This window comes from Pelodiscus sinensis, chromosome 4 (genome assembly GCF_049634645.1).
Source record: "Pelodiscus sinensis isolate JC-2024 chromosome 4, ASM4963464v1, whole genome shotgun sequence".
NCBI classification, from domain to species: domain Eukaryota; kingdom Metazoa; phylum Chordata; order Testudines; family Trionychidae; genus Pelodiscus; species Pelodiscus sinensis.
Genome location: NC_134714.1, coordinates 124,748,085 through 124,819,015, shown reverse-complemented (window position 1 = coordinate 124,819,015; position 70,931 = coordinate 124,748,085). Strand labels below are relative to the sequence as shown.

The 70,931-nt window shown below is 50.1% G+C and overlaps 1 protein-coding gene across 4 annotated transcripts; it reads right to left on the bottom strand.

The window, feature by feature from the left end:
* Positions 1-20,024: 20,024 nt before the first annotated feature.
* Positions 20,025-65,060, bottom strand: RAB3IL1 (RAB3A interacting protein like 1). 4 transcript variants are annotated; one of them, XM_006111740.4, is made up of 11 exons: positions 64,644-65,054; positions 40,914-41,151; positions 40,492-40,587; positions 39,243-39,320; positions 37,685-37,900; positions 29,416-29,544; positions 29,203-29,315; positions 28,125-28,148; positions 25,503-25,602; positions 23,961-24,027; positions 20,025-23,604 (listed from the first exon to the last, which is right to left on the bottom strand). In XM_006111740.4, the coding sequence occupies exons 1-11, from the start codon at positions 64,802-64,804 to the stop codon at positions 23,522-23,524; spliced, it is 1,305 nt and encodes a 434-aa protein (XP_006111802.1). In that variant the 5' UTR covers positions 64,805-65,054; the 3' UTR covers positions 20,025-23,521. The 4 variants fall into 4 exon arrangements, with proteins under 4 accessions (XP_006111802.1, XP_075784491.1, XP_075784492.1 ...); XM_075928376.1 differs by lacking the exon at positions 64,644-65,054 and adding an exon at positions 60,370-60,527; XM_075928377.1 differs by lacking the exons at positions 28,125-28,148; positions 64,644-65,054 and adding an exon at positions 60,370-60,527.
* Between the last annotated feature and the right edge of the window lie 5,871 nt (positions 65,061-70,931).

The window sequence follows — 70,931 nt, the reverse complement described above, 5'->3', positions numbered from 1 at the left end:
TGCAAACCCTGCATTTCTCTTAAATACATAAATAAGAGAAAGAACTGCCCAGTGGTAGGGAGCTAGCCAGAGGCCTGGGTATGTTCACCTGCCAGAATTCCTCTGTGATTGCAGGGGAGTCTGTTAGCCTCTCTATGCCGCAGTTCCCCTTCAGGGATAATAGCACTGTCCTACCTCACAGGCCTGCTATGAGCATAAATACATTAAAAACTGAGAGGTGGTCAGATATGATGGCAATCGAGACAACATAAGTATCTATGGGTATGTCTACACTACAATGTTAGTTCGAACTAACGGATGTTAGTTCGAACTAACATTCAAAGCCGCTACACTAGCGCTCCGCTAGTTCGAATTTGAATCGAACTAGCGGAGCGCTTAGTTCGAACTAGGAAAACCTCATTTTACGAGAATTAAGCCTAGTTCGAACTTACTAGTTCGAATTAAGGGGTGTGTCGCCCCTTAATTCGAACTAGTGGGAGGCTAGCCCTCCCCAGGTTTCCCTGGTGGCCACTCTGGCCAACACCAGGGAAACTCTATGCCCCCCTCCCGGCCCCGGACTCCTTAAAGGGGCATGGGCTGGCTACGGTGCCCGTGCCAGGTGCAAGCCTGCCAGCACCCAGCCAGCAGACCCTGGACCTGGCACGGCACAGAGCCAGCCACCCGATGCCCCCCAGCCCTCCCCCTCTTCCCGGGACCAGGCTGGCGGCTCCCGGGAGCTTGCCCTGGACCGCAAGAGGCGGGCACCTTCCTGGGCTAGTGCGGACATCGTGGACCTCGTCCACGATCTCCGCACTAGGCACAGGAAAGTGGCCGTCTAGGGCAGGAGAGCTGCCAGCCTGGCCACCCAGGAGCAGGTGTGCATGAAAATCAAGGGGGTCCACTGAGACCCCCGACCCTGAGCCCTGAGCTTACAATGGCCGTCCTGGGTCAGACCAAAGGTCCATCTAGCCCAGTAGCCTGTCTGCCGACAGCGGCCAACCCTAGGGACCCTGGAGGGGATGGACCGAAGACAGTGACCAAGCCATTTGTCTCGTGCCATCCCTCTCCAGCCTTCCACAAACTTTGGTCAGGGACACCACTCCTACCCCCTGGCTAAGACCACTCCATGGACCCAACCTCCATGACTTGATCTCACTTCCCTTTAAACTCTGTTCTAGTTGTAGCCTTCACATCCTCCCTGCAGCAAGGAGTTCCACAGGTTAACTATTTGCTTTGGGAAGAACAACAACTTTCTCTTACTAGTTTCAAGCCTGCTACCCATTCCTTTAATTTGGTGTCCTCTAGTCCTTCTTTATGGGAACTCAGGAAGAACTTTTCTGAATGCACCCTCTCCACCCAACCCCTGCTTTTAGAGACCTCTATCCTGTCCCTCCTCCGTCTCCTCTTTTCTAAGCTGAACAGTCCCAGTCTCTGTAGCCTCTCTTCATCTGGGACCTGTTCCCAACCCCTGATCATGTTAGTTGCCCTCCCCTCTTCCAGCCTTTCTCTTCCCCTCTCCCACCTCCTTTTCCCAGTCTCCCCCAGTTTTGTTCAATAAAGACAGATTCCATTTTGGAAGAAACGTTATCTTTATTTTGTACATCAATAAGAAGGGGGGCTAAGGAAGGGTAAGTGGAAGGAGGTGAGGGAGGAATGGGGTACGAGCCCCCGATGGGGAGGACTGGGCTGGCTCTGCGGGCTTCTGGGGGTGGAAGCTCTCTTGCAGCCCCCCGATTGTCCCCTCTCCCCAGATGGCAGCCTGCGGCAAGTGCAGCCGGGCTGATGGCCAAGTGGTGTGATGTGCCCAGTGTGGGTACTCCGGGCAATCCAAGCCAGGACTGGTTTTCAAGCGGGGCACCCCTTAGAACTGTCTGTCCGGGGTGGGGGTCGGGACCCTTTAAGCGCAGCCCTCGGCTAGCCTGAGACAGCATTTCCACGCTCTAAGTCCTCCTCTGATGCCCTGCCAGCACTGCTTCCGGACATCCTTAAGCCCTGTTCAGAGTCCACTCAATGTGGACTTGCTAGTTCGAATTAGCAAAACGCTAATTCGAACTAGTTTTTAGTTCTAGACTAAATTTAGTTCTAAATTTTAGTTTAATTCGAATTAACTAATTCGAACTAAGTTAGTTCGAACTAGCGCTGTAGTGTAGACGTACCCTATGAGAGAGAGTGAAAGAAATGTGACTCTTCCTGGTTCATCTCAATTGGAAATAGAATGAAGTGAATGCTGGAGGAAGCAGTCTGAGAAGGGGAGGAGAAGAACCCGAAGTACCAACCCTTGCTGGTCAGAGGGACATTCCAATTCTCCCCCAGTGATTTCCCTCCCAGTAGTGCTGCCTTCTTGCTACCCTGCGACCCCTCTTCGAACAATGGACCTGACTCTCCACCCAGGCATGCGCTGAGAAGAGGGCACAGGAGGAATGTCTCCCTTCTCTACACCATCTCCTGCAGCCATGGAACAGGTTTGATGCTGCTTCAGCTCTGCACACCTGCACTTCTCGCTATTTGTTGGACAAGCCCTGTGCCCAACCTGTGCTAATTTGGATCCTGCTGAGGTATCCAGGCAGTCTTTTATCAGCACATTCTGCTTCTTCAAACCTGCTTCACGCATGGAGCTGTCCTCACCTGTAATTAAGAAGCCTTCCCTGGGTGGTCTGCCAGCTGTACTTTCTGGTACAAAGCCGGCACCATGGGCCTGCCCCACACCCATAGGGCTGAGTCAGGATAAAAATGCTGTTAGAGGCTTCCAATAGCTATTTCAGTTCATGGAAAGTAACCACTCAGATCCTGCTGGGATAAAATGCACAGAAATCTGCATTTCCACTCACTCAAACTAGGCAACTAAAATCTATCATGGTTACAGCCAAGGGAGCCATTTGTGGGGGCTAGGGTTTGAACCCCCGGGATTTCACATTAGAGGTCTGCTTAAAGCTGCATGCCCTGACTCCAGAGGCAGTTTTTAAATGCTACAGAGTTTGAGCTGCTCCCAGTTTTGCCTTTGGGGCAGGGAGTTTGTTATAAAAAGAGGAAGGTGGGGTGATTAAGGATAACAAAAGACTGGGCATTCCAGTAACTGAAGGATGGTTAGATCATCATGAAAACATTGCCAAGTATTCCCTTTAAAAGATATGGGGGTAGGAAATAATAGGAATAAGTGTTGTTCTGCTGGGATTTGCATTGGGATCACTGTGTTAAACTTACAAATGTTCTTGAAAGGGGGTGAACAGGGATTAATTCAAAACTGCAAAGTGTTACAAAGTGATTTCACAAAATTTGGTGATTGGGCAACACACAGGCAGATGGAATTCAGGGTGCATCTAGACAGCATCATTCTATCGGAATAAGCTACATAATTTGTGCTATGCAAATTGTGTAGCTTATTCCGAGTCTAAATCGAAAGAGCTTATTTTGAAATGTGGCACTGTCTACAGTATCAGAAGGCTCGCCATGTTAGTCTGGATCTGCAAAAGCGATGAGGAGTCCTGTGGCACCTTAGGGTATGTCTAAACTACATGCCTCTGTCGCCAGAGGCATGTAAATTAGACTACACAACATAGTCAATGAAGCTGGGATTTAAATATCCCCAGCTTCATTAAAATAAAAATGGCCGCCATGCTGTGCCGGCTCAGCTGATCGTCGGCACAGCGTAGCAGTCAAGACGCAGATTGGTCAACAGGGAATGCCTTTGTCGACTACTCCTGTAAACCTCATACAGTAGACTTCCGATAATCCGGAACCTGTGGGACCAAGGTGGTGCCGGATTATCAGATATGCCGGAGTATCAGGAGGTACTATAAGCTGGTTATGTATATACTGTATATAAAGTGTTCTTAACCTTTTTTATTGTACATAATGTATACAGTATACTGTAATGTTTCAGTTTTTTTAACCCCTTTTTACCTTTTCGCTCAGTTCAGCTGCTGCCACTGTTACCTTGTGACTCATTCTTTGCCAAAGCTCACTCAAAAGGCGCTTGCCATTTTGATGCTGGACTATCAGGAGTGCCGGACTATTGGATGCCGGACTATTGGAGTTTTACTGTATTAGCTAACCAAGTGAGCACAGTCCTGACCTGAGAGGATGGAACAAGAGCACCCAGTGTTGTCAAGTAACTACACAAACAAATTGCAAATAATCAAAGAGAAGAAGAAGATCTAGGGACCAACGAACCCCTTGTAAAATAAGGACAGAATGTCAGGTTAAGGATAGGGTTGCCCACTTTCTATTTGCAGAAAACTGAATACCCTCACGCAATCCCCTCCCCACCCCTTCTGAGGCTCCGCCCCCTGCTCATTCCATTCCCCTTTCCTCCATTGCTTGTTTTCCTTCACCCTCACTCACTTGCACAGTTTCAGCAGGGGGTTGGGTTGTGAGCTCTGGGTGGCTAAGCTGGAGCTTGGGGGTATGGACTCTGGAATGGGGCCAGAAATGACGGATTCCTGGTAAAGGAGGGGGAACCGGGCTGGAGCAGAGATTTGGGGTACATCAGAAGGAAATGAAGGCTATGGGATGGAACAAGAAATAACAGGTTCAGGATCAAGGAGGGGGCTGTGGGCTGGGGATTAAGGTGCAGGAGGGTGAGGGCTCTGGCAGAGATGTAAGATCAGGGGTGGAGCTGAGGATGAGGGGCTTGGGGTGCAGGAGGGAGCTCAGGGCTGGGGCAGGCAATGGAGGTGCAAGAGGGGTTGTGGGATGCAGGCTTCAGGTGGCACACACCTCAGGTGCCTCCTGGGAAGTGGTGTCGTGTCCCTTCAGTTATTAGGTACAGAGGTGGCCAGGGAGGGTTTGGCTATGAGGCTCCCATTGGCTTAGAACACATTCACTTTCCAAGGTTATTTCCACCCTCTCTGGGGCACAGCAAACACAGCTCCCACTATGTCCCTCCAGACTCTGTAAATATGCCAGAATCTGGAATGAAACCCAGACATACTAGTAGCAGCAGGCAGCCATTGTATGTGAAAGTGGGTGGGAAGAAACTTATCTAAATAAGAACATAAGAATGGCCATGTTGGGTCAGACCAATGGTCCAACCAGCCCAATACCCTGTCTGCCAACAGTGGCCAATGCCAGGTGCCCCAGAGGGAGCGAATCGAACAGGTAATGATCAAGCGATCTCTCTCCTGCCATCCATCTCCATCCTCTGACAAACAGAGGCTTGGGACAACATTCCTTACCCATACTGGCTAACAGCCATTTATGGATTTAACCTCCATGAATTCTGTAGTTCTCTTTTAAACCCTGTTAGAGTCGTAGCCTTCACAACCTCCTCAAGCAAGGAGTTCCACAGATTGACGATGCACTGTGTGAAGAAGAACTTCCTTTTATTTGTTTTAAACCTGCTGCCCACTAGTTTCATTTGGTGGCCCCTACTTCTTATATTATGGGAACAAGTAAATAACTTTTCCTTATTCACTTTCTCCACACCACTCATGATTTTATAGACCTCTATCATATCCCTCCTTAGTCTCCTCTTTTCCAAACTGAAAATTCCCAGTCTTTTTAATCTCCCTTCATATGAGACCCGTTCCAAACCCCTAATCATTTTAATTGCCCTTTTCTGAACCTTTTCTAATGACAGTATATCTTTTTGGAGATGAGGAGACCACATCTGTACACAATATTCAAGATGTGGGCATGGGATTTATATAAGGGCAATAGGAAATTCTCTGTCTTACTCTATCCCTTTTTTAAAGATTCCTAACATCCTGTTTGCTTTTTTGACTGTCGCTGCACACTGCATGGACGTCTTCAGAGAACTATCCATGATGATCTCTTTCCTGATTAGTTGTAGCTAAATTAGCCCCCATCATATTATATGTATAGTTGGGGTTATTTTTTCCAATGTGCATTACTTTACATTTATCCACATTAAATTACATTTGCCATTTTATTGCCCAGTCACTTAGTTTGGTGAGATCTTTTTGAAGTTCTTCACAGTCTGCTTTGGTCTTAACTACCTTGAGCAGTTTAGTATCATCTGCAAATTTTGCCACCTCACTGTTTACCCCTTTCTCCAGACCATTTATGAATAATGATTGGTCCTAGGCCTGACCCTTGGGGAACACCACTAGCTACCCCTCTCCATTCTGAAAATTTACCATTTATTTCTACCCTTTATTTCCTGTCTTTTAACCAGTTCTCAATCCATGAAAGGATCTTCCTTCTTATCCCATGACAACTTAATTTACATAAGAGCCTTTGGTGAGGGACCTTGTCAAAGGCTTTCTGGAAATCTAAGTACACTATATCCACTGGATCCTCCTTGTCTGCATGTTTGTTGACCCCTTCAAAGAACTCTAAGGGTATGTCTACACAGAAAAGTTATTTTGAAATAACAGCTGTTATTTCGAAATAACTTTACCAGCGTCTACACAGTCAAACCGCTATTTTGAAATTAAATTGAAATAGTGGAGGGCTTATTTCAAAATTGGTTAACCTCATTCCATGAGAAATAGCACCAATTTCGAAATTGCTATTTCAAAATAAGCGCTGTGTAGATGCTTATTTCGAAATAGGGGGCCTCCAGCCCTTCCCAGGGTGCCCTGGTGGCCACTCTGGGCACAACCAAGAAAACTCCTCTCCCTCCCGCCCCCCCCCGCCTCCCCCCCCGGAGAGCCCTTAAAGCGGTAGACTCTGGCCACAGTGCCTGTACCAGCTCCAAGCCTGCCAGCCCAGAGCCAGCAGTCACTGCACCTGACCCAGTGTCCCCAGCATGAGCCAGGCAGCCAGTGCCAGCCAGCCCTCCACCACTCCCCAGGACCAGTCTCCCAGCTCCCAGGAGCCTGCCAGGGGACAGAAAAGGCAGGTGTCTGCCTGGGCCAGTGCAGAGATCAGGGACCTAATTCAGGTTTGGGGGGATGCCGCCAACATCCATAATCTCTGCACTTTCTTTCCCCAGTCTCACCACAATTTCATTCCCCACCCCGACCCCAGTTTTTTCAATAAAGAGGCTTTGTTGAAATGAACACGTGTCTTTTATTGTACATCAGGAAGGAGGGTTGGGGAGGGGTAAGTGGAAGGATGTGAGGGAGGAATGAGGCACAAGCCCCAGTGGGGCACACCAGGGAGACTGTTATTGCCTTCAGAATGTGGTGCCAGGTTCGCAGCAACATGTCCAGGAGAAGCACCAGCGTGCTCAGGGGTGGCTCCGGCTCCATGCTGCAGAGTGCTGTGGTATCCTGAGTGAGGGCAATCAGAGCACGCCGAGGAAAAAATGTTTTGCTGTCCCTCAGCGAGGTAGGCAAGCAAGCAGGGAAACATTAGAACTGGCTGTCTGGGGGGGGGGGGTCCCTTTAAGCACAGGTCTCAGATAGCCTCAGGCAGCAGCCACACGAGGTAACTCCTGACCTGATGCCCTGCCAGAACCGGTTCTGGCTGGCCTTAAATGCGATTCAGTGTGGACGCGTTATTTGGAAATAAGCTATTTTGAAATAACTATTTCGAAATAAGATATTTCAAAATAATGCTGTAGTGTAGACATATCCTAATAGATTAGTAAGACATGATTTCCCTTTACAGAAACCATGTTAACTTTTGCCCAATAAATTATGTTCTTTTATGTGTCTGACAATTTTGGATCGCCTCTAGAGCCCTTTTTAAATATTGGCGTTACATTAGCTATCTTCCAATCATTGGGTACAGAAGCTGATTTAAAGGATAGGTTACAAACCATAGTTAATAGTTCCATGTCACGTTACTGGATTTTGAGGGGAGCAGCCAGATCACTGCTGCACCCATGGGGGGGGTGTTGGCCCCAAAAATGGTATAAAAGGGGGCCATGTGAGGTGTTGAATAGTAGCTTGCTGTCTGATAATCCTATGTATGCTAGTCATGTGATTGTATAATGCTTCTGTGTGAAATTATAAGCATGTACTTTGTATGAATACTGAATATTTCTCTGCATGTGGTTGAGCATTGGGCAGAGCCTGGCCTATGGACATGCTAATTAGCGAGGCCCTGTGGGACAATGGCACTCAATGGGCCAAGGACACACCTAAAGAATGAGGGCTGACACCTGAGGGCTGCCAGCAGGGAACACGGGGATAGGCCGCTGGCCAGGTGACCTGCTGCAGCCAAGAAGAGACCAGGAAGGATGTATAAAGAGTCCATGTGGTCAACGCCATCTTGGTCTTCAGCTCAGCACTTCATCCCAGAGGCAGCAGTGTAGGGATTGAAGAGCCAGAAAGAACTGTGGACCCATCCTGATCCTAGGATGCGCAACAAGGACTCTTAAGCCAGCAGCTGTAACATCTCTGCTAGAGCCTGCATCGAGAACTGGGAGATTCGATGCATGTAATGTATGATTCTTTAGCAACCTTACTCTCATGCTTTTATTTCTTGTGGTAATAAACCTTTAGAGGATAGATTCTAAAGGATTGGCTCAGCGTGATTTGTGGGTAAGGTCCAGAGGGTAAATTGACCAGGGATCTGTGGCTGGTTTCTTGGAATCGGACAGAACTTGTTCGGGGTAGGTGGGATTGGGTTCTAAGACCCCCCACTGGTGTATAGGCCTGGGGCCATCTGGAGCACGTATATTGCTGGGGTGTCGGAGGGGTTTTGCTCGTGAAGCTTCAGGCAGGCAGCTGAAGCGCTCTCTGGGACTGGTTTGTGGCCTGTTTGGAAAGGTCACCAGTCTGGGGGCTGTAAGGAGCCCCAAATTTGAGCAATTCGCCCTGAGCGGATGCCCTCAGCTGTGCCCAGACCGGCCCGGTCCATCACAGTAATTTCACATTTGAGTTCTTTCAGAACTCTTGGGTGAATGCCATCGAGTCCTGGTGACTTGTTACTGTTAAGTTTATCAATTAATTCCAAAACCTCCTCTAATGACACTTCAATCTGTGACAAGTCTTCAGATTTGTCACCTACAAAGGACGGGTCAGGTTTGGGAATCTCCTTAACATCCTCAGCTGTGAAAACTGAAGCAAAGAATTCATTTAGTTTCTACGCAGTGACTTTATCGACTTTAAGTGCTTCTTTTGTATCTCGATCGTCCAGGGGCCCCACTGGTTGTTTAGCAGGCTTTCTGCTTCTGATGTACTTAAAAAACATTTTATTAACTTTAGAATTTTTGGCTAGCTATTCTTCAAACTCCTTTTTGGCTTTTCTTATTACATTTTTACACTTAATTTGGCAATGTTTATGCTCCTTTCTATTTACCTCACTAGGATTTGACTTCCACTTTTTAAAAGATGTCTTTTTATCTCTCACTGCTTCTTTTACATGGTTGTTAAGCCACGGTGGCTCTTTGTTTTTGTTCTTCTACTATGTTTTTTAATTTGGGTATACATTTAAGTTGGGCATCTAGTATGGTGTCTTTGAAAAGTGTCCATGCAGCTTGCAGGGATTTTAGTTTAGTCACTGTACCTTTTAATTTCTGATAGGAATGGGCAGAGGCATCTCACAGAGAGCCAGCTGGGAGGGCAAGAGAGACTCCCTGGTCATGTAACCACATGATTCCTGGGGTCCCAGCTCCCCTCCCCTTAGCTCTTCCCCTCAGCGTTCCCTCCTCACAGACAAGCATTGTAACGTATAGCTGGGGTAAGGGGTTCATTCACACAAGAGTTTATATGGGTGTGCATATGAAGTTATAAATGGATATGCGAGAGAGTAAGGGTATGTGTCATGTCCCAGATAGCAGTATGTGTGATGTACCTTTGAGGGGGGAGTGGTTGTGTCTCCATGTAAAAGTACCTCAGCGTGTGTGTTTATGTATAGCACGTTAACGCATGTTGTGCTGTGTATGCAGCTATAGGAGAGGAGCAGTGTGTGTCTGGCTGTTGCAGGGCTGCATAGGCTTGCTCATGTCTGTTGGCAGGTCACCGCATTTCTATTAGAACTGGTATTCATTTGGATGTTTAAATGACTTTGCATCGAATATCCTTGTGCCAGGGCATTTGCTTCCTGGGCCTTTTCCAGTGGCAAGCTGACCCACAGGAACAAGTCTGGGCCTAGCAAGCTTTAATTGAACGCTGGCGAATGCTCCCAAAAGCAAGCCTTGAATTAGTAGGCACGAGTAGTCATACCTCAAACCTCATTCTTTCAGTCACTCTGGTTCAGTCAGAGTCTCTCTCAAACACACCCATGGTTGTCTGATCAAAGTTTGAATTTCAAATATTGCCTATACATAGGGGGACCTACTGGTGACTGTCTGAAGTCACCTGGGGAGCGATGTCACATGACCCATACATCCAAGGCAATCGGAAGTGAGGCACAGACAAGACACATGGGAGAAGAGGCAACATGTGTCACATCAATGCCTGGCAGAAAAGGCTTCATCCAGCTCTAGTGAATGTCTAGCACAGGGGTCAGCTACCTATGGCTCTAGCACCAAATATGGCTAAGTACAAAACCAAATATGGTCTTTTGTCATTCCCGAAATTCATTACATTTATTAAATTAAAATGAAAAATTAATTCCAAATTTTAAAACCATGTAATTACTCATGTCAAGATAGTGATAGAAATGTAGCCCTGTTAGTCTGGGGTAGCTGCAGCAAAATTCAGGACAATGTAGCACTTTAAAGACTAACAAGATGGTTTATTAGATGATGAGCTTTCGTGGGCCAGACCCACTTCCTGACCCACGAAAGCTCATCATCTAATAAACCATCTTGTTAGTCTTTAAAGTGCTACATTGTCCTGCATTTTGCTTCATGTCAAGATGATCTTCTCTTTTTTTTGGCTATTTCCCCTTTAACCAGAAGTGAAAATGAGACGATGTGCCCCAGTAAGAACTGGCTGTGCTGTGACAAGAGCTGCTGGGGGCAGTCTACTCGTTTAAAGGGCCAGCTGAGGGCATGCTGTAGGGGAGACGTGCACTCCCAGCCAGGATAGTGAGAGGGGCTGGTGGTTGCAGATGCCTCTATCTGGCTGTGGTGACCTGGCTCCAGCCCCCATCTGACTGCTGCAGTCTGTCTCCAGCTGCTGTGCTCCTGGGCAGACCCTGCAGCCCAGTCTCAGCAGCCCTGTGACTGCTGCAACAGCCCAGTTGCAGTGGCCCAGCTTGGGCTCCCAACGCAGAAGCCTGGCCAACAAGGCCCCAGTCAGTGTCCAGCCCCCATCCAGCCGCAGCATCCTATCCCCAACCCTGATTCTGGGGCAGGCCCCATGGTCCAGCCCCCATCTGGCCACAGGAAGAGCTGGCGGTGGCCCCCCTCCTGCTGCGGCATGGGTAGGAAAGGAAGCCACAATCCGGTTGTGGTGATCCTGGCCCGGCTGCTCATCCAGCCACTTCTGCCCTGGTGCAGCAACCCAGCCCCAACCAGGTAAAATAATCCAGCTCCAGGGCTCCTTCACATACTCTACTTCCCACCTCCAGTGCTCTGCCCTGCCTCCTGCACCTGCCACACCCCCCAATCCCTGCCCGAGCCCCCCCCCCCCACACAAACTACATCCACAAACGCACCCCCAGCAGTAGCTGAAGTCACATTAAATAAAGACCGCGAGTACAATGTTTCATTTCTGCTATTATTAGGTTACTTCTCTTGTGGTCTTGGCTTTCTGTTGCAAGAAGACACAGGATCATAGAGGCAGTGAGTGAGGATCATGCACTGCAAGGCCTGGGAGGTAAGGGAAGCAGGTCTGTCTGGGCCATGTCTGAACAATGAGAATGATATACATTGTCAGGGTGTATCTCGTGGATAATGTGTGGGATCGGTGGGAAAGCATACTGAAACATTGTGTTCCACGTGATGAGGAAGGCGTCTCCTAGTGATCCTAGCATGAGACAGGCTCTGGTGCAGAAATGTGGGCATTTGTGGTTCGTTTGTGACATGAAGAGGTCACTCTGTGGGTAATCCTATTAGTGAACTATCGCCTTGAGGAAGCTAGGATGTATCTCCCACTCGTGTTCTGAGAAATGACGGCTGAACATGTCTGCCATAGTGTTTTGGGAACCTGGTAAACAGGTGGAGACGTTTATGTTGTTGCAAAAGCACCATTTCCAAAAGATAACAACTTCATAGAATCATAGATTAGGGTTGGAAGTGACCTGAGGAGGTCATCTAGTCCAACCTCAACTAAATCATCGCAGCCAGGGCTTTGTGAAGACTTGCCTTAAAAACCTCTAAGGATGGAGATTCCACCACCTCCCTAGGCTACCCATTCCAGTGCTTCTCCACCCTCTTAGTGAAATAGTTTTTCCTGATATCTAACCTAGAACTACCCCATTGCAACTTGAGACCATTGCTCCTCGTTCTGTCATCTACCAGCTACTGAGAATAGCCTGGCTCCATCATCTTTGGAACTCCTTTTCAGGTGGTTGAAGGCTGCTATCAAATTCCCCCTCATTCTTCTCTTCTGAAGACTACATAAGCCCAGTTCCCTCAGCCTCTGCTCAGAATTAATATACCCCAGCCCCCTAATCATTTTGGTTGCCTTCCACTGGACTCTCTCCATGTTGTCCACAATCTTTCTGAAATGAGGGGCCCCAACATGGATGCAGTACTCCATATATGACCTCCAAACAGAGGGTACGTCTATACTTGCTCCCTAGTTCGAGCTAGGGATGCAAATGCAGGCAACTGAAATTGTTAATGAAGCGGGGATTTAAATATCCCGCACTTCATTAGCATAATCTCGCCTGCACGTTACTCCGCTCAACAGCTGATTCGAACCAGAAAGTGCACTCCAGGACCTGGTAGTTCGAATCAAACCCCTTGGTTCGAACTAACGTTACTCCTCATTTTTTGAGGAATTAATGAAAGTTTATGAATAACAGCTACTCTAAGGGGTTGGGAAGAGGGTCAAAAGAACAAAAAACATTCTTTTGAAGAAGTCAGTAACTTGGGGAAAGGAAAGAATGAGGGAAACCAATAGGTTCTTTTTAAAAAAATTGTCAGCAAGGAGAAAAGCCAAGCACTGTCACAGAGCTCCATCTGTAGCCAGGGATGGTAGAGAAGGAATCAAGGGGGTTGAGTGGTGTGCACTGGACACGAGCAAGCACTGCTAAAGGCATCACAAGACTGCTGCTGCATGTGCGTGGCACGACTGAGCACTGCTAAAGAAAATGTATTTTGCAAGGATGCACCAACACAGGGACACCAATGGAAGAAGAAGGGATGCTTACATCAGCATATCTTAGCTGGGCACTGCACCTCAGCTACACCTCCAGAAGAGAAAAGAGCTGGCAAAGGTAACTCTTCTGGATCCTGTGTGAGAACACCACATCCACCAGTTTCCCACAAATGTCTTCTCTAGCAGCCACTTCCTGAACTTTGGCCCCTGTCACAGCCTCCTGATTCTCAGGGTGGCTCTGGCTGCCTGGAGACAGGATCTGACAGGTAAAACCTGGCACATCTGGCTGTTGGATAGGAAAGGCCTCTGGCCATGCAACCATCAAAAATGTTCATCCAATAAGCATATTGCAGTGGGCTGTGATAGCAGGATGATGTAACAAATAAGGTGCACACAGTAGCTGTGGAGATGAGCTGACCTTTATGTTTCTACATCTGCGGAGATTAGCAGCCACGTGGCATTCAGCTCAGTGCAGTTTCAGATCTCTCTCACACACACACGCACACACGCACACACACACACACATTCCATTTGTGCTTTGTGCCAGGAAAGCCATGACGATCAGCTGACAGATTATCTAGGGACAGCCATAATTTATTAATACAGGCCATTGCATCGTATCTGAGACAGCAAAGCTATTTTGCACTCTAGGCCTAGGGAAGCACTCTGTCTTCAGTGCCAGTGTGTGGTAAATGGGGAGAACTAGGACTGTTAACTGGAGATGCATGTAAAGCAGTGCTGCACTCACCAATATGTAGATTTATTAGTCCTACAAAGCCCAAGAACTATGTGGTGCATTCTTGAGTGTCATGTACTGTCACATTCTCTATTCATAATCACTCACTCTCTTTACAAAGCACCCCTGTGACTGTGACTATGCTGACAGCCGGATTAGTTTTTCATTGAGGCTATGTCTAGACTGCGGGCTTCTTTCGGAAGAAGCTTTTCTGGAAGAGATCTTCTGAAAAAACTTCTTCTGAAAGAGAGCGTCCACACTGCAAATGCGCATTGAAAAAGCGATCTGCTTTTTCGACAGATAGCGTCCACACTGAACGGCATTCTTCCTCATAGAAAGGGGATTACCAACGCTGGAAAAACCTGAAAAAACTCTGTAGTGCAGACATATCCTTACATCAGCCCCACACACGTGTAAGACCATGGACTTCAGGGTTAGCTCCGACTGATACTGGGCTGGGGGGAGCAGAGACTTGGGCCTGCACGTTGTGCTATTATAGAACAAAAGATCTTGTTGTAATGCAGGAGGGATCAGAGTTAAGATGTCAGTGGCAATCTCCTGCCTTCAGGAGGTTAAAAGAATCCAGGCTGCCCCGACACAGATTTAAGGACATTTCCATGAATTTTGCACATTTCCATGAACATATCTGGGACTTTGTCCATACTTTGTACAGTCTACAACCCAATTTTCCTTTGCTATAAAATCAGAGGCCAATTTCCTTCACTGTCTCCCCTCCCTCCAGTCCCCACTAAGGAAGGCACCTACTTTGTTCCCTGTAAATCCTCTGTATTTAGGGTTGCCAGGTGTCCGGTTTTGAACCAGATAGTCCAATATTTGAGCTTTCTGTTCAGAAAACAAATTGGGAAAATATAAATGAGAAAATAGAAATGTCCAGTATTTTCTAAATAAGATGTAATGTAGATTGTGATGTAATGTCACATGTGTCCGGTATTTTCGTTAAAACCATCTGGAAACCCTATCTGTGTTAAGTACTAGACTGGCTGCAGGCCGGAGGAGCCTTTGTCTGTACCAGGCCAGCAGAGAATGCAGCTCTTGCTGCCTGTTTGCCAGGGTCAGGCACCCAGAGAGCCAACAGCAGTAGCCATTCTCTGTGCTGCGCTAAAGAGTTTGGTGGAAAAAATCCAATAAGAGGGGAAAGTGGGTTATCTGGATGGAGCAGGAAGAGAAGTTTTTTCTTGGGTAGCCAGGACCAAAGCCAGACAATTCTCTAACATTGGGCACTGCATTTTCAGAGCGAGAGAAATGGAGTGAAGGTACTTACTTTACAACTTCCTAAAATTTATAATGAGCTGCCTATAGGGATCATTCTGAATCACACTCTAACATGTGTGGACGTGGATGTGGTATACCTAGACTTTAGTAAGGTGTTTGATACGGTCTCGCATGATATTCTTATCAATAAACTAGGTAAATACAACTTAGATGGGGCTACTATAAGGTGGGTGCATAACCAGCTGGATAACCAAACTCAGAGAATAGTTATTAATGGTTCACAATCCTGCTGGAAAGGTATAACAAGTGGGGTTCCACAGGGGTCTGTTCTGGGACCGGCTCTCTTCAATGTCCTCATCAATGATTTAGATATTGACATAGAAAGTACTCTTATTAAGTTTGCAGATGATACCAAGCTGGGCAGGGTTGCGACTGCTCTGAAGGATAGGGTCATAATTCAAAATGATCTGGACAAATTGGAGAAATGGTCTGAGGTAAACAGGATGTTTAATAAAGACAAATGCAAAGTGCTCCACTTAGGAAGGAACAATCAGTTTCACACATACAGAATGGGAAGCGACTGTCTAGGAAGGAGTACAGCAGAAAGGGATCTAGGGGTTATAGTGGACCACAAGCTGAATATGAGTCAGCAGTGCGATGCTGTTGCAAAAAAAGCAAACATGATTCTGGGATGCATTAACAGGTGTGTTGTGAGCAAGACACGAGAAGTCATTCTTCCACTCTACTCTGCGCTGGTTAGGCCTCAGCTGGAGTATTGTGTCCAGTTCTGGGCACCACATTTCAAGAAAGATGTGGAGGAATTGGAGAGGGTCCAGAGAAGAGCAACAAGAATGATTAAAGGTGACCTATGAGGGAAGGCTGCATGACCTATGAGGGAAGGCTGAAGGAATTGGGTTTGTTTAGTTTAGAAAAGAGAAGACTGAGGGGGGACATGATAGCCGTTTTCAGGTATCTAAAAGGGTGTCATAAGGAGGAGGGAGAAAACTTGTTCATCTTGGGCTCTGAGGACAGAACAAGAAGCAATGGGCTTGAACTGCAGCAAGGGAGGTTTAGGTTGGACATCAGGAAAAAGTTCCTAACTGTCAGGGTGGTCAAACACTGGAATAAATTGCCCATGGAACTTGTGGAATCTCCATCTGTGGAGATATTTAAGAGTAGGTTGGATAAATGTTTATCAGGGATGGTCTAGTCAGTATTTGGTCCTGCCATGGGGGCAGGGGACTGGACTCGATGACCTCTCGAGGTCCCTTCCAGTCCTAGTATTCTATGATTCTATGTAAGACAGGTGCCTGTGGGAGCCAGTATAGCTCATCTATACTGCCATCTAGTGGTGGAATGGAAAATAACAGAAATATTATTATTAGTAACTTTCAGTGGCTTCAGAGGGGTAGCCGAGTTAGTCTGTAACTGGAAAAACTTAAAAAACAACAAATAGTCTTGCAGCACCTTTCAGTCCAGCTTCATTTGAAATCACAGGAATTATTTGGGACAGAAGGAGGTGGCACAGCTCATCTGCTGCTGGCTAAGGCCTATCCGCAGAAACCTCTGAGAGATTAGTCTCAGTTCCTGCTTGGTGAAATACAAACTTAATTTATCCTTGCCTGGGGCCCTTTAGCACTAGCCCGCCTGGCACAAAAAGGCCAGAGGACCAGCCTGAGATTGCATCCCTCTCTCCACCCCAGGAATAAACCAGGCAGAGAAGGCTCATACGCTGCTGTACCAGTCTTACCCTGCCTCCACATGAGAACCAGGCAGAGGGGGCATGCCGAGGTAGGGCACACGCAGACTGGAGGAGAGACAGATCATGGTGAATCTGCACCTCAGTGATCCACTGTGCCCCTGCAGTGGCTCACAGCATTCTCTAGAAGCTGGGGAACAAGGCAACCCTGAAAGCCATGCTGAACCATCACCCGCTGCCTTTGAATGATTTCCCTCTGTTCCTGGACCTACACTGACATAGGGTGGAGTCTGCCACTATGTTCCCAGCTTGAGGGTGTGTCTACACTGCACAGCTTTTAGTGTCAACACAGTCCTGTCACTAAAAGTCGGCATGTGTAAACGCTGTTTGTTGACACTTTTGCCAGCAAAATAATTCTAAGCCTTCACAATCAGAGGGCTCCTGCCCACAAAGCAGCATTCACACTTGCTGAGGCAAAACTTTTGTCCTTGGGGAGAGGACAAGAGTTTTGTCCATCAATTGCAAGTGCAGTCAAAGAAGTTTGTGTAGTCTCTTGCAGCTCAGGCTCTAGTTAATCAATTCAAACTCCAGGGCTGCGTCTAAATTGGCAAGTTTTTCCGCAAAAGCAGCTACTTTTGCAGAAAAACTTGCCAGCTGTCTACACTGGCCGCTTGAATTTCCGCAGGAACACTGATGATCTCATGTAAGATTGTCAGTGTTCTTGCGGAAATACTATGCTGCTCCCGTTCGGGCAAAAGCCCGCTTGCGCAAATGCTTTTGCCAGTGTAGACAACGCGGTATTGTTTTGCGCAAAAAAGCCCCAATGGCGAAAATGGCGATCAGGGCTTTCTTGCGCAAAACCGCGTCTAGATTGGCACGGACGCTTTTCCGCAAAATGTGCTTTTGCGCAAAAGCGTCCGTGCCAATCTAGACGCTCTTTTCCGCAAATGCTTTTAACGGAAAAACTTTTCCGTTAAAAGCATTTTAGAAAATCATGTCAGTCTAGACGTAGCCCAGCTGTCTGGTAAGTCTGACCCCACAGGGATCTAGATGCAGCAGTAGAGTTCCACCTTGGAACATCCCCCAGGCCTATAGGAACCTAAATTGCCTCCCAACAGCTAGAAAGGCAAATGCATGGAAACTTCATTTGAAAGTGTCTTGTTTCTTTTGCCGTTGGAGGGGGAAACAGCCTTTCTGAGGAATAAAACAGCACTGAGGTGAGAAAGGCCAGCCGTTCTCAGGAAGAAAGGCTATTGAAATAGGACAGTACTGGTAAAATAATGATGCACCCAAGAGAAGTGTCACATCTACCTTTTCCCATGGGCTGCTGAAAGGGAAGACAGCCAGGCCTTGCCAGAGTGATTTCCTAGGCCAAGTCTACACTGGCACTTTACAGCGCTGTAATTTTCTGGCTCAGGGATGAGGGGAAAAAACCCAGGGCACAGCAAATCACAGTGCTGTAAAACACCAGAGTGAACCAGGCTACCACACTGGGAGCCATATCTCTGTCCCCAGGGCTGTCAGCTACTCCTCTTCCAGGGGTGGTCCAGAAGTTGCACCATGGCCATACTTTTCAGTGTAAAGCAGTGCCACAGCCGCGCTTGGGACTATTCAGTGTGGACAAAGCCTTAGGGTACGTCTACAATAAGCAGCTTTGAGCGACAAGCCTGTGTCGTCATATGAATGCTGTTTGTTGGCACTTTTGCCCAAAATACTTTCCCCCCCCCCCCCCAAGAGGGGGGTTGGCGCTGTCGGCAGGAGAGCATTCCTGCTCACAAAGCAGCATTCACACTTTCACTTGCCATAGCAAAACTTTCTTAGGATTTTTTTAAGCACCCACGAACAAAAATTTTGTCAACCAAGTGGGAGTGTAGACATCCGCCTAGAGTCCCACTGCATCCCAAAGCCATGGACTGGGATCTCCTGCTGCATTAGTGTAGGAGAGTCTAACCTGCTGTAATGACACAGGAGAAAGGAGGATGAATGCTGGGGAACCCTGACTCCCTATCATTGGGGACTCATTTCAGTGCTGGCCTTACACTCACCTACTGAATGCCTTGGAGCACTGGTCCTGCAGGAGAAACAGTGTAACTGGGGAAAGATGGTCAGGTTTCTGAAGCAGACAGTCCAACCTGTGGAGCTGTGTGGGTGGGGATCCTACCAAATAGGTATGAGGCAGTAGCAGTCCCCATAGGACAGAGATGTTCCTGGTGGATATGCAGCCTCCACATAAGGAAAAGCACTATCCACCAGGAAGTGTTCCTTGCTTGGTTCCTGCTGGAACATGGAGAAACAGGCCAGATCACAGAGCAGGAGACTTTTCATTCAGCAGGATACACATACCCTCAAAAATGACTCCAGCCACGACTGTATTACCCGTTCTGCATGCAGGTGAGCTGCCCTTCAGCTGGGCCTGTTCTAACCAGCAGTGAGGCAATACTGCTCCATACCCATCCCCTGCCTGCCAATGCTCCATTGATGAAATCATGCACAGATGAATGAGAATTAGCTGGTTATTGTCTTCCCCTGCCCCTACTGAAGTCAATGGGAGTTTGGCTGTTGACTCTATATGAGTCGGCTCCAGGGCTGCTGAAGTGAATGAGTGGGTATAAAACCACAGCACTGAAAAGTGCCCAGGATCCTTTTCTATTTAGGTGAGTGACCTCCAGGGTATCTTTACCCCCAGTGGTGATGAGGAATGGCATCTGGCTGCTGTGTAAACCCATCTGAGGTGACCTCTCTTGCAGCGGGTCCCCATTGCAGGCCAAGGGTGACCCAGATGCTGTGCATGATTTAGACCGGCACATTTCTGGACACTTTTCTGCCCAGGTCCCACATGGCAGAAGTGAAGGTGTAGTGCTGTGAAACCCCTTAACACTCAGCAATTGCTCTACCTGTAAAACAAATCTACTGCCATCAGAGGAGTTCGAACCTTACAACCTTCAGCACCAGCTAAGTCACCTGGTCACAGAAAATAGCTGACACATAAGCATCCTATACCACTAGAGGGAGGCAAAGACCCACATTCTCCTAAGCTGGCTACACAATCACTACCATTCCACCCTTTAGGTAACAGTACCATGGTATCCCGTTCCTATTGCAATACTGAAGTGGTTCCAGTAGTTCTGATTTGCTGGGTTTACAGTGAGATCAGGGCATCTCCGAGTCCAAGCAGTGCAGGAATTCAGGGTGGTGTATTATGGGCACCAACTCCACTCGATCCATGAGCCCCCTACATGAGCTTATCCTGAAGAGCCTTAGTCCAGCTAATTATCAGAGCTATTTGGATCCTTGTTTTGGCTCCCTCAACTTTCCTTTCCCTACTTAGTCTGGCCGAACCAAATATGGAGTCTACAATTGTGAGTCTTCCTCTAGGCAAAGGTTTATTTTTCTTTACAAAGAGAAGAGGGCTGTTCAAATTGAGTAATTTCAGACTAATTAACACATTGTTTTTGTCTTACACTTACAACAGAGTGTCTAGATCAATAATGGCTTGCATTTCTCTTGCTCCTTTCCTCCCAAAGCATTTTACAAATTGATGGGGAAAGCTACACACCTCACCCACTACTGACATGCAGTGACTTTAAGGCTGGAACACAGAAAAATGGATCCAGGTGGAACGGCAAGGAAGGAGCTGAAATCTGAATCTGGGGAGAACGTTTCTTACTCTCCCTCATCACAGCTGGTGTAAACCAGAATCGCTCCACTGGAGTCTGAGAGATGCTGATTCACACCAGCTCAAACTGACATCCAGCCTCGCTCTCTCCAGTAATTCAGTGCAAAACACCTTCTCTTGCAGAAAACAGCCAGGACATTCTCAGCCAGATGCAATGAGGATTTCCAGGGCACCCAGTTGCCAAAGAGGAATTAGATCTTGTAATTCCACCACTATTCCAGGCAACTGGGGCCACACCTGGGTGCTTGCGTTTCAGGCCAGCCCTGTTCTGAGGAGGAGGAGACAGGCACCTTCAGAGCATTTCCAGCATCTTCCTCCCAGATCTCTCACTGAGGTGCAAAACTTGTGTTTCACTTATGATCAACCCTTTGCCTGCAAGTGTACGCCCTCAGGGTGGCACCAAGGGCCACCAGACAGAGCACCCCACAGAGCAGCATGGCACAGCCAGCATTGGCATGAGGAAAGGAGCGCCTCTCCCAGCGTTGCTGCCTCACACTCAAGCTCTTCCGCAATGAAGCATCCGCTGCCTTGCAAAGGGCACAGAGGTTCTACAGCCATGGTCACCAACCAGTAGATCGCGATCTACCGGTAGATCTCGGAGGCTCTAAGAGTAGCTCTTGAGCCCTCTCTGAACTGCGCACCTGTGCAGTACATTTATATTAGATTTCCTCATTTGAGGAGCAGCTACTCAGCAAGCAACAGCACAGGTGAGTCGCTGCGAGGAATGGTGGGAATTTAGCAGTATAAGGATTGGGGATAGCAAGTGATGGAGAGGAGGAGAATAGAGAGGGCGGGGCTTCAAGGAAGGGGCGGGGCAGTAGATCTTGGCTTGGTCTGTCATTTAAAAAGTGATCTTGGGTGTAAAAAGGTTGGAGACTACTGTTCTACAGCCATTTCCCCTCCTATCCCGCCCCCCATCCCAGACAGCGGCAAAGCAGAATGGAAGGCCAGACAGGCACAGAGTTTTCCTTTGCATGTTATCAGGTTACTTGTGTAGCAGCTTCTCCTGGATCGGAGTCTGGCTGCCAACAGGCTGAATTGTGGTCCTGCTGCTGGCAGAGGAGATACAGCACAGAGAAGCGCAGTCCTGCAGCGCCACGTGAGATGATGCAACAGCACATTGTGGCAGCTGAGATGAAACAGTAGATGAGGTGAATTATTCCATTATAAAAACAGTCCAAGGCAAGGTGCTGGAAAGCCTTGTAGTGGGAGTCCAAGGACTTCAATGAGCTTTGGATCAGGCCCTCCCAGGATACTCCTTTATTAACAGCGGGAGGGGAGATGTGAGCTGCGGTGGAGCCCCAGATGCTGTCACATACATGCAGGGGTGTCTCAGGGCTCCCTGCTGGGCACCTGGGAGATGATTAAGGAAGCACTGACAAGTCCAACATACGAGTAACTGGATGAAATTCTACAGCCTCTGTTATATAGGAAGTCAGAGTAGATGCTCTAATGGTCCCCTTCTAGCCTTAATCTGTAAGGTTATGTCTAAACTGCATTCCTCCTTTGAGAGGAATGCAAATGCAGCCGAGCAAAATTGCAAATGAAGTGCGGATTTGAATTTCCCATGCTTCATTTGCAGGATCGCATCCGGACACCTTTTTCAAAATACCCTATTTCGAGATAAAAAACACTGTGTAGACGCAATTATTTTGAAAGAAACCCCTTCTTTCAAAATACAGCCGGTCCCCGAGTTACGAACACATTGACTTACAACCATTCGTATTTATGACCAACCTCTTATACAGCCGGTCCCCGAGTTACAAACGAAATCCGCACTTACGAACAGTGCGGCTGTACGCAAGTGAATGTAATCCAATTTACGAACAGATCAGGTTACGACTTAGTGTTTGGTACGTAACTTGTTCGTAAGTTGGGGACCGGCTGTAACCCTTACTCCTAAAAAAATGAGGTTTAACGTTTATTTCGAAAGAAGGGGTTTCTTTCAAAATAACCCCATCTACACACCGTTTTTTATCTCGAAATAGGGTATTTTGAAAAAGCGGCCGGATGCAATCATGCAAATGAAGCACAGGAAATTCAAATCCGGACTTCGTTTGCAATTTTGCTCGGCTGCATTTTCATTCCTCTCTCGAATGCAGTGTAGACATGTCCTAATGGAGCAGCACAGAGTGGCCACTGAGCAGTGACTGCCTGAGTTGGAAGCTATAAGGAGAGCCAGAGAGGCGACAGTCCCAGGCTGGAGTTTATATTGGGACAACAGGAGGGTGAATGCCTGAGGCTGCTGGCTAGAAACAGGAGTGGCTAGCAGGCATCTTTCTGTGGCTGGGGCTTATAGCAGAGCAATGGAGAGGTGCTCATTCCTGAAGTGACCATCGCAGGCCACCATTGCCTCATGAGGATATGAGGAGACACCGTCTGCAGCCTACTGCAGCCAACTTCAGCACAGCTGTAGGCCGCTTAGCCTGCTTCCTGTTCTGCAATTTCCATTTGCTTTGCGGCCGGCCGAGGCCCCAGGCACTAAGCTTTGGTTTACACTGTAGCGCTTTCCCCACAGCAGCTCGGAGCTGGATTACAAAACCAAACCCTGAGCTGAAAAGCCCCTCTTGTTGTGAGTGGGCCAATGGAAAGAGGCTCCTCGGGGCAGCTGCCAGAGGAGCAGGGAAGCACTTGGAAAACGCTTTGCATGGCTCTCAGTGAGGTTATCGTGTGGTACATGCATTTGCAGGGGGCCCCCGTAAGGGCTGAGGGCACAGCTGGGCAATCCTGCACCCCTGCCTCACTCAGGCAGAGGAGTGGAAGTGGGAGGGCCCAGCTGCAGTCCATTGCCGAAGGGCACTGTGCCAAACAGGGGAGCCCAGGACATCCCCCTCCATGGCAGGTCTCAGAAAAACTGCAGAAGCGAGATCATATATAAAATTTTAAAAACTGGCTATAGGCAGCATAGAGAAACGGGTCAGGACTTAGAGCAGGCCGCTCCCCAGAGCTCAAAGGACCAGCCCGTCTCTGAGGGCAAGGGGAAAGGAGAGGGTGTCTGCATCTCATCGTCACTGCGAGAAGGGCAGCACAGAGGCCTTTGGACGAGGGAACTCATGCTCCTCCCCTCGGTGGTTCATGTCAGGCCAGGAGGAGGAGGGAACCCGTCGGCACCACCTCCCCCGGGTTGTCTGCTGGCGTATGCGATGTTCACGCTGGGCGGCTCCCTTCAGACTGCAAGGCCCCGCCTACATCGTGCTGGGGTAGAAGCCCAGCTTGGCCATGGACATTTCCCTCCTGAGCCGCATGATTTCCCAGTACATCAGCTCCGCTGCAAGGCAACAGGGCAGAAGGGTTAGCCAGCCCCAGCTAGCTGCCATGTGAACCACATGGCTCAGCCCCGTACCCCACTGCTCTCTGCAGAGTACACAGGGACTGGAGCGAGATATAGGAGTGACCCATCCTGCTCAGCCATCCCTGCAGCATGAGGCATAGCCCCCCCCAGGCAGGGAGTGTGGGACCCCTTCCTTCCTTCTCTGCCCCCTTCCATGCTCCCCACGCCTCAGGCCTCTTGTTCCCATTCCTTGCTGTGGAGCCGAGTCTCATTCGGAGACAGGGAGCCCCTGCTGACCAGAGGGGGGGCAGCCACACCCAACCCTCTGCTGGGGGCTGCTAGTTGCCTCTTACCATCCTGTCTCACCAAGCCCTGCTGGATGTAGCGAATGTAGGTGAAGAAGTTGCATACGGCTGTGATCTAGGAGGGGGAAGAGAGAGAGAGAGACACTGCTGTAGAACAGCTTGACCAGGGGAACGGGCAGACACAGCAGGGCTTGGCCAAAGCAAACACAGACACACTGGACAAAGGATCTCTCTTCCTGAAGGCTGCAGGGTTTGGCAATGCTGTCACACATCTCTGTGCTGTGGCGGCCTCCTCTGTGCTCACAGGGCCGAGTTTCACAAGTGCAGAGCACCCGCAACTCCAGCTGGAGTCAATAGGAGCAATGGGTGCTCAGCACTATTGTCACAGCTGCCTTTGAAAATCCCAACGCCAACCCATGGGCCTCTCCCATGCAGAAGAAGAATAAAATGGAAAATGCTGCAGAAGAGCAGATAAGGGGCTAGACTGGGAGTAAAGGACTGTGGTGTCTAATTTCTCCTCTGCTACTGAGGCTTGGTGTGACCGTGAGCAAGTCACTTCACCTCCCTGGGTCCGTATTTCCTCATCTGCAGCAATACTGCTGCGCTTTGAGAATTATGGATGACAACAGCTTTCTGAACCCTGTGTATTTTAAGGTGAGGATAAGAGGTAGGCGAGAGGCAGATATTTATGTGCATTCACTACCAGAAATGAATGCTGCTTGAAGATGAGCGGGGGGCTGACAAAGTTTCACTCAAATATTTGTAACTAAAACATCTTAAGCCAGAATTTCATGACCTAGAATGTTTACATTTTGAGAACCACATAAACTTGAAAGGAACAACTGAGCTCTGCTGAAAGAAGTTTTTACAACATGGGAATTTCTCCTGTTTGAAAACAGCCTGGGTGGAAAACTACCCTGTTTGCACAAGGAGTGGTTGTGCTACACTGGACTGTTTTTGTTAAAGTAACATTTTACCTGCATAGCCAATACGCCACAGCTCTACCCCAGACAGTGACTGCTGCAGGGAATGATTTGCTCCTTGTGCCCCCAAATCAGAAAAGCACTTAAACACACCTCTACCCTTTAGGCTAAGGCTTGACAGCTCTGCCAAACGGAGCCATAACCATTTGCTTAAGTACATTGCTGACTCAGGGCTGTAATAATACTGAATAATTTACCTTTTCAGAGCCCTCCAAAGTAAAAGGAGATTCTGTTTCCAGAACAGCCCTAATCATTGCTCTCTGCTGCACAGTAACGAAACCCGGCATTCAAGGAACAGCGAATTATAGTGTTTGACAAAGGAAATCAAAGCTTCCCAGAGAATGAAATCACGGAGAACAGAGAAGACATATTCTGAACGTTACTGTTGCCTTCAATGAGTGACACAACCCAGACTACTGCATGCTACCATACCCTGAGAAACAGAGCTGAGGAGCAGCGATTGCTTCAGAGTGACTGAGCCAACCTAACTCTAGGAGCCAAATTCTCCCCTACTGACTTCTGTGGAGCTACACCAGGGTTTGATCAGCTTCCCTTTCTGGAAGAAGCCAAGGAGAAGAGACAGCCCCTAGGATGCTGCATGACTCACCCTGGCCCTGCAGGATGGTGAGATGTAATAATAGTTCCCAGAATCCCCCAGCTTGATGCGGTGTTTGCAGGCGCGGGACAGGCCACTCAGAGCACACTTCCTGCAGGGAGAAAGGAAAGCAATGCTTCAGCGAAGGATAGCCCCATGGCACGGCAGCAAGTAGCTTCCTCAAGCCAAATCTCAGCAGCCAGGTGAGAGTCAGTCAGAGCCCAGAGAGGAAAGAGGAAGGTGAGAGCTGAGTTCTCTACTGCCAAGAAAAAAAACTACCAGAAGGGGCAAGTACAGGAGAATTCTCATCATGGGTTTGCACAGGAGACACAAGGAGCTATGCAATCCCCCAAGTGAACTGCTACAGGGCTCTGCACTCCAGGGCTCCCCCTGTAGGAGCTGAAATCAGAAAGACATGCAGTGCTGGCTACAAGCCAGGAGAAAGCTGTTAGATGTTAGGACAAAGTAATGTCACACATGTAATGAGTTCTATCTATTCTCTGCATCTCCTCCATCATACATGCACTGGTGAGTTACTTGGCCTTAGGAAAAGGGAAGTTGTGTTCTGTGAGGGGAGGGAGGGCATTCCTTCATCACTGCTCAGGGCTGGATCTATTTGGTCAAATGGCAGCTACCCGCACCGGCCCTGAGACCTGGCATAGAGCACGTCCGTAGGGTTGCAGCCAGCAGGCACATGCCCAACTCAGATTGTGGTTCAGTTTCTCCAGGCAGACACATGGCACCTCAGACTACTCAGAACTTAAGCTGTTCTATGCTATTATTATCAAAATGGGTGGTGGAGTTTTAGGGCATCATACAGAGTCTCTGATGGATGAGAGCCACCTGGACAATTCAGTCTGGCCCTGCACTTTGCAGGATCTTTCACTACTTGATTCTCATTAATCTAGTCTCCAGCCTTCTATTGAACTCTGCAGTGATGGTTCATTGGCCATCCCCTTCAGTGTTCTGCGCATCCCTCTTAGACCGTCTTCTTTCTTAGCCGTAAAGTTCATGGCTCTTTTTCCTACCATCTACTGAGACTAGGAATGTTCCCCTTTCTCAGGTCAGTGTTATGCTGAAAGTATTTATAACCCTTCATGGACCTGATGACCTCCTGAGGTCTCTTTCAGCCCTATGATTCTATGAACCCAAAGGCCAGCTCCTGATCTGTCACACTGGTATAAGTCCAGAATAACTTTCCTCTTCCTTTGGCTCATGCCCAGTTCAGAGCCAAAGCCTAGAGCCCTTCCTCAAGCAAAGTTTTCACTGAAGCCAATAGGACTTTTACCACAGTTCCTCATCATCTGGCTCTGTGCACACAGTCACTCACTGGGTGGGTTGTCAGTAGGAATGGAAACCAGTTTCAAAATACAGGCTCTAGCATTTGATTTAAAAAGGGTTAACTCCATTATCTTGAAGGCTGATAACCTCTTCCATGGTCCAGCCACATAGGGGATACATTATACACTCTGCTAGCGAGCTACTACATAGCTCCTTCAATTTCTCCTTCCGTACGTCCTCTCTTCCAATCAGTGTATCATTTCTTCATTGTCCTTTGACATGTGCTTTCCCGAGAGGCTTATTCTGCTAGAACCCAGAGCACAGAGTCAGTCGGTTACAACGTGCCGATGCCACACAGAAACCACGTTCAAACGTTAACTTTTAACTTCAAAAATATGAACTCAAAAAAGAAAAGGGTTATAAATTAAATGCCATCTGTAGCAAAAGTGAAATTCTCTCTTGTTCTGGCATTTTCATTGCATGACTACATGGACTACACACTGGAACTCATCTCTGATTATGCTCCACTGGTCATCTTGCTTGCAGTTGGTATCTTGGAGGCAGTGAAGTTACTGTCTGCTATAGAGTCACGTTTAATCAGATGGGGCCTGATCCAAAGCCCAATGAAACTGGTGGGAGCCTTTCCAGATCAAAGGCCAGGAGATGTTGGGGTATCCTGATCTTCTCTGTCTTGATTCAGCTGCGTGCAAAGAGAACTCAAGTTTCCAGCATCCCTCCATACAGGCTAAAACTTAAAGAACAACAAATAGTCTTGTAGCACGGCTCGGAGAGATTTCCTGGTATTTGTCATCATGTCCTTCCCTGTCGCCACACCTCTGGCCTGGATGCAGGCATCACTCCTGAGCTGTGAAAGTAGCTAGGATCGCCACCACCCAGGCAGGAAGAATCAGCGAGATGGGGAATGTGCAGGATCACTTGTGAGCCTCTTTCATTATCTTCTCTCCCTCACTAGCAAGGTTTAAACAGACAAACACTGGCTAACACACACAAGCAGAAAAGCCTGGCCAATGCTTTCTGAAATGAAGAGTGATTTGGACTGCCTGGTTTTTGAGACCTATAAAAGGGACGGAATTTTCAAAGAGCACTACGCACCCCCCTCTGGAAACCAGACTCTTTTGTGATGTCTCAAGATAAGCCCAAAATCACTAGCCACTTTTAGGCCATTTGTTGCAAAGAGGGTTGTAAGTGGGGCCTTCAATTCACCTTCCAGCATATTAATAGGATTGAAAAAATTACTGGCTGAAGTCCAGCCTCAAATCCATTAGTAACCAGGTGAGTTAGTAACTTGTTAATGGATCAGAGATCTTTAATCATTGGCTAAAAATCACTTACGTGACAATTTGTGACCGGAACCCGCTGTGGGAAAAGACAAAAGAACAGAAGGCAACCAGTCAGGATACACACAGGATGGCTTGTTTTTGACCTGGAACTAACACTCACTGAGTGATTTGTTTTGAGAAGAAAGAGACTGTGGAACAGCTTGCCATGAATCCCGTGTGTCATTCAGGTTATTGCCACATGACATGACAAACGACCTTTGGTTTAGAAGAAGCTGCTGTTAGCAGAAGGAAAAAACCCAGACTGACCTAAACACAACAGCTAAGCAAAATCCTCTCTCTTAGTCAAGAAATATAAAGTTCAGGAGTCTGACCGCTATCTGTTTGCAGTGGTATTGGACTGAGCCACTTCGGCACTGCCCTTCCTTGGGTGATACCCTGTAACACCAGGACACAGACAGACAATTGATTCCCAAGCTGTCACAGGAGGGATCTGAAATCAGTCGATACAACTCTGAGGAAGGCTTGGGGTGACAGAGAGGAGAAATGAGTGTGCTCATTTTGCCCCAATTCAAACCCACCTGTGACCTAGAGCATCATGAGTATTCAAAAATCTGATGTGAACTTAGATGCAATGGGACACATGCATAGGAGAAATATCAAGAGGGGAGGAATAAAAAACACCATCTGTAGGTCACCCAGCTTCTGAGGGTTCTCCTAGTCCCAGTACTTAGCAAATTTTTCCCTGGAGAGAAAATGTTTTCAAACAACTCCCCCTTGGGTTCCTCCTCCGTCTCTAACTTTAAGTTAGAGGAAGAAAACATTCTGTAACTTTGTGAAATCAAAATAGTTTTTTCAGTCCCTCAAGGTGGACTCCAAAGCCTCAAACTTCATGTGGTTTTACCAGCCCCGATGTGGTTTTACCAAACCTTGCGAGCTGCTGCCCTCGGTTTGAGATGGGAAAGCTAGCTTGAGAGGCATTTCTACAACAAACTACTCAGCTACTACCCAGTCCTGCTCAGATGCTAAGAGATAGCGGAGACAGAATGCAGACGAACTGAGCCAATGTGTGGGACAGAACCTGCCACAGCCTTGGAGGAGGCTGAAGGAGCACCTGGGAGAAGAGTCCTTACTTTGGTCCACCACATTCCATCGCTGACACCTTCACCACAGGCAGTGCCTGGGTAGCGACAGGCTCTATGGTGAGCGTGTTCTGCTCCACTGCCTCCCGCACCAGCTCCGAGAGCTACAGCAAGAAACACAGAGCTGAGTTCAGACCAGCAACGCTCATGCCCAGTGCAGTCTGTAAGATTCCCCCAAGTCCTGACGTCTGCTCCCGCGCTCACCTCCTGTTTGGTGAAGTCCAGGCAGGGCCCCACGTCTTCCCGGTAAATCCTCTCCAGGAAGGAGCAGGATTTCTCCAGAGTCGGGGATTCCTTCCAGGCCTGGAACTCGGCGTACAGGATGGAGTCGACCTGCAGTGAGCATGAAGGGAGACACAGGAAGAGAGAAGGTGTGGAGTTGGGGGAAAAGACACCACAGGAGTTAGCACACCTATTCCCCAACTACAGGGGTGCCTTGGAACCCACACAGGAACTGCAGAAAAAAGCAGGATCACTTCTGGGGGAACTGCTGTATCTGCCTTGTCTGCCACCCATCTTAGCATCTCTGAGGGTATGTCTAGACTACATGCCTCTGGCGACAGAGGCATGTAGATTAGACTACCCGGGAGAGGAAAATGAAGCGGCAATTTAAATAATCGCCGCTTCATTTAAATTTAAATGGCTGCCGCGCTGAGCCGATCAGCTGTTTGTCGGCTCAGCGCGGTAGTCTGGACGCTCCCAGGAGGCATACCTGAGAGGTTGACAAATGCCTTTGATGTCGACCGCGGAGCATCCAGACTACTGCGCTGAGCCGACAAACAGCTGATCGCACAGCAGCCATTTAAATTTATTTAAGATTATTTAAATCGCCACTTCATTTTCCTATGCCGGGTAGTCTAATCTACATGCCTCTGTTGCCAGAGGAATGTAGTCTAGATGTACCCTCAGGCTGTGTCCAGACTCCATGCCTCCGTCGACGGAGGCATGTAGATTAGCCAGATCGGAAGAGGGAAATGAAGCCGCGATTAAAATAATCGCGGCTTCATTTAAATTTAAATGGCTGCCCCGATCTGCCGATCAGCTGTTTGTCGGCAGATCGGGGGAGTCTGGACGCGATGCCCCGACAAAGAAGCCTTTCTTCATCGACACAGGTAAACCTGGTTTCACGAGGCTTACCTGTGTCGATGAAGAAAGGCTTCTTTGTCGGGGCATCGCGTCCAGACTCTCCCGATCTGCCGACAAACAGCTGATCGGCAGATCGGGGCAGCCATTTAAATTTAAATGAAGCCGCGATTATTTTAATCGCGGCTTCATTTCCCTCTTCCGATCTGGCTAATCTACATGCCTCCGTCGACTGAGGCATGGAGTCTGGACACAGCCTTAGAGATCCACATGGCCAAGTGAGGGTAACTTACGGTACGTCTAGACTACATGCCTCTGTCGCCAGAGGCATGTAGATTAGGCTACCAGACATAGGAAAATGAAGCGGCGATTTAAATCATCGCCGCTTCATTTAAATTTACATGGCTGCCGCGCTGAGCCGACAAACAGCTGATCAGCTGTTTGTCGGCTCAGCGTGATAGTCTGGACGCGCGGGTGTCGACATCAAAGGTATTTGTCGACCACCCAGGTATGCCTCCTGGGATGAGGTTTACCTGGGTGGTCGACAAATACCTTTGATGTCGCCACCCGCGCGTCCAGACTATCGCGCTGAGCTGACAAACAGCTGATCAGCTGTTTGTCGGCTCAGCGCGGCAGCCATGTAAATTTAAATGAAGCAGCGATTATTTAAATCGCCACTTCATTTTCCTATGTCTGGTAGCCTAATCTACATGCCTCTGGCGACAGAGGCATGTAGTCTAGACGTACCCTTAGGCTGAGGCCTGTGCAAGGCCCAAGTTCCCCCAGGACAAGACAGAGAATATCCACTGGGGGGAGACAGCCACTGAACACATGTATGGACCAAATTCCCCTCTCACCCCCAGAGAGGATAGGCAGGGGTTGTCCACAATGACAATGAAGGTAGAAAATCTCCTAGGAGAAAGTGATCAATGCAGCAAAGGGATGAGTCAGAGAAAGGTTTTCAGTGAGCAGCCATCACCATTTTTATCGTAAGTGCCTTTCTGTAGCAGGGCGTGCTGGATCTTTAAAGACAGGTCTTACCCAGAAGTCTTGGAGCTGCTGCAGCCCAGAACTGTGGCGTTCTGGGAGTTGTAGTTCCCAAAAGTGATGGGGCCTATAAGTAGCGGAGCATGCACAGAAGGAAAATGAGAGTATAAGAAGCAGCCTCCCTCAGAGCACTGAACCCGTTAGGGGTTCTCTGCAGAGAGGGAGTAGCTTCCCAGGCCATGGGAGCAGCTTCACCCATTCTGCTTTGCAGAGGAACTCAAATTTGCTGCTGTGAGAGACCCATGGCAGATTTTGCCTCTTTCCTGGTCTCTCTCATTTTATGCCCTGCTTCCGTACCCCCTCCCAGCATGCCCTACAATTCCCATTAGTCGAAAGCCAAATCGCAATATGCCTTCACTCTAGGCTGCAGCAGTGACAGGACCGTGCTGGGCCTGGCCCTGTTCTTAAACAACCAGCAGACCCAGTTACAGTTTGTGAAAGGAGCACGTGGAAGAAAAAAACAAAACAAGCCCAGCATGAAAAGAATGCAATGACCAAAGCAGCCCAGTCCCCCATCTCCCTAGATAGCACACTAGCTCTGTGCTACAGAGACTGCTCACCTGGTGCCAGGATACAACTCCAGAGCCACACAATGGAAATCAATTAAAGAAACAAAAAATGGATGTTAGTGTGAAGAAAGGGAGAAAGGCTGAAGGTGTAAGAGGCTGGTGAATCCCACCCTCCCCTCAGCCTGTCCTCTATGCCACCTCTGTTCTTACTCCAGGGGTTACCTGCTGCAAGGAGGACGATGAGGAAGAATCTGCCACCAGGGACTGCCAGCCTGGCTCGTAGGTGATGTGGATGGCCTTCCCCGGGACAATACAGAGGAGCAGAGAGAGAAGAGTGGGTACCCCAAACTTTGAAGGACGAGTGGAGAGTAGAGAGACAGACAAACAGACAGACAAGGGAACAGTTCAGAGGGACAGGCAGAGAAAGAAAGGCAAAAACATGACACAGAAGACACAGAAAACTCGAGTTCTGCCAGTCAGCATGTTGAGTGCCTCTCAAAAGGTCACAGGTTCCTCAGCACCTCCTGGGCCTAAGTTCTCATAAGTGGCCAGGGATTTGCAGTTGCTCAGTTTTTGGGTGCCCAATGATTAGCCTTAAAGAAACCTGATTTTCCCACACGGTTGGGCAACTCTGAGACCATAAAACCCCACAGAAGTGCCTAAAGTCCGGCATCTAAAAACAAGCATCCAAATTGACTAGTCATATTTGAAAAATGTGGGCCCGGGATTTTAGGCATCAGGCTAGCTGTACCAACGGAAATCCCTTGTGTAAATGTAACCCACATATCTCCTGGATGTGATGTACTATTCCATCTAGTGGTACCAAGACCACTCAGAGGGTGTGTCTACACAGCAAAGTTATTTCTGAATAACTGCTGTTATTCCAAAATAACTATGCAAGCGTCTACACAGCAATTCTGTTATTTTTAAATAATTTCGAAATAACAGGATGGCTTACTCCAACTCCTGTAAACCTCATTCTACAAAGACTAATGCCTATTCCAAAATAGCTATTTTGAAATAAGGTGTGTGTAGAGGCTCCACGGCTGCTATTTCGAAATAGCCCCTCACCAGGGCCATTCTAAGTTATTCCTCCCGGGGCTCTAAATCGAGATAGCACGTCTACATTAGGGAAGCCTCAGATTAATTTTGAGGCTTCCCTGCAGTGTAGACATGCTATTTTGAAATAAGCTATTTTGGAATAACTGTTCTGGAATAGCTTATTCCGAAATAACTCTGCAGTGTATAGGCATAGCCAGAGAAAGAATAATAAGTCTGCTCTACAGCCTTAGCTGAGCACCAGTTGCTTTTGAGTTCCTGTGGCAGAGACTCATGCACTAAGCTCCAGAGCTCCCAGGTTTGGTTCCATTTGTAGGGTCTCTCTATCAGGGTCTCTCTTTACATAAACACAGTTTACGCCAAACTAGTGTCAGGACTGCACACTTAATGAGCAAGAAAGGGAAAATCATTACCAGCTTTGGCATTCTACAAGCACCTTCTATCCAAGAATTTGCCATCAATTGCAGACCTTCCATGATTGACCCTCACAACAAGAGCAAACAATTGACAACATCAGCAAACACAGCCCTTTGTTGTTTATGAATTGCACACAAACAGAGCAGGACTTTAACAAGTTTTTCCCCACCTCAAAACTGTTCAGCCAATACTTGGGCTGCATTAGCCTTTCAGCTGTTTGAGATCGGGGAGTCACTAGTCCAGCTGCATGACTGGACACCTGAGTCTTATTGCTTTGGGCCCCGATTGGATCACTTTGTTTAGGAGTTCACTGGGGTTTTGATTAGGGGGTTTTAAAGGGACAGTCCCATATTTAAGCCTTCCTGCAGGTGTCCCGACTTCTTCTTAAAAATAGGCAAATTGTCCAATGTTTTCTGTCTCCTCTCATCAGTACCAACTCCTGGTGCTGGTTGGATCCCTGCTCGCCAGCTGCCTGCCCACCAGAGATGAGTGGGACGATGGGAGTGGGAGTACAAGGCTGGCAGCAGGGCGAAGATGCAGCACATGGGGACGGCCGATCCCTTGCTGGTCCATCAGCACAGCTCCCCACTGCGTGCCTGCTCTCGGCCAGCAGGGCCCCACCCCTGGCTGCCTGCTGTGAGCTGCAAGAGTTGGTGAAAGTGGGCAAGTGCCAGGCAGTAGCCAGTTACATGCCAGGAAGGGACAAGCTGCTTTCAGCCACATGGGCTGTGTCTAGACTGCATCCCTTTTCCGTAAAAGGGATGCAAATTAGACATATGGCAATTGCAAATGAAGCGAGGATTTAAATCCCCCCCGCTTCATTAGCATAAAAATGGCTGCTGCTTTTTTCCGGCTCAGTCTCATTTTAAGAGGGATAAGGGATCTTTCGGAAAAGGCTTTATTTTCCAAAAGATCCACGTCTAGACTGGCGCTTTTTTCCGGCAAAGCTCTGAGCCGGAAAAAAGCGGCAGCCATTTTTATGCTAATGAAGCGGGGGGGATTTAAATCCCCGCTTCATTTGCAATTGTGATATGTCTAATTTGCATCCCTTTTACGGAAAAGGGACGGAGTCTAGACACAGCCATGGAGTGGGAGGGAGAATAGATGAGTTCTGCAAGGACATGGCAAAGTCATCCCTTTCCCCTGAGGCTGTTAGCAGCACCTGCTCTCTCCCTCCGGCAAAGTGCTGAAAGGCTGCTGCTGGCTGCATTCTAGTGTGAACCCTGGCAGACATGTGGGGCAGGAGCATTGACCTTGTGTTCCCCCCCATGGGTTCCCTTGGGAACATGTGGTGCTAGGTACCAGGGGAGGTGGGTCTGTCTCTGAAGCCCAGCCAGGTGCGGAGGGTGAAGAACGCTGGGCTGGGAGGGTTCGGTCGGTAACACCCCCCATGCCCATGTGAGAGAGGTCTGTGGGAGTGTGTGTGTGTCATCTCTCCCCATGTTTATATGTGGGGGGCATGTTTCAATCCTCCGTGTGTGAACCCTAAAGCCTTAGACGTGAGAAGATAAATCAAAAGAATCCTTCTATGCAGTATTTCTTTTTAACAGGAGCCCAGTCAACTTTATATTAATTTGAACTTTTGTACTGATTGCCACTGAACTTGCTTGAATATAAGTAATTTTACCAGGTAACCCATATTCAGCACAGAGAAAAATGGGCACCCTAGTTTTTATTTATAGAGAGAGGTAGCTGTGTATAACCGCAAACCTCTTTCATTATTGTCATAAGGATTCTTCTATTGGGTTACATGCTTCAACTTCACATTTATATATCTGGGTTCTTTGCTATATGATCAAGAGAAAGGTAGATGCAAACCACTGAGGCAGGACTTCATGGCTATGTATCTGACTTTTCCTTTAATTCTCTCCTCACATTCACACACAGACTCAATGTGTATAATTCTAATCCCATATCTAGTGCACTTCAGCAGGTGCTTACTATCATTCACTGGGTCTATGTATGTAAATTAGACACTTCGAAATTGCAATATCCTGCGCTTCATTTGCATAATCGCATCATGGCGCTCTTTTGAAAAAGAGGTTAACGGGATCTTTTGAAAAAGCCTGCCATTTATGAAAGAACCGCATCTAGACCATGGGTTTACTTTTCAAATGGCGTTTTTCTGAAAGAGCGCCATGATGCAATTATGCAAATGAAGCGCGGGATATTTAAATCCCCGCTCTATTTGCAATTACGAAGTGTCTAATTTACATCCCTCTGTCAAAAGAGGGATGTAGTCTAGACACAGCCATTGAGGCCAGGTCTACCCTAAAAGGGAAGGTTGACTCAAGATATGCAAGTCTAGCTATGTTAATTACGTAGCTGGAGTCGATATACCTTGCTCCAGTCGGCTTCCCTTACTCCTCACAGAAGCAAAAGTACCGCCGCTGGTGGAGGTGCCCTCTTAGTTTGATTTATCAAGTCATAACTAGACTAGCTAAATCAAACTCCGGGAGAACAATCAAGGCATCGATCTTCAGTTTAGTGAAGACATGGCCTGATTGAATTCACCCATCCACTGTTGCCATTCCTTGAAGTCAGACAATCGAGCCATCCTCTCTGGCCACCTCTCCCTGGTCTGATTAGCTGCCTCACTTCCTGGCTGCATTCTAGGTACAAGTCAAATGAGCCAAGAGCCTCCCTGTGCTTGAAATGCTTCCATGCTGCAGACACCCATGCTGCTGAGATCTGGTGGTGGAGACAAATCATGTTCCCCCTGCCCCACAGCCATGTTTGTTCTTCCTGTTCAAATGCCAAAAGTTGCTTCCTCATCCCTCCATCTCTCACACCCCCAAGGAGTTTTCCAGATGGCCATGCAAATGCTCGTTCAACGGTGCATTCACACAAATAGTCTTAACCCTGTTTGCAGAAAGAGAAGTTCTGGCAAACCCATGTTGTACTCACATCAGTGTTCAGGGACGGCAAGAGAAAGGGGGCACAAAACTCAGTGAAGGAAACCAACGATCTGAATTGAAAGAATATCCAAAAAACTGCTTGAATTTACTACCCTGACTCTATTTAGGAGGCAGGTAATAGCTGCTTTGGAGGAAGGGACACTGAGGCCCAGGGAGGAAAGGTGACTTGCCCAACATCACAGAGGGTATGTCTACACTACCCTCCTATTTCGAAATAGGAGGGTAATGTAGGCATACCGCAATTGCAAATGAAGCCCGGGATTTGAATTTCCCGGGCTTCATTTGCATAAGCCAGGCGCCGCCATTTTTAAATCCCGGCTGGTTCGAACCCCGTGCCGCGCGGCTACACGCGGCACGAACTAGGTAGTTCGAACTACCGTTACTCTTCATTCCAATTCAAATCCCGGGCTTCATTTGCAATTGCGGTATGCCTACATTACCCTGCTAGTTCGAACTAGCGGGGTAGTGTAGACATATCCAGAGTGAGGCCGTGGTAGAGTGAAGGAACAGAAACAAATTCTGACTCTCAGGCTATGTCTAGACTTCAGGCTTCTTTCAGAAGAAGCTTTTCTGGAAGAGATATTCCGAAAAAACTTCTTCTGAAAGAGAACATCTACACGGCAAAAGCACATCGAAAAAGCGATCTGCTTCTCCGAAAGATAGCATCCACACTGAATGGACGCTCTCTCGCATTTCAGCTGTGATTACTATGGGTGGAGTGGCCACCAGGGCACCTGTGTTTTTTCCTCTTCTTTTGAAAGAACTCCCTCTAGCCCGTCCACACACGCCTTTTTCCAAAAGAGCTCTTTCGCAAAAAGGCTTCTTCCTGGTAAAAAGAGGTTTACCGATGTTGGAAAAAACGCTCTGTTCTTTCGATTTTTTTTTGAAAGAATGGGATTGCAATGTGGACGTAAGTGAAGTTTTTCCTAAAAAACTCTGCAGTGTAGACATACCCTCAGCACTGCAGTCTAACCCCCCAGGCCACACTTGACTGATGGGAAACCAAAGCAAACCCTGCATTAGCCAGAGCAGCCACTAGATTGCAGAGGCAGATCAGGAAAGCCACTTCCTAGTAGGCGCTTACTGCCTGATGCCAGTGCAGCTAAGTGCCTTATCCATACCGCAGAAGCCCTGCAAAGATACCTGGGTTGTTTCCAAGAGGGTCTCTCCTGAACCCAGACTGAAATGAGTCCTGTAAGGGAAAAATCCACCCTTGGGATTTTGCCGAGAAACCCCCAGCTCCCAGCACAGCAAGACTCAGAGGACTCCTAATCCACTAATGGCCTTACTATGAACATCGCAGGCAGTGTTCCAACACTGAAACCACGGAGCAGGGGAAAGGCTGGGGACTCTGCTGACCTCCAGGGAAGTCCCTAAGACGATCCCTCCAGCAGCTCCCTACCCAGTTGCTCCAGCCCACACAGACTGGATTTCACCCACCTCTTTGCACTCATGGCTGACGGACTCCAAGGGTAGGCTCTGGCTGGTGGCCGTGACTACGGCACTGCTGGTGCTCTTGTTCCGCCCGTGCCCTTTCCTGAAGACGGTTTTGGAGGGGCTTTGGAGCTGGGGGTGCAGCTCCCGGTTGGGAGAGGAAGGGGTGGAAGTGATCACCAGAGTCTTCAAAGCAGTCACCTCTGCCTGCAGCATGTCAATCTGAGAGACAAAGGAGTGTCAACAACGCCGCCACTTCCACCCAGCGGAGCCCCCTGCACCATGCAGGGAGTGCATGCTCAGGATCCAGGGGCATCTGCACGACCCAGCCACACCCTCAGCCGAGGAGACATCTCCTGATCCACCCAGAGCACCCACCCACTTCTTCCACCTCCTGCCCCATCCTAGAATCCCACACCATGGAGCAGGGGCTATACAGATCAGAAAGAGCATGCAGAGCCTTCCCTGCCCCTCCCAGTCCACACCCCCACCCTTCCTGGCTACGCAGGCAGGACCTATTTAAGCCTTACAGCCAGAGACCAGTAGCAAGTGCAGTCCCATGCCCCAGTGGTACATCCCGATCAGGGAAATCCCCTCCCTAACTCCTTCCTCCCCAGACCCCCTTATCCGCGGTGCCCGAGGCAGCAGCTTGTTTGCTAGGCCACAAACTGCAGCTCTGTGACGCTGCTGGCCAGCTCTGTGCTTGTGTGGGCCCAGGTGAAATTCTGGGCCCTGTTTTTCACCAGAGAGTTGGATCCGCTGCTGGCTTCAGCAGCACGTTTCCCCACATTCAGTGGCCACTGCGAGGAAAGCTGACAGACTTGCTGAATGTCTAGAGGCCAGTAGTCTGGGGCCTAGAGCAACCACCTCCCGGAGCCCCACCTCCACTCTACCCTTACCCCAAGCCCTGCCCCACTCTGCCACCGGCTCCTGCTCCATCCCCTCCCACCTCATTGCCTGAAGTCCGCTCTCCCAAGCACTGTGAGCTGGAGAATACTGAGGGGCCTGGCATGGGGGGATAATAGGGGTCAGGCCCCCCCATACTCCCCACAGATATGGACACCAGAGCAACCCAGCAACCAGCTCCACTCCTCCCTGCTACCCATCTCCCAGCCTGCTGCTCTCCACTTCACCATGACGGCAGGGAGCAGAGAGACCCAGCCTTAGCCTGCTGCGCTCCCCCGAGTGATGCAGAGATCAGGGGGACAGAGGGGCGCGGGCTAGGACTAGGGCCAGGGCTGGGGCACGCTGCTTCCCACCATGGCGAGTGGAGCAGGCTAATGGGTCACTCCAGCTCCCCCCGCCACAGTCAGTGTGGGGTCCCGACATCTACTGCCGCCCCATGCCAGGCCTCCCCGATGACCCCCCAAGCCATCCTGGGGCTCCGAAAGTGTGGGGCCTGGAGCAGACATCTGAAACCATCAGGACGGCTGAGTCTGGGAGGTGCCACGGGGAGAAGACTGGATGGGATGTGCCCCTCAGCTATGCTGATGTCCCCGGGCCCCTGCCCACAGGCAGCCCCGTGTCTGTACAAAAGCCTGGGGTGGGCTTGGAGAGTCCTCACCTTTCCTCGTGCCTCCCTCAGCTGCTTCTCTGACGCTGCCTGCTTCGTGTTTGCATCTCGCACCATCTTGTGCGCTTCCTGCAGCAGACAGAGAGAGCATGACCTGCTGCCCGTCGCAGCCGGAGTCCCAGCCACACACAGCCCCTGCGGTGAGGAATCCCACAACGCCAAGCGCCAAATCCACCCTGCCCCCTGGGGTTTTACGTGCAGCTCAGCAATTCTCGGGGGGGGGAGCTGGGTACTCAAAGGGGCCTGTAGCAAGAACAGTGTGGACCTCAGAGCACAACATCTCTCCCAGCTCCCCTGGGGCACGGCCCCGATGCAAGCACATGTCCAACTGGTACAGTAGAGCCCCGACCTTCCCTTGTCCTGTGCCCTGGGCTGCTGGAAGACAGGATTTTACTGGCCTGGGAGCTCCCCAGGAGCCATGGCATAAGAATGGAGAAGGGGCCAGGGCCAGCCCACAACATTTTGGCACCTGAGGTGGGGAGCTCAAATGATGCCCCCATACCCCCTCGCCTGGGCCAAAACTTTGAAAGGTCTCAATTCTGCCTTCTTCCTGTTCTACGCCTCTCATGGCACTCCACCTTCTCTGTGCATCTAGAGCAGAGAGAATACATCTGCACCAGCAACAGACACAATTTTCTACATGCTGGGTCCTAGTGGCGCCCCCGCCCCCCCCCCCCACACACACACACACAGTCTGGCACCTGAGGCAGCCGCCTCAGTTCGCCTCATGGTAAGGCCAGCCCTGGAAGGGGCCACATGAGAACAGCTGCAGCAAGCAGCAGGCAGGGCTAAGCACCCGCAAAAGGACTGTCTCGCTTCAGCAGCAGCAATCGAATAAACCATGATGTGGCCCAGCCGTTGGATGGGGGGCAGAGGGCACAGACACCCAGCCTCTCCTAGCACAGCCCACGTCAGCCTCGGCTGGCTGCAAATCCAAGTGCCGTGAAGACACGGGCTGCTCCGGTTCATGCTTCCTGCCAGAGCGGCTGGGGTGACTGGCGCGGAGCGGGGGAAGGGAGAACGTCTGTGCCCCATACTAGTGCCCTCCATGCTACCCCTCTGACCCATTAACAGCGCCACCAACCTGCACCTCTCTCTGCCATGCACAACTGGCCAGCTCTGCTGGTCAGCCTGGGAAGGCTGCAGAAAACCCCATGGCTGGGCTAAGTGAGGGGAGAGCCTGGCCCCAGGGGGACAGCGAGTGAGCTCAGATAGCGAGGAAGGGGGAGGGGAGCGATACCTCAAACAGACTGGCAGTCAGCTCCTCCAGCTCCTGCTCCAGCTGCTCTCTGACCTTCGACAGCCTCTCACACTCCTCGTCCTTCAGCTTCAGCTCCTGCAGCGGGGGACGCCGGGGACTCGGGCAGACGCACCCGCCAGGCCCCCGGGTGCTCTGGAGACAGCAGCCGCCCTCTCCCACATGCCTCATTCTCTCCCGTGGCCCCCTTCCGCCCCCTCCTGGTCTCCACACACTGACACTGCCGGGCCGTCCTCTGTGCGGATTCCAGCCCCCCCTCTCCCTTCTGCCCCCAATCACTCCAGATGCTTAGGGCACCCACCCACCTTCCAGCCCAGGTAAACTCCAGCCCTTCTACCCATGCCGCTTCCGGTTCCTGGCCTGTGCTTGCCCTCCGCCACCCACCTCCGTGCCCAGGGCTTCACCTTCTGTGCTCGGTGCAGCTCCTCCTTGAGGAACTCCGATCCCTTCTCGCGGATCTCCACCGAGGAGCTGCGCAGGCGGGAGACATTGAGCTGCGCGGTGGACTGGTCGTCATCCTCCCGGCAGCGAGGTTCCACCGGCGCCAGCTCCTTCCCGCCCCCGGACGACGCCAGCGGCTCCCATTGCCCCACCACCGGCTGCTTCTGGAGCTGCTGGCTGCCTTCCTTGAATGGGGCCTGGCTGGGGGGCACAAGCACATGGAACATGAGCCAAGGGAGAGGGATCCAGGCTGTGGAAAGCACCAGGATCCAAGCAGCTTCTGTGGCTCCACCTAGATCTCCTGATTTAAGGGGTTCTCGGTAGAAAGCTCCCCCCCCCCCCCACACACACACCCAGCGGAAATGAGCCTCCTGCTAACAGCCAGCACAGAACGGGACGGCGCTCCTCAGGGAGATGCCAGTGCTGCAGGAAGTGCACACAGCTCTAAGGAGTGTGGGAGGCCAGGGGGGACCATGGGGCTCAGCCACAGCTTGGGTTGTAATGGCACATCTGCAGGCCAGATGGATCCTGCTATGCTGGCGTCTCGCCCCCACAGCGCGCGCACACACCCTCCCCCCCCGCATGGCTCGTCCCCCGGCGTGTGATACACGCAGGAGTCCCACTGCCAGGGACACAGGACAGCCAAGCAAGATGTGAGCTGCAGACAGGCCAAATGCCGGAGCGGGCATGAAGGGCCCTCCAGCCCCACTGCAGCCCAGGAGAGCCAAGGGACTGCTGGGGGCTTCAGGCAGAAGAGGCCTGGACGCTCAGGGACTCATCCCTCACACCAGACACCGAATCCACCCTGTCTCCTCAGGGGCAAAACCAGGCAAGGGAGGCAGCTCCCAGCCTTCATCCCTCACCATCCCAATCCCAGGTGCTGAAAGCAGGGTGATTCTGCTGAGCCAGGGCGATGTGGGGGGTGTCTTTCTCCTCCCCAGCCAGGGGCCTCCTCAGCGAGGTGGGCGGGGGGGGAGGGTGTTTTGTTTTTGTGGGTTGTTGGTTTTTTGGTTTGTTTGGGGTTATTGGTTTTTTTTTTTTTGTTTGTTTTGTTTTTTTTCGCTCCTCACTTGTGTGCAGACCCCAACGCTTTCTTCTGTGCGTCACCAGCCCCCGACCCAAAAAAGGTTCCTCACCCCCGCTCTAAAGGCAAGGGGGTGAGGCAAGAGGCATCAGACAGGCTTAGCTCAGAGGAGCGGTCTCTGCCTCCTGGGTGGCAGCCCTGGGTTCCCATTGCCTTGGTGGAGGGCCTTCTAGGAAGGGAAAACCCTAAACAAGCCACTTCCTCCCATTCAGCTCTTCAAACAAGGGCCAGGACAGAATGGCCAGGACACAGGCTGGGCCCAGGAGCCCTTACAAGGACCAGGTTACTGCCACAGAGAGATAAGGGTTAACGCCAGGGAGGGGGCTGCAGGGAGGCCACCCCACCCCCTGTATCTGTGCTGTCACGCTGCTGCCTGTGTGCCTCCCTCCCCCTCCTCACCCCTGCCAGGGAGAACAGGGAGAGATCACAGCTCCCTGGGAGGAACAACAGCAGGGGAACCACTGAGAGGGGATACAGAGAGCCTCCCCTCCCCGCCCCGAGTTTCATACAGGAGGTGTGCCCCAGGCAAGCACAGCCTGAGTGTGGTATGCTGTGCCTTCTGCAAGGGAGTCCGGCTGCTCCTAGTCTGTGGCCCTGGGGCAGGGAGTCAGCATTGTGTTTATTGACAGAAGTAGGGCGATTAAGATAAGAAAAGTCTGGTAATTAAATTAAGGACCTGGAAGTCATTAGAAGAGCTTGTAAAGCAGGAATCTCTGCAGGGGGTGGAGTATTTTTCAGGGGATGCAGAAGAAATACAGCCAAGCCCTCTGTACCACTCCTAATCCTTCCTTGGTTTTGTGCCCTTCTTTTCGCCTAGCAGGGGTGGGGAAATGAAGGCCCAGGGGCAAGCCCTCTGAGCAAAGGTTACATTCAGAAAAGATGGGAGATCTGAGGGGCTAGGAATAGGGGGGGATCCTTCTGGGTTGGGGGCTGCTGACCCACAGAAAAATCAGTTGGGGGGAGCGGGCACACAAACAAAAAAACACCTCTTACTGACATGGCCCCTGACTGAGAAAGACACTCCTCACATTCCCCTTCCACACTAGTGTCTGGGGAGGGAGGTGGCCAGACTAGCAGATTTTGTGTGCTCCTGCCCCACTGAGGGCCAGCGGGCGGGGTCCAGAGTGCCAGTGCAGGCTCCCCAATGCTGGGGGCGGAGGAGCCAGAGCCTCAGGGCCCAGATCCAGGCAAGCCCAGGACCATATCTGGCCCCTGGGCCTTCATTTCCCCACCCCTGCTAGGCGAAAAGAAGGGCACAAAACCAAGGAAGGATTAGCAGTGGTACAGAGAAGTGTCTGAGTGCCTCACCCATCTCTCCTCACAGCCCCTCGGGGAGGTAGAGCAGCGCTGTTATCTCCATAGAAGGCTAGGTGCTTTGTAAACCCCACTAGGTGCCTTGCTGCCTAAAAAGCTTTGTAACTGTCCCTAAGGCTGAGGGTGTTCAGAAACAGGATAGCCAAGTAGAACCCAGGTCTCACTCCCTATCCAACTCCCTATCCTCTCTGCTGTATGCTGCAAAAGAACAGGACTCGAATGGGAGGAAAACCAAGAAGGCCACTTCTCGCCAAATCCAGCACACTGTCTCAGCAGTGGTTGGGGAGGACATCATGGTTGAAAAGCCCCATACCGCAAGGGGCACTGTGAAGCTAAGATGCTCAGGGTTCTGCTTCAGCACCAGGTTGTGGGCTCAGAGCTCCAGGTATCAGCCTTGTCAGTGGGCCTTCAGCTTTCTGTCCTGGGGCCCAGCCAGTTCAAAACCAGTCCCTGCTCAGTGGCCCCCCTGAAACCTGCTCACAACCCCCAGACCCCAAGGTCCCACACCCTGGTTGAGAACCACTACCTTTAAGGATCTAACACAAGATGTCAGGACAGGTTAGCATGAGAGCAGAGTGGGCCTAATATTTACTGAATTGTCTTTCTTTATACAGGAACTAGCACTTTTGCCTGGCATTGTTCAGGTCCTTAAGAAGGGGCTCAGGGCAGGGGGTTGGGGGGGGCAGGAGTCAGGATCGGGAGGGTAAGGACAAGCTATAGGCAGAGGACTTTGTGTTTGTATGTGGGGGGGGGGAGAACCCCCCAGAGTTATGACAGGGCTGCTTGCTCTTCCCCTTCCAGTCCCTGTCAGAAATCGAAAGCAAAGTCCCTGCACTCCCCAGCCAGAGTGAGGAATGTAGCAAACTGTGCACTTTCCCTCACTCACTGATGAAGGGGAACAGCCAGAAATGTCCCCATATGTATGTGGTGCCTTCCCCAAAGGGCGCCTGAGGGGTGGGAGGCTTGGGGTTGAGGCAGCCCTGGATGGGGGAACATACCTCCAGGCAGCCCCTTTCGCTTCTCACTTGTGTGCAGACCCTGTATCTTGTGTGATGAGTCTGTATCTTTTCTGTATAGTTTTTTGAGGAACTATCCCATTCCAGGCATATCCCATTTTCCTGGCACAACCAAACTCTCACATTGCTTAGTTTTAAGTTATGACAATAGGAAGGTGCATACCAAATGTGGTGGACCTAGCTCTTATTGTTTAGGAGTTCTTGGACGGACAGACAGACAGAGAAACTCTCTCAAATATAGTAGATTAGATACAGTGTTCCTGTCAGCTAATTTTTAAGTTATTACCTGTTGTTCTGCAAGTTTTGAAGGTGGCTAAATAGTCCCTGTAATCACACTAAAAGTTGCTCCCCAACTAAAATCTGAAATGGTCCCTTGAATAAAAGCCTCCATTATTCACAGCACGGGAATTTTCCAAACCCAGACTCAGCCTAGCTGAGCCCTTGGGGGGAATGGAGACTGGAAGAAGAGGCTGCACGTATTAGCAGCACGACATCCACCCTACAGGGCCCAAGAGTGAGACACGCTGAGGCAAAGTCTAAGATCTCAACTGAGATACAATACAGGTTGCTTTAAAATGACCTGAGGGGAGGACGGTCCTGTGATAGGAATACTGGCTGGGCTGGGAATCCTAGGATCTAATCATGTCACCCCTTCATGCCTCTGTTTCCCCACCTTTAAAAGGCAGGTAATGCATGCCTCCAGCTGACAGGGCTACTGCAAGGATAAGTAACTCATTCACATCTGTATAGCACACCGAAAACACTGAATGCAAGGTGCTACATATGCACAAAGTTACAGTCCTTGATACATTTGTATATGAAATAAGACTCCACAAGGGAGAGTTTTGGCCTTGATTTTTAAGGTCTCTCCTGCAAGACTCATGAGTGGCATGAACCCCACAGCGTTCCCATCACCACGTCACTTGGAGGGACAAAGGATGAAGCTGACCAGAGCAGGAAATAAAACATGCAGGCTCCAGGAAGTCCCAGGGTTTGTGAATTGGTCTCTAATATGCCCCCAAACTCAGCATCCTCATCCAATGTTTCTCATGAACGTCACTTATAATTTAAAAAAAAAAGCAAGATACCAGCCCATCTGTGTGGGATACAGGTAAACATAGAGGCTATGTCTAGACTGGCATGATATTCCGCAAATGCTTTTAACGGAAAAGTTTTCCGTTAAAAGCATTTGCGGAAAAGAGCGTCTAGATTGGCACGGATGCTTTTCCGCAAAAGCATTTTTGGCGGAAAAGCGTCTGTGGCCAATTTAGACGCACTTTTGCACAAAAAAGCCCCGATCGCCATTTTTGCGATCGGGGCTTTTTTGCGGAAAACAAATCTGAGCTGTCTACACTGGCCCTTTTGCGCAAAAGCTTTGCGCAAAAGGACTTTTGCCCAAATGGGAGCAGCATAGTATTTCCACAAGAAGCACTGATTTCTTACATGAGATCGTCAGTGTTCTTGCGGAAATTCAAGCGACCATTGTGTAGACAGTCTAGACACAGCCACGATGGGCCTAAAGTGAAGGGCATTGGCTCCCACGTGATCAAAATTTCAGTGTGGCAAGTGAACCCCTGCCCTTTTTTTACCACAAACCTGCATTCCCCACACACACCGAGCAACTTGTGACTGCAGAGGCAGGCTCTGCTTTTAACCACACATTTACTGCCTGGTCATAGTTCAGTGCATTGCCATTAATTGGATTGGTTTCAGAGACTGGCACGTATATATCCAGGGCAGAAAGAGAGGCCCAGATGCCAAGCTGAGCTCTCCCTGAAGAGACGCCTCCAGGAGACATGATAGAGCTGGCAGGGGAAGAGGGAATCTGGCAGGGCAGAGTTGGGGATTCACAAGGGACTTGGATGTGGGTGACAGTGTTGCCAAGGGAAGGTGAAGGAAATGCTCCAGGGGGATCAGTTCCCAGCTGTCAAGTGAAGTCAATGAGTGGCAAAGGACCTCGGGGAGTTGGGGAATGTGCACAGCTCTAAGGGGAACCTCCAGCAGGAAAGCAGCAACTCACTCCCCTTCTCAGACACAATGCGCCTGACGCAGCCAACCCCGGTGTCAATCAACAATTACTGTCAATAGCCCCTTGCGGGGGCTTTGTCCCCCAGAGCTGGATGGGGCTGGGAACATCAGCCTCACATCTGGTCTGTGCTGAGCTATGCCTCTCCATGGGCTGTGCCTCATGGAAAGGGACAACAGACGTGAGGGTGATGGGGAGGTGGAGTAGCATGGGCAGGATCCAAAAGGAAAGCAAAGCATCAAAGCAAAATCAAGAGAGGGACTAAACCAGGGATGGGCAAAAGGGCCTACCTGGGCCGGATCCGGCCCGCCAAGCAAGTAGATCCAGTCGGCGGAGGCCCTGCCACTCCCCCGCCCCTAGGCCAATTAAGGTCTGGGGGCAGAGGAGCGTGCGAAGCTTCCTCTAGCCCTGTGAGAAGCACGCAGCGCTTTGAAGCACGGCACGCTGCTCGCAGGGCAGGAAGAGATGTCACGCGCTCCCCCACCCAGAAGCCCTGATTGGCCCGGGGGTGGGGGAGCTGCGCAACGTTTCCTCCACCCTGCGAGGAGCGCACAGCACTTCAAAATGCCCTACACTCATGCAGGGCGGGAGCAGGATGAGGGAAGCTTCGCACAGCCCCCCCCCCTCCCGCCAATCAGGACTTGGGGGTGGGGGAGCGTGTGACGTCTCCTCCCGCCCTGCGAGCAGTGCATGGCACTTTGAAGTGCCACGTGCTCCTCGCAGGGTGGGGATAGGGCAGGAGGAAGCTTCATGCGCTCCCCCCACCCCCAGGCCAATCAGGGTCTGGGGGTGGGAGAGTGTGTGAAGCCTCTTCCCACCCTGTCCCAGTCCTGCAAGGAGTGCAAGGCACTTCAAAGTGCCACACACTCCTCACAGGGTGGAAGAAGGCTTCACGTGCCTCCCCCGCCTCCAGGCTAATCAAGGCCGGGGGAGCGTGTGAAGCCTCTTCCCGCCCTGCCACAGGCATGAATGCCTAGTGGGAAGAGGGGGCAATTATGGTCTGGGGGTATTGCATATTTTAAAAGAAGAATGCGGAAGTGCCTATCAACTAGTCGAGTAGTCGATGGAAATTCCAACTACTCAATTAACCGCTAGATAACATCCTTAGTCTGACCTAGTTTCCACTTTTTATACAACTCCTTTTTGATTTTTAGATCATGTTATATCTCCTGGTTAAGCCAAAGTGGTTTCTTGACATATTTTCTATCAATCCTACGCAGTAGGATAGTTTGGTTTTGGGCCCTTAATAATGTCCCTTTGAAAAACAGCCAACTCTCTTCAGTATTTTTCCTCTCAGTCTTGCTTACCATGGGACCTTACCTACCAGCTCTCTGAGGCTACATCTACACTGCGGCACTATTTCAGGCTACTGGAAGTATCCTAAAATAGCATTTCACATCTTTTAAGTGCACCCGTTATTTCTATATAGATGTTGCTATTCTGGCATCCCTGTAACCCTCCTTCAAATTTTGAAAACGCTGTTTTTAAAATAAGCTATTTTGAGGTAAGAGTGCAGTATAGACACACCGTGGCTGTGTCTAGACTGGCAAGTTTTTCCGCAAAAGCTCCTGCTTTTGCGGAAAAACTTACCAGCTGTCTACACTGGCCGCTTGAATTTCTGCAAGAACACTGACTTCCTACTGTAAGAAATCAGTGCTTCTTGCAGAAATACTATGCTGCTCCCGTTCGGGCAAAAGTCCCTTTTGCGCAAAAGGGCCAGTGTAGACAGCTCAGATTTGTTTTGTGCAAAAAAGCCCCGATCGCAAAAATAGTGATCAGGGCTTTTTTTGCGCAAAAGCGTGTCTAGATTGGCACGGACGCTTTTCCGCAAAAAGTGCTTTTGCAGAAAAGCGTCCGTGCCAATCTAGACACTCTTTTCTGCAAATGCTTTTAACGGAAAACTTTTCCGTTAAAAGCATTTGCGGAAAATCATGCCAGTCTATACGTAGCCTAGCAGTAATAAATAATGCACACCATAGAAATACCACTAAATTCTGTATGACGTGAACACATTTTAGTTGATTGGATTACTCATTCAAATTGGGGGTATTAATGGTACAGTGAGAACATTCACTTTGGACTTGCCTGACCCTTTGCATTTATGTTTTCAATTTTCTGTTGCCTCTGGGTATCTTATTTATAGTTACTTGCGGAAAAGCGTCCGTGCCAATCTAGACGCTCTTTTCCGCAAACGCTTTTAACAGAAATCTTTTCCGTTAAAATGATTTGCGGAAAATCATGCCAGTCTAGACGTAGCCCCTGAGTTTACTAAAATCTGCCTTCCTGAAATCCATTGTCTCTATTTTGCTGTTCTCCCTTCTACCATTCCTTAGAATCATGAACTTTATGATTTCATGATCACTTTCACCCAAGCTGCCTTCCACTTTCAAATGTTCAATCAGTTCCTCTCCATTTGTTAAAATCAAATCTAGAATGGTTTCCCCGAGTACCTTTCTCAACCTTCTGGAATAAAAAATTGTCTCCGATGCAGTCCAAGAATTTATTGGATAATCTGTGCCCTGCTGTGTTAGTTTCTCAACATATGTCTGCATAGTTGAAGTCCCCCATTGCCACCAAATCCTGTGCTTTGGATGATTTTGTGAGCTGTTTAAAAAAAGCCTCATTCACCTCTTCTGCCTGGGTAGGTGGTCTGTAGTAGACATTTAGCATGATATCACACTTGTTTTTTACCCCTTTTAACCTAACCCAGAGACTCTCAACAAGTCTGTCTGACTAGGGGTGACAGGAAAAAAGAGACAGAGGACGTGAATCCCTGGGTGTTAACAAAACTAGATAACAACTAGCAACTGTATTTGAGAAATCATAGGATAACTGGGAGAGATACTACAGGATTGGATGGGGAAGCAAATATGGTACCGATCTTCTAAAAAAGGAAAAAAGTGAGATCCTGGCAATTGCTATCTGATAAATCCAGCCCAAGTGCCACATAAAAGGACACAAAAATGTACAGAGAAGGAAATGTTTGAGCGTGTAGAAGATAACGGGAAAGGACAATTAAGAACTAATCATGCCAAGCAAACTGGATGGTATTTTTGGTTGAATTAAAAAACCAAGGGGAACACAAAATGTATAGCTGGGCTTTAGCAAAGCAGTTGATGAGAGGGTAACACAAAAAGTGACAAAGCAAATCTCGTTCCCGTTGGCTTGAATAGCAGAGGGCTGTCACATGGGCCGACTGAAAAGTGGCTGAAGTTCCATAAACAAGGTGTAGTGAATGATATAAGGCAGCTTGACAAGAGGGACTGGTGTCCAGAGGAACATGACCAAGATCAGCATGTTAGACATGATTTTACTGAACAGCCTCGTTAACGGGTTGGAAAGCTCGCTAATTTAATGCGCAGATTATACTAAATTGGAAAGTGCTGAAAACAGCAGACAGAGGAGAGGAGTATGGTGAAAGAATGGGCAAGAAATGAAATGAGTTTCTGCCAAAAAAAAATGAAAGCTAATACCACAGAGCAAAACTAATCCACTAACAGGCTGGAGAGAAGTAGAAATACACCTTGGGAGAGTTAGGACCTGCTCCAAAGCCCGCTGAAATCAACAAGACTCTTCCCATTGTGAACCTCTAGCAAACTCCAACCTAGAAAGAAGCTTGTAATGCAATGCGAGCAAAAATCGGTAACTACAGTCTGGGGCGATGTCTAGACTGCAGGCTTCTTTTGGAAGAAGCTTTTCCAGAAGAGATCTTCCAAAAAAACTTCTTCCGAAAGAGAGCATCCACACTGGCAAAGCGCATTGAAAAAGCGATCTGCTTTTTCAAAAGCTAGCATCTACACTGAATGGATGCTATCTCGCACTTCAGCTGTGATAACTATGAACGGAGTGGCCACCAGGGCACCTGTGCTTTTTCCTCTTTCCTCTTCTTTCGAAAGAACTCCCTCTTCCCCGTCCACACATGTCTTTTTCCAAAAGAGCTCTTTTGGAAAAAGGCTTCTTCCTCGTAGAGAGAGGTTTACCAATGTCAGAAAAACCCCTCTGTTCTTTCAAAAAAAAATTTCAAAAGAATGCAACTGCAGTGTGGATATAAGTGAATTTTTTTGGAAAAATGGCTGTTTTTCCGAAAAAAAAAACTATAGTGTAGACATAGCCTGGGAGTGGACACATTAAAGTATATTTATGGTCAACACCAAGGTGATAGCTTCTCTCTATGCAGTGCTGGTGAGACTGCACCCAGTCTATGTATTGCATGCAGCTCTGGGCAGCTCAAATCTCATGTTGGCAAATCAGAGAGGATTAGGAAGAGAGCAAGAAAATTAATGAACTGTTTGGCTGCACTGTTGTATGAGAATACATTAGCAAGCAGAAATATGTACAGTTTGCCCAAACAATGACAAGGAAATGGTATGAGAGTCATTGAAGGGTATAAACACCAAGGCAGGAGAAGAATTAGTCAGAGGGATCTAACAGGGTATGACTAGGAGGAATGAGATGCAGCTAATCAAAGGAACATTTAAACTGTATGAGGCATACAGCGTTCTGCTGTAGAAACCAATGGTGCTGCACTAAGGATAAATATGGCACAAAGAAGGAAAACTGTCCCAAAAGGGAGGTCTATTCAGCTTTTAGCAGTCTGGTAAATGACGGGATGGAATTCAAAAATGTAAAATGAGACTGGATAGAGTTCTGAAGACTATCTTGCCAGGACAACCCTTCACCAGCCAGGAGACAGACTAGAGGGTAACTAATAGGTCTTCCCATGTAAGCTCCCTTTGTTCTTCCTATTTCACGAGATGGAGGAAAAGCTAACTCTGAGACAAATCAGGTAAGGGAATAATTACAGGGGTCCAGGGAAAGCAAGGAAGAAGCAAGTAACAACCATGGACCTAACAGTGACTCACTTCATGTGTCCCCAGTGACAGCGGTACGAGGGACACTATTGTTTACAGGTCTGCAGTCAATGTGGGTATTATTTTAGTAACCCACGAGACTGCATCTGCATTCAGATACACTGCAGATAATGGTACACAGGAGGTCTGGCATTGTCCTGTGGACAGGATACTACACTTGTAGCACCATGTTAGGAAATTAGCCCTGGTCACAGCAAGCCCTGTGGTGCCACATTTCACTGCAGGTCTCTGAGTTCCTTACCAACATTATCTAAATAGGCCTCACCCCATTCCTGAGGGATTGGTATTATAGCCCCCATTCTGCAGACAGGGAGACTGAGGCACACAAAAGGTAACTGGCTTCCTCCACGTCACTCAGTGGCAAAGCGAGGAGTAGGACACATAGCACTCAGCGTTTCAGAGCCCATCTGCCAAATACCAGGGTGCTGCTGCATTAACAACCACATCTAATGACAGTGATGTCATGCTTTGTGTAGAGGATATCACAAAAGGGTAAGCACTTATGATCCCAGTCCTGAGCTCTGACTGCTAAACCACGCTGCCTCTCTTGCACTTTGTATCTATATATGACTCTCATGCAACAATTCCAGTGATGCAGTGCCAGGGTGCAGAGTTGTAGGCTCTCATTTCCAGCCCCAGGTCTGCTAGTCTGGACAGTACAGGGCTGACTGAAGAAGTGGGTTTTGCCCACGAAAGCTCATGATTCTATATATGTGTTAGTTCCTAAGGTGCCACAGGACGACTCGTTGATTTTAAAGTTACAGATTAACACGGCTACCTCTCTGAGACTCAGGAAGAGAGGGCAAACCTTGTGACCAGCCAGCTCCCCTACAAGCAACTTGGACAGATATTAAATGAAGGAGCCAGGAGTCACTCAGCGGGAGGACAGGTGCTACCTTGCCAAAAGGCCAAAGTTGAGAAGGGATTTGGAGAACCCCTGGCTAACTAGCCTGTGAAGCAGGGAATGAACAAACCAGAATCACAATGGACATTTTTGTAGTCCTGCCTACACTAGAACTCCACTGCTGAAAGCTTGTCCATAGTTTCCCGGAGATCAACACTCTAGAGCAGTGTTTCCCAAGTGGTGCTCCGGGGAACCCTGGAGTTCCGCAAAGCAAAACTAGGGGTTCCGCGAGGAGCTGGCACTCCCCTGCCCCCTCCGAAAGAGAGAGAGAGCCAGCTAGCCAGCAGAGGCATGGGCGGTGAGTTTTATGGACTCGTGATGCCCATGATCCACCAATATTTGGAGCTGGAGGGGGCCCCGGCCCCAGAGTGTCTCTCCCGTAGCCCCGTCCCTGCCGTGTGCAACCTTCACTGAGCTCCCGCTTGCCAGCTGCTGCTGCCCTGCACGGCATGCTCAAACTGGTGGGCGGGGAGACACCTGGGCGTGATGTAACGTCACGGCCCGGGATTTTAAAACTGCTGGGTGCTGCATTGCACCGCGTGGCTGAGTTGCGGGTTCGGAGTCTGGGGACGGAGCACAGACTTCAGCCCCACAAAGTGGAAGGCAGAAGGTAGGGGAAGGGGAAGGGCTGGGGAAGGGGGGAGGGAGAGGGGAGAGGGGGAAGAGAGGGGAAGGTACCAAAGGGACAGGGTAGAGGAGGGTATGTCTACACTACAGCGCTAGTTCGAACTAACTTAGTTCGAATTAGTTAATTCGAACTAAGCTAGTTCGAACTAATGCATCTAGAACTAAAAACTAGTTCGAACTAGCGTTTTGCTAGTTCGAACTAGCAAGTCCACATTGAGTGGACTCTGAACAGGGCTTAAGGATGGCCGGAAGCAGTGCCGGCAGGGCATAAAAGGAGGACTTAGAGCATGGAGATGCTGTCTCAGGCTAGCCGAGGGCTGCGCTTAAAGGGTCCCGACCCCCACCCCGGACACACAGTTCTAAGGGGTGCCCCGCTTGCAAAGAAGTTCTGGCTTGGAGTGCCCTGAGTGCCCACACTGGGCACATCACACCACTCGGCCATCAGCCCGGCTGCACTTGCCGCAGGCTGCCATCTGGGGAGAGGGAGTAATTGGGGGGCTGCAGGAGAGCTTCCACCCCCAGAAGCCCGCAGAGCCAGCCCAGTCCTCCCCATCGGGGGCTCGTACCCCATTCCTCCCTCACCTCCTTCCACTTACCCTTCCTTAGCCCCCCTTCTTATTGATGTACAAAATAAAGATAACGTTTCTTCCAACATTGACTCTGTCTTTATTGAAAAAAACTGGGGGAGACTGGGAAAAGGAGGTGGGAGAGGGGAAGAGAAAGGCTGGGAGAGGGGAGGGCAACTAACATGATCAGGGGTTGGGAACAGGTCCCAGATGAAGAGAGGCTACAGAGACTGGGACTGTTCAGCTTAGAAAAGAGGAGACGGAGGGGGGACAGGATAGAGGTCTCTAAAAGCAGGGGTTGGGTGGAGAGGGTGCATTCAGAAAAGTTCTTCCTGAGTTCCCATAAAGAAGGACTAGAGGACACCAAAGGAAAGGAATGGGTAGCAGGCTTGAAACTAGTAAGAGAAAGTTGTTGTTCTTCCCAAAAGCAAATAGTTAACCTGTGGAACTCCTTGCTGCAGGAGGCTGTGAAGGCTACAACTAGAACAGAGTTGAAAGGGAAGTGAGATCAAGTCATGGAGGTTGGGTCCATGGAGTCCTATTAGCCAGAGGGTAGGAGTGGTGTCCCTGCCCAAAGTTTGTGGAAGGCTGGAGAGGGATGGCACGAGACAAATGGCTTGGTCATTGTCTTCGGTCCATCCCCTCCAGGGTCCCTAGGGTTGGCTGCTGTTGGCAGACAGGCTACTGGGCTAGATGGACCTTTGGTCTGACCCAGTACGGCCATTGTAAGCTCAGGGCTCAGGGTCGGGGGTCTCAGTGGACCCCCTTGATTTTCATGCACACCTGGTCCTGGGTGGCCAGGCTGGCAGCTCTCCTGCCCTAGACGGCCACTTTCCTGTGCCTAGTGCGGAGATCGTGGATGAGGTCCACGATGTCCGCACTAGCCCAGGAAGGTGCCCGCCTCTTGCGGTCCAGGGCAAACTCCCGGGAGCCGCCAGCCTGGTCCCGGCAAGAGGGGGTGGGCTGGGGGGCATCGGGTGGGTGGCTCTGTGCCGTGCCAGGTGCAGGGTCTGCTAGCTGGGTGCTGGCAGGCTTGCACCTGGCACGGGCACCGTAGCCAGCCCGTGCCCCTTTAAGGGGTCCGGGGCCGGGAGGGGGGCATAGAGTTTCCCTGGTGTTGGCCAGAGTGGCCACCAGGGAAAGCTGGGGAGGACTAGCCTCCCACTAGTTCGAACTAAAGGGCTACACAGCCCTTAGTTCGAACTAGCTAGTTCGAACTAGGCGTTAGTCCTCGTAAAATGAGGTTTTCCTAGTTCGAACTAAGCGCTCCGCTAGTTCGATTCAAATTCGAACTAACGGAGCGCTAGTGTAGCGCCTATGAAAGTTAGTTCGAACTAACGTCCGTTAGTTCGAACTAACTTTGTAGTGTAGACATACCCGGAGAGACTCTACCGGGGGCCAAGTGCAGACAATGAGGAAAAAGGCAGGAGGGGAGGTGTCAGTGGGAGGGGGACAGGGTGATGCTGGAGGGAAGACGGTAAGGGCATTGGGGGCTAGAGTGGGGAGAGGGAGGTGCTGGGAGAAACCTTGAAAGAAGGGGTGGGCATGAGGAAGGCCAGAATGGGGTAAGTCATGTGTGAGGGCACAGAGGGGCATGAGGGGAACGGGAGCAGAGGGTGGTGAGGGGGTGGGCATCAGGGAAAAAGAGGGCAAAGGAGGTAGGGGTAGTGAGGGAAGGGGGAGCACTAGGAGGGTGCAGAAGTAAGAGAAGGTGCAAGTACCAGAGGATTCTGGGGATGAAGCAGAAGGGAAGACACCTGCAGGGGAAGGACCAGCACCAGAAGAGAGAGGCAGGGCAGGTTTGTACAGGGAGGTGTTAGAAGAAGGGATGAGAAGGGGTAGCTCACATGATCAGAGTGAGGCTACTGGAGGAGTGGGCACAGGGAGGAGAGAAGGGCTGGTGGAGGGGGGGCAAGTCGCAGGAGGGCTCAGGGCAGTGAGAAGGTCAGGAGTCAGGACAGCAGAGGAGGGTGAGGAGTTGGGGAGCAGCAGGCACCAGGGGAGCTGATGGAGCAAGGGGAGGGGACGTGGCGGCAGAGGGAAAAGGTAAAGGTTAAAAGATATTATTAATAACTTGGGTGCCACAGTGGCACATCCAAACAAGCCACATGAACTCAGTACTTGCGAGCTGTGGTTTTGCACAAGAGCATCTATGGCAGTGTGGATGCTCTCTTGCCCAAGGAAGTGTTGATGGCCATTTTAGCCATAGGGCTTTCTTGCGCAATAAATTCATGTTGCCTGTCCACACTGGCCTCTTGCGCAAGAACAGTTGTGCAAAAGGGCTTATTCCTGAGCGGGAGCATCAAAGTTCTTGCAGAAGAATCCCTGATTTCATACATGAGAATGTCAGTTTACTTGCACAAGAACATGCAGCCAGTGTAGACAGGAAGCAAGTTTTTGCGCAAGAGCGGCCACTTTGGCGCAAGATCGTGCCAGTGTAGACAAAGCCAAGGGAAGGGCGGGAGGGAGGCAGGGGCAGGGAATCAGCGCTGGCTCAGCATGTCTGAATGGTTTGGGGGAAGGTGCAGGGAAATTGAGCTCAGCTGGGTTGCAGAGTGGGGAGGTCCGGGGAGCTGGACTGGGCTGCGGGGTGGGGGTGTGTGTGGGGAGAGCTCAGAGCGGCTGCAGGAGGAGGAAGGTGCCGGGAACCGGGGCTAGACACAAGAGGAGGGAGGGGCAGAGAATCGGCGCTTGGCTCAGCAGTTTGCGAGGCTTGGGAGAGGTGCAGGGAAACAGGGCTCAGCTGTGCTGTGGGGGAGGCATGCAGGGCACCAGTGCAGGGCTCAGCTGGCTGAGGTAGATGGGGGAGGGCATATGGAACAGATGGGCAGCTCAGCTGGGATGTGAGGGGCTGCAGGGAACTGGTGCTGCACTCCCTTGGATTGTGGGGGATGGTTTTGGGGCAGGTGCAGGGAACCAGCAAGGGTGGACAGCTCAGTTGGGTTGCAGGGGATAGAGGTGCAAAGAAGCCTAATGGGGGGAAACAGGAGCCTTGAAATGATCTCCCCTGGTCCAAAAATCCCTCATTTGGGACCAGGCAGGTCCAGAGGGTGCTAGATCAGGGAGGACCAACTCCTACCCAAGTCCCCTCCCTGGCCCTGGCCCCAGCACCCTGCCAGTCACCCTAGTTCCCAGCAGGACCATGTCTCTGACCTCAGCACCCTGCCACCTGCCTGCCCCAGCACCCTGCCACCTGAGCCAGCATCCTTCCATCCAGCAGCACCCTCTCTCCAGCCCCAGCACCCACTTTCACTCTGTCCCCTGCCCCCACCAGCACATTTGGGACCACATTAGTGAGGCTTGGGGGTTTGGGGAGGGTTGTTGGGGTTTTTCTTGCATCTCACTTGTGTGGCCCCAACTGACTTTTCTGTGGGTCAGTGACCCCCTGACTCAAAACAGGTTCCTCGCCCCTCATAAATAAAGACAATGCTAAAACCTTTTGAGTTTGACATAATATTTTATTTAAAAATGAAGCCTGGCCAACGAGCCCCAAATTGGGTCCAAACCCCCAACTCACTGCAGCATCATAACACTCCTGCACCACCTGACCCCAAATCTGAGCCTATCATACACTGGAACCCCCTGTCCTGAGCCTCTTACATCCCCAAACTCCTGCATCCCCACATCCTCAGTCTTCTGCCACAACACTCCTGCACCATCCACACATCACAAATCTGTGTCCTGAGCCCATCACACTCACAACCTTCTTGCCCTGAGTCCCTCACATATCCAGCCCAAGCTCCTGCACCCTCACATCCACAAGCCCATGGCTTGCTCAGCACCCCAATCTTCCACCTGAGCCCAACACTCCTGAGCCTGGAGCCCCCTCCCAAGCCAACATCCTCTTCTCCTGCGTCCAAATTCCCTCCCAGACCTTGTACTTCTCACCCCTTCCCACCCCCAAATCCCTCATTCCCACCCCACACCTCCTGTCTCAACCTAGTGAGAGTGTATAAGGGCTGGGGATAACAAGTGATGGAGAGGAGGGGAACAGAGTGAATGAGGCCTCAAGGAAGGGTGGTGGGGGGTCTTAGGGAAGGAATGTGATTTTCATGCATTGGTGGGGATTTTCCCTCTCCCTTCCCCCCCTTTTTTTTTGCTTGACAAGCCAAGGGGTTCCTTGAAATTCTGAAATGCTGAAAAGGGTTCCTTGGCCAAATAAAATTGGGAAACACTGCTCTAGAGATTGAGCTTCCGGGGTTTGATTTAACAGGTCTAGTAAGGACCCATTAAATCGAACGCTGATGGCACTCCCATTGACCCCAGTATTCCACAGGGTCGCAAGGAGTAAGGGAAGTCAATGGGAGAATTTCTCCCATCAACCTCCCACAGTGGGGCTGCAGCAAAAGTTTGATTTAAGGTTCATCAACTCCAGCTATGCTATTCTCGTAGCTGGAGTTGCATATTTCACATCAAATTTCTCGCTCAGTGCAGAGCTGGGCTGAGGAACCTTGCAATCCCCTAACACAGTCTGACCCTATCTCCACTGTGAGAAGGATCAATACATTGCCTATGTCCTAAGACTACCCTGCCACAACTAGTCCTCCAGCACAGTCCTTGCTACCTTGTAAATGGGATTGTGAAGTACTCATGCCACTGGGCACTCAGAGCCTTTATCTATATTGCCCTGGTGGGACTCCGAAACCCAAATTTTACTGAGTCCAAGAGGGTGATGGAGATTCATATCTTCTGCTGTTGCTATTGCCAGTCTGGCTGGAGCCTGTGCTCTGCAGATGGCGGGGGTGGGGTGGGCGGTGTTTCAAAGGCTTTTCACAATAGGAAATACTAGCTAGAAACTTTTTTTTCATTTGGAATCTGTAGAAAAAGAGAAAAATGTGCAGGATCCGCAGTTTTTCCAGCAGGCCCTGCTCGTTTCCTGTGGAGCTGATCTGACAGAGCTATTTCCTGTACGAACTGCCTGAGCGTCTCTCTGGCTAAACTCTGCACTCGAGTTCATACAGTGGATCCTGGCTCCTCTATGCTGATCTCCTGCCACAGATCAGCCTGAAATCCAGGAGTCGGGACTGCCGATTCAAAAGCAGCGCATTGCGTGTACTGATTTAGCACCGTGAGCCAACTCGCTTCTGCACACATCCTGAGACATGCACCTGCCTCACCTGACTTGCTCTGACACTCACTAAACACACCTCTAAAAGGTTTGTGCTCTGCCACACCAAACCGATGCTACCTGCCTATTATGCTGTAGCATGCAGTTCGTCTTTCTTGCATTTTCCTTATAGGCGAGAAACAGTTGGGAAGCAGGCTGGAATGTTATGGCATATGTTGATAATTAAGTCACATCCAGTATTTCTGTATGAAAGATGCTACACATAAATACATTGTATTGGTGCTTTCTTGTGGTACATTGCCTTATACAGATTCTATATTATACACACACACTCCACACACACTTTGGAAAAAAATCAGACCTTGACAAATTCAGCCCACATGGTGACTGTTATTAGAAATTCAAAACCCAGGGTTAAATTAGAAATGCTTGGGCAACCCTGAACTAGATCCATTCCTGTAGATGCGTCTTTCAGCAATGGAGCAGTTTTAGCTGTTTGGAAGCTGTACATTCCCCCCATATTTTACCCTTTCAGGGGTGAGTGTACTACACACACAAATCACAATAACATGCCCAGAGGCCAGATGATGAACAATGCAATGTCTGTAGATGACACTTTTCAAAAAACAAAAAAGGGCAGTTTTCATATTAGGAAACTATTTCCCTCCTAGGAGTCTGATCCTACTCCAACTGGAGTCAGTGGAAACGCAACCTGGCATTGATTTCAGCTGGATCCAGAATCAGACGGAAAATTTGAAGGATGATTCCTCTTCCCACTACCCCATCTCTTTTCCGCATCACCATTAACTCTCTCCGGACTTTTCAGCTTTCATCTCCATCTCTCTGCCTGTTAGCCCTCTCCCCCACATTTCGCTTTATTCCTGTGACCCATCAGTTTCCCATCTCTCTGTTCTCCCTTTCTTCCGTGCATGCTGGTAGCTTTCTCCTGCCTGGTGGATTCTGCCTTACCCTCTTCCCAGCCTTCCAAGCAGCCACATTCATGTGCCGCTAAAGAGCACTTTCTGAGGGGAAAAAAACTCTCTAAAGAATAAACATGGTTTCAAAGTGGAATAAGAAGAAACTACAGAGAGCATCTCTCTCTGGACTGCACACCTCATTTTGACACGCTGGCTGCTCCGTGGGGGCACAGCAGTGACTTCGGGAGAACATCCTCCTCCATTTGTGGTTCTAGAAACTTTGTGAACGCTGCAGACACTAAGGTCCCTGCTCCCATCACTGCAGATCTAACATACTCACTGCTTTGCATGTGAGCAGATCTAACCCTTTGCAGACTCCAGGGGAAACAGACCCTCTTCCCACTCATCTCTCCATGCCTGTGCACACAGCTGGGCTGGCACAGATCACACTCTACACCACAACCTCCAAACTGGGAGCCAAAGGACCAGCGCGACAGTGACCCAGAGCCAGGCATCCAGGGCTGGCCACCCCACTGCCCCGCCTGGGTGTTTCTCCCCTGGCACCTACCGAGGGACCCTTTCTCCTTCTTCAGGCACTTTCTGCGCTTCCTTTAGAGACCCTCTGCAAGTTTTGCTGCTTTCCACCAGGCTGGGAAGGAAGAGTGGCCCCAGTGCACCCAACGCCCGGGCTCCCCCAGGCTGGGGTCCCCATGGGGGAGCACCCCAAGCCACAGGAACGGGGGGGGGCTGGAACAATTACACGGAGGGGGGGGGTGCTGGGAGCCACTGAGCCAAACGCCAGCCCTAGGCTTGTATCCCAGGCACCACGTCAAGCCAGGGCTTGGCAGCCCCAGTCCCGCACCCAGGCGGAGCTGCTGGAGGGCAGGGGCGCAGGAGGCCGGCACAGGCAGGGGGAGAAGAGACACCCCGCGGACAAGCCGCCCCCCCCCCCCCCCAGCGCACAGAGGGAGCCAGGGGCGCAGGAAAGTTTCTGGGGGGCAGGGAAGGCGCCGGCTCCGGACCTACCGGCTCCACATGCTGCCTCCGGCCGCTGCCCTCAGGCCGGGGGCGCCGCCGCCATCCCTCCGCCGGGCGGGCCAGCCCAGCGCTGCGGCAATCGCGGAGCCCCTGCTCGCCGCGCCGCCGCCAGGCTCCGGGGTGTGTGTGTGTGGGGGGGGGGGGGACATGGGGGTCACATGACCTCGGGGCGGCTCCAATTGCAGCAGGCGCGTCCCCCCCACCCCCCCTCCGAGCCTCATGTGACTCGCCATTCGCCAGCGAGCTCCCCCCCCCCCCCCCCCCCCCAGTCCCGGGCATCCTGTCCGCCACGCGCCGGGCACCGCGCAACTCCCTGCGCAGAAATCGCTGCCCCTGGAGGATGCGAGCGGAAGATCCCGGCTGAAAATTCCGAGCTCGCAGCCTGACTGCGCCGCTCGCTGCCTCGGGCTCCGGGCTAGGGGGCGGCCCGGGAGGAAGATCCCTGGGGAGGCCTGGCTGGCAGCAGCCTGGGCTTTTGGCTTCAGTCACTGGGGCTGCTGCTGCTGCTCCCCCCCCCTCCTCGGCTTGCAGGGGTTTCCCTCACCTGCAGGGCTTTAAGTTGGGTTCCCTTGAGCTCCCCGCACCCGCCGCTGAACAAACCGCTCCACCTCATCCGGGTGCTGTGGGACAAAGCAGGACCCTAGGAAGTGCCCGGCCTTTGTTTCCCAGCTGGGAGACAGGGGCAAGTGCAAAGGGCGGGGGTTGAAGCACCCGCACCCACCCACACATGCACCTTTGGGACTCCACTCAGTGGCTAGTCTGTGTGTGACCCCTCCCTGTATTATGCAAGTAAAGCATCTGCAGAGGCAGGCTTGGGGATGTGAAATATCGGTTAATTGAATAGTTGAGTAACCTCATGAATTCTATAGTCCCCAGAGGTGGGGCTGGCAGCCAGTGCCCCACTCCCGAAGAGCCCCCTACCACTCTGCAGGGGGTGTCAGATGAGAGCTGGTCCATGAGGGGAGCCAGTTTAAAAACCAGCTCCCCTTGCGGACCAGCTGCCTGTCACCCTTTGCTGCTGCCTCTGATACAGAGGCAGCAGCGCAGGGTGACAGCAGCCCCTGTCCGGAAGGGGGCGGGGAGGGAAATACATGTAGTCTATAGCATTAACCTTGGAACTTTTGCTTATTGGATAATCGGTTAATCGACCACACTATTACATCCCTAGGCAGGCCCAGAGCTGCATGATGATAATTACATTATAGACATAGGCTACGTCTAGTCTGGCATGATTTTCCACAAATGCTTTTAACGGAAAAGTTTTTCATTAAAAGCATTTGCGGAAAAGAGCATCCAAATTGGCACGGACGCTTTTCCACAAAAGCACTTTTTGTAGAAAAGCATCTGTGCCAATCTAGACGCGGTTTTGCACAAGAAAGCCCCGATCGCCATTTTTGCAATCGGGGCTTTTTTGTGCAAAACAATACCACGTTGTCTACACTGGCCCTCTTGCGCAAAAGCATTTGCGCGAGAGGGCTTTTGCCCGAACGGGAGCAGCATAGCATTTCCGCAAGAAGCACTGATTTCAGACAGTAGGAAGTCAGTGTTCTTGCGGAAATTCAAGCGGCCAGTGTAGACAGCAGCCAGTCTAGATGCAGCCATATTGTATTTAATATCTCAGATTCCTCCACACTCATTGCCAGGGCCATAATGGGCAGCTGATTAGCCCAAGAGTCTAGTCCAGAAGATCTGCCCTAAGCAACAACTCCTGAAGGGTCAGTCCAGTTCCTCTTCCTCACAGTGAATTTCATGGAGTTTAGTGTCTTTAAGAAGAAATTTTACAAACTAAAAGCTTGTGTGCTTTGCATGGACAAGCCCTAGATCAGGGCTACTCAACTTTGGAAGCCCGGGGGGCCACAATGATACCCACAGAACATGCTGAGAGCCTCTACTTAAGTGTGATTGCATAGATAAGCAAATATATATGCAAACCATTATGCAAATATATGCAAATAGCTTCTTTCACATGGACAGGCATGAATACAAAGATTAAGGCAAGACTACACAACATGCAGGCCCCATTTAAGTCCATTCTGATGATATTAATAAAATGCAATATTTACCCGATTTCCACCCATATGACAGCACTTTTAAGGAGTAATGACAGTCCAGGAATTTAACTACTCAAACACATATCAATGGAAGACTATGGATTACTTTTTTTGTTTTGGCCTCACAATTTTAACAAATCAAACAAAAACAGCCAATACAATCTTTACTGAAATACAGTATAAGTACAATGAATGTGAAGTTAAAGGCACCGAGGGGAGAAGTGGCATGGCTAGAAAAGGAACCCAGGAATCCTGCTTCCCAGAATCCCTTCCTTTCCCCTGCCTGCCCTACTAGGCATGTGCTCCCAAAGTCCTCACAGAGTAGGGACTAGAACCCCCAATACTTTCGAAAAAGCTAAATTAAAAAAAAAAAGCGTCTAGACTACAACCAGCACTTTCAGAAAAGCAAGCCGCTTTTTCGAAAGAAAGCACCCAAGCAGTCTGGATGCTCTCTTTTGAAAAAGCACAGTTTGCATTACATAGCGCCATTTTTCGAAAGAGTACTTTTGAAAAAAGGCGTTATTCCTCGTAAAACGAGGTTTTCCGCGGTCGAAAAAACTGCCACGTTCTTTCGATTTACTTTCAAAAGAATGCAGCAGTGGTTTAGACGCGGGAAGCAAAAAGTCCCAGGATCCTTCATTCTGACAGAAAGCCGCTTTTGAAAGAAGTTTGCTGTCTAGATGTAGCCTGAGCTGCAGCTGACACTGTCACTGCTGAAAACGGTAGGTAGTCGGTTCATACCACCTGACCAAACTTATCCTCCCACTGTTTTGCAGTGGATGCTTCCCTCCCATCCCAGAGGGAGACTGGCACACTTCTGCACGCCTGAAGGCCATTTCCTGCAATCCTTACTCAGGCAGAATTATCTACACATTTGTTAGTCTTTAAAGTGCTACTAGACTATTTGTTGTTTTTTAAGTTTTTCATGCACCCTATGACAGGGCAAGGTGAAAAGGGAATCAGGATTTATGTTCGTGTTTCTACACCTTTACAGCTCATACAAGCCTGTGAAGCCAGTATTTGTATTTAAAGTCTGGGAGAAGAATTATGTTTTGTTTATATTATGTTATTGCGGTTATTCAATGCCCAGGTACTACAACCATCACTACTGCATATCTACGTGATGTCAGTTACAACTTCAGGAAAAGGCAAGCCCTCAGGAAAAGAAAAGCTTGCAGTTTGAATAGACAAGACACACAAGCAGTACTCATTTTACAGATGGAAAACTGAGGCACAGAGGCTACGTCTAGACTGGCATGATTTTCCGCAAATGCTTTTAATGGAAAAGGTTTCCGTTAAAAGCATTTGCGGAAAAGAGTATCTAGATTGGCACGGATGCTTTTCTGCAAAAGCACTTTTCTGGAAAAGCGTCCGTGCCAATCTAGACGCGCTTTTCCGCAAAAAAGCCCCAATCGCCATTTTTGCGATCGGGGCTTTTTTGCACAAATCAAATCTGAGCTGTCTACACTGGCCCTTTTGCGCAAAAGCTTTGCGCAAAAGGACTTTTGCCCAAACGGGAGCAGCATAGCATTTCCGCAAGAAACACTGATTTCAGACAGTAGGAATTCAGTGTTCTTGCGGAAATTCAAGCGGCCAGTCTAGACGCAGCCAGGCAGATTAATCCCCGTTTCGGAAAAAAATGCAGCCACCATTATGCAAATGAAGCACGGGAAATTTAAATCCCGGCTTCATTTGCAATATCAAAGTGTCTAATTTACATCCCTTTTTCGAGAAAAGAGATGTAGTTTAGACACAGCCTATTTATGCCCAATTTTTTCTGCCTTTAACATCTGCCTTTAACATCAGCTAAGAATGGGACACATCCAGGCCATTTAATTAGCTTCATTAACACAGGTCCCATAATTGAGAGGAACTTCTGCTGTTTTATATATAAATATTTCCATTCCAGTTCATCTGAGGAAGTGGGTTTTACCCACACAAGCTCATGATTCTATATATTTTGGTTAGTTTCTAAGGAGCCACAGGACCATATGTTTATAAATTTATGGGCTGCCCTTTGCTATCTCCCTTATACCCTGCCCATGCCCACCATCACGTCCCCTCAAATGCTCTTTCAGCCCCTTTTTGCCAGCCCTCAGGGAAGGCCAAGGCACCTAGTCACTGTCACCCTCACCCTCAACTTCAAACCATCCAAGCCTCCTAAGCGTTGGCTCATTACCAGTTTCTTCTCCCCTCAATGTTGTGTCCTACCTCTCCTCTGCCGTGGGCTCCTCCTGGCTCCGTGGTGCATGTGCAGAGCATTCAGATGTGGGGGCAGCAGCTGTCCAGGTCTCAACAGCCCGCTCCCCTGTCTCACACCTGGACAGGTAGCTGAAGGAAGAGGGACTGTACACAGAGGTGCCCGCGTCCATTGCCAAGGGCAGCTGGTGACGGTGGGTGAGGGGGGTGATCACGCAGAAAAGACCTCACAGGAGTCCATGTCATCCACACTGGAAGGGAGGGGGCACTGCTCAGTGGGCAGCCCTGTACCACAACATGTTCAGGGTCCCTTCAGGCCAAGATGGGTGAACAGACAGCACGGCATCCCTAAGGGCAACCTCAACAGTGGCTCGGAAGCCCCAAAGCTCTGCCTGTCTCCCACGCCTCGCTCAACAGCCTGGGACACTGTGGCTCTAACCTTTGCTATCTCCAAGAAACAGCTGGGAGGAGGGGAAAGTATCTTCAAGCTCCGCCAGGCAGCACTTAACTCACAGCCCCATGTAATCATTAACTCTGCAAGGGTTGGCTGTCAGAATGAAGGATCTTGGGACTTTTTGCTTCCAGGAAAGGGGCAAAGACAAGAAGAAAGACCCCAGGGGAGACATTAGAATAGAATGGGCTAGTGAACAGCTTGCTGGATGTCCTGCCTCCACGCAGCTGTGGGTGCTGTCATGGGCAGCTTCACGATTGAGGCAATAGGACAAACACTGGAGCCCTGAGCACCCAAACAAGTTGGAGTACGAGGGTGAGAGAACAGCAAGGAGTGTACAGAAGAGAGCAAAGATCAGCAGGCATCACACAGATACTCCTGGGTTTCGGGCCCCAGGGGGAGGGGTCAATTTTCCTCTTCCCCCCTGGACAGAACATTTCAGGGCAGCTGGAAGTACAAGAGAAAAGTGACCAAATTGCAAAAGCCACATAGTCTCATCCAAGTGCTCTACTACCACCCCCCCCCCCCAAGGCCCTATCATAGTATCTCCCATGCCATTCCAACACCTCTTTTGTATCTTATCTACACCCTCCTCCCAGCTTCCTCCTCCTCCCACCCCTCCTCCTCTTTCATCTACCCACCCTGCCCAGCTCCCATTGCTACCCCTCTCTCAGTAACTTGTTCCATAGGCTCATCCCCCTTCATGGGAGGGAGTTCCGCTAGTCCCTTGCCTCTTCTCCCCACTTCACAGGGGGGAAGAGGGGGGCAACTTCCAGCAAACTCAGTCCTTTCCAGAATGCCCCTAAAGCCTCCACCAGCCACTCCTGTTCCTTTTTTGAATGGGACAGAATCTCTAAGCTTTTCCCTTTGATTCTTTAGGGTCATCAACACCCTGGCTGCCCTCTGCTGCATTTAATAATCTCCCCTACCAAGCTCTGTGTTTCTAATACACCCATCATAGGGTAGGGAGGGGGGCAGCGTCTGAGGTCTGGTACATATGTAAAATGTAGTTCGACATGGTGCTCAGGGGCTCAGGGGCCTTAAAAATCCACACCCCTGAGTACGCTCACCTCAGCCTCAACGTAGACACAGCCAGGGGCATTATAGAATGTGGCCCTGCTATCAGGCTATGCCAGCATCACCACAGCGCTGTAGCTAAGCCACTATAGCTAAGGGGCTGTAGGCATGTCCCATGTGCCTAGTTCCACACACAGTATCCCAGATTGGACCCTGCAGGTGCCTAAAGTTCTCACTGCAGTTTGAGCCCAAGAGCCAGATTTTTAGAAGTATTTAGGCCTCTAAAGATGCAGGCAGGCAGGCGGGCACCTAATGGGATTTTCAGTAGCACCTCAGCAGGTTTGATACCCACCTAACCTAAGTCCCATCAGCAGTGGCTGGGAAGTCAGGCCCTTGTTTTGTATTTTATCCTTCCACTAATACGGCCCCTCTTTTGTCCTTTTATTTTGTTGCTCTTCCTTAGACTCTCACTAATTCATCCACATCTTTCCTAATGTGTTTGCTTGGAATTGGACACAGTACAATGGTGAGACCTCACCAGTGCCAAGAAGCACCAGACAAAATCTCCCTCGGTCTCTAATGTATGGTTCCGTATCTTCCTCCATTCCAGTGCTCTGCTCCCATGCATGCATTTTCTCTCTCGCACATGCACACGCTCTCCTGCCTGCGAGCGAGGTATAAATGTCCAGGAATTCAGTGTCTGCTGTAATCCAGGTGCTACTCTGTTCTTGGTAACAAGAGTAGCTGTTTGAGCCAGGACATACTGCCTAGCCCCAGCCAGACCCTCGACTTCTAGAGCAATGGGATCCAATGCAGCCCAGTTCTGGGCAGTAAGGGTGGGATTGTCAGAATGGAGCCTGCTATCCCTGATTCAGTTTCACCCTCCCAGATCAGGCTAGGAGAGACACAAGGGCCAGAAACCCCAGTAAATGAGCAGAGGGTCCCAGGCTGGGATCTAGAGGCAGCCCAGAACCTACAAACCCAGGCAGGATGTTATTGCCATGAAAACAAGGGACTGGAAATCCAGGCTGCCACTGCTCACCCTCTCCTTCCCTTCCCCCCCTCCCCAGCCAGATGTGTGGAATGTTTGCACAACTGGCTGGAATGTTTTTCAGGAAAATCCCACTGGGAGCCCTGGATCGGGATCTCGGATTTCAGAAGAGCTAAGGAGGGGAGGCCCTGCAATGAGGAATGCGCTCTCATTACACAATGATGGCCCCCGCCCTGGTGCCGGGATGAAAGAGCCAGTCTGGGCCGAGAGACAACGTTCAACAGCAACATTCCCAAATGAAGCCACCGGAAGAGCAGGGGACTGGCGCAGTTGTGACACCAGTACCACATTGGTAATGTGACTGCTGGTCACAGCCTGAGACCTAACAACATCCTGATGCTTCCTGCCAGCTCAGAGCTGTGCAGAGGCTCCCGAGAGGGGACCTTACAGCTCCCAGATCCATGATGTGGATGATTCTGCAGGGATTAACCTGAAGCCAGGGGTTAAGGCAGACAGAGAGGAGCTGGGAGGAAGTGCTGCTTACCCAGACGGGGGTGGGGAGGAGGAGCAAAGGAAAGAGCACTGCACTGCCCCCTCCCCAACATAATCCCTGTCTGCGCTTTGTCGTCCCTATCAGGTTCAGACAACAGTGGAAGGGAGGAGGGTTGGATTTATAGTAAGGAACTGAGCTGGGAAGTACGAAATCTAGGTCCATTTTCCTGCTCTCCTCCTGGCCTAGTTCCTTTAAGTCTAGATTTTTTAAAGGTATGTGGGGACCTAATTCTTGTTTATTGTAATGGGAGTCGGGCACCTAACTGCCTTCACAAAGCTAGCCCTTTGGGTAGGTCTGTATTTAAAATTCTACAATAATGCAGCTGCATTGCCTCACCCAGGGCCCTGGGACCACTGCAGTGTAGACCCTGCCTACACCAATGGGAGAGGTTGTTTCATTGGCGTAGCATAGATGCTCCACTCCCTGAGAAGTGGTTACTGTTTCAACAGGAGAATTCTCACGTCAATCTAGCCCTGTCTACACCAGGCCCTGCTAGCACTGTCTACACCAGGCCCAACTAGCACTGTCTATACCAGGCCCTACTAGCACTGTCTACACCAGGCCTTACTAGCAGGCTGTGTCTAGACTGGCAAGTTTTTCCGCAAAAGCAGTTGCTTTTGCGGAAAAACTTGTCAGCTGTCTACACTGGCCGCTTGAATTTCTGCAAGAACACTGACGATCTCATGTAAGAAATCAGTGCTTCTTGCAGAAATACTATGCTGCTCCCGTTCGGGCAAAAGTCCTTTTGCAGAAAGCTTTTGCGCAAAAGGGCCAGTGTAGACAGTTCAGATTTGTTTTGCGCAAAAAAGCCCCAATCGTGAAAATGGTGATCGGGGCTTTTTTGTGCAAAAGCGCATCTAGATTGGCACGGACGCTTTTCCGCAAAAAGTGCTTTTGCAGAAAAGCGTCCGTGCCAATCTAGACTCTCTTTTCCGCAAATGCTTTTAATGGAAAACTTTTCCGTTAAAAGCATTTCCGGAAAATCATGCCAGTCTAGACGTAGCCGCACTGTCTACACCAGGGCCTGGGTTGATTTAACAGCATCACACAGAGGTGTGGATTTTTCCAGTCTGTTTGGACTGCAAGCTCCTGGTACGAGGGTGGATCTCTGGCTAGGAGTTGGTCTGTGTCTATTGATTAAAACTGGAAAATGGCCTTTCGCCCAGTGGGCTACAAACTTTTTTTTCTCGTGAGCCAGTTGAAGAAAATGTATTGATGCCTGTGACCCAACATGATGTGAATAGAATGTGGGTTCTGGGACGGGGCCGAGGATGAGAGCTTTGAGGTGCAGAAGTCAACTCCGGTTTTGGAGGAGGTCAGGGCTGGGGCAGGAGGGGCTTACTTTGTGAGGGGGAGCTAAGGCCGGTTTCCTGCTTCTCCTGGCACCGCAGACCATGCTGCACCCCAGAAGCCGCCAGCAGCCAATGGGAGTGTGAAGCTAGTGTTGGGGGCAGAGGCAATGCACGAGATCCCTATGGGTATGTCTACACTACCCCGCTAGTTCGAACTAGCGGGGTAATGTATGCATACCGAACTTGCTAATGAAGCCCGGGATTTGAATTTCCCGGGCTTCATTAGCATAAAGCCGGCGCCGCCATTTTTAAAAGCCAGCTAGTGAGAACCCCGTGCCGCGTGTAGCCGCGCGGCACGGGGTTCGCACTAGCTGGCTTTTAAAAATGGCGGCGCCGGCTTTATGCTAATGAAGCCCGGGAAATTCAAATCCCGGGCTTCATTAGCAAGTTCGGTATGCATACATTACCCCGCTAGTTCGAACTAGCGGGGTAGTGTAGACATACCCTATGCGCTCTTCCTCCCACCCCAGGGCCAAGCCTGTTGCCTGAAGCTTCTGGGGCACAGCACAGCCTGTGGTGCCAGGACAGGCAGGCAGCTGCCTTAGCTCCCCCACTGGTCACCTGAACCCCCTGCAGCAATGAGACCCAGCGCCCGCACAGCCAGGACTGGGTCAGGACCCACAGTGTGAAAACCAGCTGCTTTAGCCCAACAGGAGATGGGAAGAATGCAGGCAGCATCATTCCATGGCATTGTTATGAATGTGAGTTGTACCTCTGTGGCTTGGATTAGTCATGCTGTCTGTTACCCGGGTGCCAGGAATTGTGGATTTACATATCTCTGGGAAATTCAACACTGCCTTTCTGCAAGAAGCAGGCAGTGGCTTTGGATAGCCCCCCTTGGTGATGCTTAAATAACACAGGTGTCAATTGCTTTGAAGGTATTCCACTAAGCTCTGATCAACAGGCTGGCTAGGAACCCTGAGGGAGAGGGGAAATCCAAGCAGGGAGCCCTTACAGGAAAGAACTTGGAGGCAAGTGCCGGTAAGAGCTTTGTCGGGAAGCTGAGGGGGAAGGGGGGAGAGTGTCTGCAGGGGAACAGACTGTAACCCAGTGCCCAGAAGCAGGAGGATTCCTGCGATAATTGGGACTTACTTAGGACTTGAGAGAAGTGCTCAGCTCTAAGACAACCTATATGCAGGTGCTGTGTAGTTTTAACCCTTTGCTCTCCGACTGTGCTCATGTTCCCATGGATACATTAACAATGCTGGGTTTTCAATAAGCTGCTGGGAGTCACAGCATTTTCATACTGTTCACAGCTCCTGCAGGGAAGTCTAAAGCAGGAACCAAAGCAGCTGGGCCAGCTAAAGGAACACAGTTTGTCAACAGGAGAGCTGTAACCGGGAAACACGGTCTAACAGGGGGGCTGAATCACAGGGTTCTACTCTGGGAGACCTGCAGGCGTGGGCCTGGCACTTGGAACGATGCCCATGAAAAGAGAGGCCAAAGGTGCACCTCACCGCACCTCACCACAGAGTAACTGAGTGAAATTTAATGTCCAGTGATAATCAGGAAGTCAGACTAGATGATCTGAAGGTTCCTTCTGACCTTAGAACCAATGAAGGATCATTATCCCCATTTTACAGATTGCAAACTGAGGGATAAAGAGATTAAGTGACATGCCCTGGGTCCAACAGGGAGTCAGTGGCTGAGACGGAACTTGAACTCTGATTTCTTGATTCACCATCCAATGCCTAACCTACCAGACCATCCTTCTTCTCTTACACCTCTGTGGGAGCTGAAACGTTTGCAGAATTGGGAGAAGGTGAAAGGCTGTTAGAACTCCCATGAATAAGAACTCAAGGAAAGATTTGGCTGGGGACTACAGCAAGCGGGCGGGTGGGGAGGTAAGGCTGGGGTGAGACTCATAGCTCTGTTTTCTCTGCTAAAACAGAGCGCTCCCACTCCGTACCTTAGGAGAGCAGACGTAACAAATAAA

Excerpts from the sequence above, each read along its gene's own strand:
- RAB3IL1 (XM_006111740.4), bottom strand. The coding sequence starts at position 64,804 with ATGGACGCGGGCACCTCTGTGTACAGTCCCTCTTCCTTCAGCTACCTG. Across the intron at positions 29,316-29,415 it reads TGGACTTCACCAAACAGGAG|CTCTCGGAGCTGGTGCGGGA; the intron begins GTGAGCGCGGGA and ends TTCTTGCTGTAG. Across the intron at positions 25,603-28,124 it reads TTCCGGTCACAAATTGTCAC|GAAGTGTGCTCTGAGTGGCC; the intron begins GTAAGTGATTTT and ends TTCTCCCTGCAG.